The 70,765-nt window shown below is 43.8% G+C and overlaps 2 protein-coding genes and 1 long non-coding RNA gene across 6 annotated transcripts; all 3 read left to right on the top strand.

Annotated features, from left to right (window-relative positions):
• The first annotated feature begins 16,563 nt into the window (after positions 1–16,563).
• Positions 16,564–20,920, top strand: LOC136550129 (uncharacterized). The gene is made up of 3 exons (XM_066541613.1): positions 16,564–16,872; positions 19,556–19,786; positions 20,463–20,920. Exons 1-3 carry the CDS (start codon positions 16,633–16,635, stop codon positions 20,574–20,576), a joined length of 585 nt encoding a protein of 194 aa, XP_066397710.1. The 5' UTR covers positions 16,564–16,632; the 3' UTR covers positions 20,577–20,920.
• Positions 20,921–21,477: 557 nt separating this feature from the next.
• LOC136550130 (uncharacterized) lies at positions 21,478–24,314 on the top strand. Its single transcript, XM_066541614.1, has 2 exons — positions 21,478–21,732; positions 23,936–24,314. The coding sequence occupies exons 1-2, from the start codon at positions 21,559–21,561 to the stop codon at positions 24,008–24,010; spliced, it is 249 nt and encodes an 82-aa protein (XP_066397711.1). The 5' UTR covers positions 21,478–21,558; the 3' UTR covers positions 24,011–24,314.
• A 2,758-nt stretch (positions 24,315–27,072) lies between these two features.
• Positions 27,073–36,476, top strand: LOC136552307 (uncharacterized). Of its 4 annotated transcripts, none has more exons than XR_010782795.1 (4): positions 27,073–27,288; positions 35,515–35,642; positions 36,041–36,154; positions 36,281–36,476. It is a non-coding gene; the product is annotated as an uncharacterized lncRNA (long non-coding RNA). The 4 variants fall into 4 exon arrangements; XR_010782796.1 differs by lacking the exon at positions 27,073–27,288 and adding an exon at positions 27,500–27,568; XR_010782794.1 differs by lacking the exon at positions 27,073–27,288 and adding an exon at positions 33,619–33,788.
• The last annotated feature ends 34,289 nt before the right edge of the window (positions 36,477–70,765 follow it).

The following is a 70,765-nucleotide window of genomic DNA, read 5'->3' as shown; positions in this document are numbered from 1 at the left end:
GTATTCAAATCAATATTATAATATTTTCCGCAACCTTGACTAGTGGAGGTAGTAGAGGCATCCTTTGCCTTAGAGGGATGTGAGTTGCTATCCCAAAGAATGTTATATTGCAGCTCAAGTTCTTTGTGTTTTTCATCTAAGTCACAATACTTTTTTCTTGAGAGCAATATTTTCTTTCTTTGTGATAGCATGGTCCTCTTGTTCTTTGGCCAAGGCCTTGCGCAAGGATTCCACCTCACTTCTCTCTAATGCAAGAGCTTTCTTACTAGCAATGTAGAGATTCTCTTGTTTAATAAGAGTTTTTTCTCTAGATTGTAGCTCTGCTTGGACACTCTCTAGATCCTCCATTAGCTTAGTGATGAATAATTTAGTCTTTCCATTCAAATTTTTAGTTATCATGTTTATTTCTTCATCACTAGATTCATCGTCACTAGAGCTATCACTAATATCACTACTAGAGATATCACTAGGAGGTGGAGGAGATTTGGCCTTCGATTTGGATTTTACCTTCTCACCCTTTGCCATGAGACAATTGTGAGGGGAGTAGTAGTCATCATCGGACATGCCGTTGAAGAGCCTTGGTGTAGGGGATGACTTGTGAATAGCAATAGTTGCAACCTTCTCATCCTCTTCATGTGTGCCTTCTTTAGTTGAGTCCCATTCATGCCCAATGTGAGCCTCTCCCATATACTTCTTGCTCTTTCTATGGTCGGCCTTCTCCTCTTTCCTGTCCTTTTTGTATTTGTTGTCCTTGATCTCATACGGACACTTGGCAATGAAGTGATCGGTGCTTCCATAATTGTGGCATGTCCTCTTTTTCTTGTTTGTGAAGCTTCTCTTCACTACCTTGTAGCTTTGCTTCTTTAGCCCCTTGTGAAACCTCTTCATAAAGAGAGCAACATCATCAACTTTCTCATATTGATCATCATCTTTTTCACTTTCACTTAAAGATGATGTGGTCTCTACTCTTTCTTGAACTTGCTTGCTTGCTTTGGGCTTGCTAGTTGAAGCTTGTTGGTTGATCTTAGACTTGCTTGTAGAGCCTTGTGAAAGGTTCTAATGGCTAGAGGGGGTGAATAGCCTATTAAAAAATTCTATAACAATACTTAACAAACCGGTTAGACAATTATGAGACGAAGCAAGTGTTGCACTAGCCTACTAAAAATAGCAAGCCACCTACCACAATTCTAGTTTATATAGTTTCTATCCACACAATAGCTATGTCACTACACTAAGTTAGTGTGCTCTCAAAGGCTAACTAAAGAGCCACACTAACCAAACTAACAAGCTCTCACAACTAGCTACACTAAAGAGCTTGACAACTAGTTTGTGGTAATATAAAGAGAGTGAGCAATTTGTTTATACCATCATGTCGAGGAAAGAGCCAATCAATCATAAGAATGAATACCAATGAAGACCAATCACCTCAGAATTAAATGATGAACACAATAATTTTTTACCGAGGTTCACTTGCTTGCCGGCAAGCTACTTCTCGTTGTGGTGATTCACTCACTTGGAGGTTCACATGCTAATTGGCATCACACGCCAAACCCTCAATAGGGTGTCGCACAACCAATACAAGATAAGGATCACACAAGCCACGAGCAATTCACTAGAGTACCTTTTGACTCTCCACCGGGGAAAGGTCAAGAACCCCTCACAATCACCATGATTGGAGCCGGAGACAATCACCACCCTCCACTCGACAATCCTCACTGCTCCAAGCCATCTAGGTGGCGGCAACCACCAAGAGTAACAAGCGAATCCCATAGCAAAACATGAACACCAAGTGTCTCTAGATGCAAACACTCAAGCAATGCACTTGGATTCTCTCCCAATCTCACAAAAATGATGAATCAATGATGGAGATGAGTGGGAGGGCTTTGGCTAAGCTCACAAGGTTGCTATGTCAATACAAATGGCCAAGAGAGTGAGCTTGAGCTAGCCATAGGGCTTAAATAGAGAGCCCCCATGAATAGAGCCGTTGTACCCCTTCACTAGGCACAACACGGGGTGACCAGATGCTCTAGTCATATCGACCGGACGTAGGACCCTAGCGCCCGGTCATGCGATGCATGCCACATGTCATCGGCTTCAAATGATATTTGCCTGATCTCAATAGTCAAGTGATGACCAGACGCGCTGCTATGAAGTGATCAGACGTTGGACCTCAACATTCGGTTGTTTCCAGTAAGCATCTAGAAATGATTTTTTACAACCGGATGCGTCTGGTCATGCTCGACTGGACTCACCTAGTGTCTAGTCACTCGGTGTCTCCTCTGTGCACTGCCAAATCAGCAGGATTGGATGCAACCCTTCAGCATCTGATCACTAAGTGACCTAATGTCCGGTCAGAGACTGACGCTAGTGTCTTCGCTGCTCCTTCTGACCGGACGTGCCGGTCCTACCGAGACCAGCGTCCGATCACTTACAGTGACCTCCATCTTTTCTGTCTAGGGCGCCGGTGGCACTGTCGAACTATCTACACTCTATGGGCGGACACTTTGCCAGTGAAGTTCCTAACCCTTGGTCAAATGTGCCAACCACCAAGTGTATCACCTTGTGCACATGTGTTAGCATATTTTACAAACATTTTCAAGGGTGTTAGCACTCTACTAGATCCTAAATGCATATGCAATGAGTTAGAGCATCTAGTGGCACTTTGATAACCGCATTCCAATATGAGTTTCACCCCTCTTAATAGTACAGCTATTGAATCTAAATGTGATCACACTCTCTAAGTGTTTTGATCACCAAAATAAAATAGCTCCTACCATTTATACCTTTACCTTGAGCCTTTTGTTTTTCTCTTTCTTCTTTTCAAGTCCAAGTGCTTGATCATCACCATGGCATCACCATCATCATGATCTTCACAATTTCTTTATTACTTGAAGTAGTGCCACCTATCTCATAATCACTTTGATAAACTAGGTTAGCACTTAGGGTTTTATCAATTCACCAAAACTAGACTAGAGCTTTCACCTTGCTTGCATGATTTGTTGGCCTTGAGAGCTACATCTTTGATCTTGATGCTCTCTAACTTTGCTTGCAATTCTCCAAGTTTCTTCCTCTTATTTGCTTCTTCTCTTTGCATGTCAAAGGTCAAGATCCTCCCAAGTACATCATTTAGTGTGAAGTACTCAAACTTCTTGTCTCTAATTAGAGTTACTAGCTACGGTCTCATTTCTTAGTGAATAAGCTTTCAACATAATCTTGATAACTTTGTGATCATCTAGATCATCACAACCATAGCCTCTAATCTTTTCCACCATGGTCATCAACCTATCAAACATGTCTTGTGGCCCTTCTTCATCCAAGATAACAAATCGGTTGAGCTTGGACATCAACAAATCAATTCTTGCCTTTCTCACTTTGTCAACTCCTTCATGTGCAAGATGTAAAGTATCCCAAATTTGCTTGGCAACATCCACACCAATCACTCTATTGTACTCATCACCATCTAAGGTACTAAGTAGCACACTAGTAGCTTGATCATTGAGGTGGATGATTCTCATTTCTTCCATGGTTGGATTCTTAGGATTAATTGGTGGCTCAAATCCATTGCAAACAACCTCCCAAATGCTGGGATAAAGACCTATAATATAGGCTCTCATCAAGTGCTTCCACTTGGCAAAGTTAATTCCATTGAAATAAGGTAACTTTCCCGCAGGCACATTGATGAAAGACTTGTGATCATGGTTAGTCATAGACATAGAAGAATAGTTAAAGGATACGGTGGCATGTTTGTTGTCATCATTCTTCTTGCCCTTTCCTTTCTTGTCCTTCTTGCTATGTACTTGGTAGGACTCATCATCATCACCATCTTCGGAGCTGCTAGATAGCTCACTTGAAGATGCATTGGAGGCTTTTGCTTCTTGTTCCTTCTTCTTTCTTGCTTCTCTTTTTTTCTTCTAGCTTCTCTCTTGAGTCTTCTTTCTTATTTTCTTACTTTCTTCTCTTCTAACCGCTCCTCCTCCTTCTTCTTTCTTGCTTCTCTTTTCTAGCTGCCCTTCTTCTTCTTCTTTCTTCTTCATTTTGAGCTTTCTCGACATCGGTTGCCTCTAGTTGCAGGAGCGTGGAGTTGCTCATTGTAGAGGCGCTAAGCTCACTGTTGTCGGTGTCATGCAGCCCAATGTCCTCCAGATCGATGTTGATGGGCTTCACAACATCGGATCCTCCCTCGAGCTCTATACCTCACGCGGTGAAGCGCACATGAGGTAACCTGCTCTGATACCACTTGTAGGATCTCTGGTACGCCTAGAGGGGGATGAATAGGCCTGTAAAAATTCAACTCAAACCAAAGTCAAATTCACCCACGACACTACTGCTCTAAATAGCGGCACTGCCGCACCTATAGGAGACATCAATTCATAGTTCAAAAACTACCCAATAAAATTTAGATTGGGTAAATTTCTTAGCTTCCTGTAGGGTAGTAGATCATAGATCAACAACTAAAAGTGGTGGAAACACCACACACAAGTAGATCAGCCTCAAACTCTAGAAATCACCTCAACCATAATATGTCATGCAAATAATGTAAATCAAGCACAAGTGACACAATGATTTATCCCGTGGTTCGGCTTGCCAACAAGGCTTGCCTACCTCCATGTTGTTGAGGTTAGCCACTAAGGCTTAGCGCTTTCTAGCCCTTCCTCGTTCTCAAGTCAAGAGACTTAACTCTTGAGATGAGGGGTGAGTTTACTAGCTTCAAGTGATAGTTACAAACCTCTTGGGGTTGCTACACAAGTTGGCAAGCTCCACGGGTGACGCTCTAGCTGGCTAGGAGCCAAGCTCCAAGAGTAACAAACACAACCACCAACCAAAACATGAACCAAATGCTCTTTAGAATTTAGGAATCAATAGAGTTGCTCTCTAATCAAGTTATGGACCCTTTTCCCTCAAGGATTGATGGGAAAATCAATGGATTTGCTTGGGGGCTTTAGGTCAATAATGGAGTGAGAGAGAGATCTTCTGCTCTGCTTTAGACGTGCTCAAGTGAGGAAGAAGAGGTAGGTTAGTTGCCATTGGAAAGGAAGGGGAAAGGTATATATACCCCCAGCCCCCAAAGGTCACTTTAAATCACAGATAGCCATTGGCGAGGAAAGAAAAAGATATATATATATATATATATATATATATACCCCAGCCCTCAATGGACACAACACCTAAGGGGTCAGGCGAGATGAAGCCCACAGCCTTGAGGTCAGGCGAGACGAAGCCCACGACCTTGGGGTTGGGCGAGCCGGATCCCGTGACCCTAGGGTCAGGCAAGGCAGATCCCACGACCAAGGGGTCAAGCGAGCCGAATCCCGCACCCAAGGGGTTGGGCGAGATGGATCCCATGACCCTAGGGTCGGTCGAGGTGGATCTCGCGACCAAGGGGTCGGGCGAGCCGGATACCGTACCCAAAGGGTCAGGCGAGGCGGATCCCACGACCCTAGGGTTGGGCAAGGTGGATCCCACGACCAAGGGGTCAGGCGAACCTGAGCCCACGACCAAGGGGTCAGGCAAGCCTCTCTTCAAGTGCAGCAGTGCCGCACCACGTAAGACAACAAGGGTAATAGTTGAGTGTAGACTGTCTTGACTGTGAATCTGAGGATGCTTGTGGTTGTTTGAGCACTTGATAGCACATATTAGCTTAAGCATTGTGTCCCCTTTATAGTATGGCTTTTCCTATACTCAAATTCTAGATATAAAAGAATCTTAAACCTCTTTTGAGTTTGAAGCCATCTACATTTATAATTGGGGGCTCCTCCGTTTCGTGTAGCATTCTCGAATATAAATTTCTTACTCATCATCTCGATAAATCTCATTAGTTCTCTAATTGCGTGGTCATTATCACCAAAACCCACAATTAGGGCTTGATGGCACATTCACGCCCACTGCTGCTATAGCTGGTGGGGAGGGTGGTGGACATGGTTGAAAGCTCTAGTTTGGTTTTGGTGAATTGATGAAACCCTAAGTGCTAACCTAGTTTATCAAGTGATCATGAGATAGGTAGCACACTTCAAGTGGTGAAGCAAATGAAGATCATGCCATGGTGATGATAAAGTGCTTGGACTTGGAAAGAAGAAAGAGAAAAATAAAAAGCTCAAGGTAAATGTATAAATTATAGGAGCTATTTTGTTTTGGTGATCAAGACACTTAGAGAGTGTGATCACATTTAGGTTTGATAGCCATACTATTAAGAGGGGTGAAACTCATATCGAAATGCGGTTGTCAAAGTGCCACTAGATGCTCTAACTCATTGCATATGCATTTAGGATCTAGTGGAATGCTAACACCCTTGAAAATGTTTGTGAAAATATGCTAACACATGTGCACAAGGTGATACACTTGGTGGTTGGCACATTTGAGCAAGGGTGAAGAAGTTAGAGGTGAAAATGAGTTAGTCTTGCTGGTCACTGAGTGACCGGACGCTGGTCTCAGAGGGACCGACACGTTCGGTCAAGTGTGGCAGCAAAGATGCTAGCGTTGGTCAAACAACCGAACGCTAGGTCTTGGACTGACTGAATGCTGAGGTCTAGTGTCCGGTCCTATTGTCGGACAGCGCTGAAGAAAGTCACTATATGACTGGACCCTGGTAGGGTCCAGTCAAGCATGACCGGACGCGTCCGGTCAAAGAAAATCATTTCTGGAACCTTACTGGAAATGACCGGACGCTAAAGGTTGAGCGTCCGATCAATTTGTGTGCTGCGTCCGATCAACAGATGACCATTGAAATCTGACGAAAAGTATTTGAAGCAGGGAACATGTGGCGTGTATCACGTGACCGGACGCTGTGGGCCAACGTCCGGTCGATCGGACCGGAGTGTCCGGTCACCCCACGCTGTGCCTAGCGAAGGGGTACAATGACTCTATTTCATGGGGGCTTCTATTTAAGCCTCATGGCCGGTTGAAGCTCATACCTTTAGCCATTTGCATTGACATAGCAACCTTGTGAGCTTAGCCAAAGCTCTCCCACTCATCTCCATCATTGATTCATCATCTTTGTAAGATTGGGAGAGAATCCAAGTGCATTGCTTGAGTGTTTGCATCTAGAGGCACTTGGTGTTCGTGTTTCACTGTGAGATTCGCTTGTTACTCTTGGTGGTTGCCGCCACCTAGACGGCTTGGAGTAGCGAAGATCGTTGAGTGGAGGATGGTGATTGTCTCCAGCTCTGATAGTGGTGATTGTGAGGAGTTCTTGACCTTTCCTCGGTAGAGAGCCAAAAGGTACTCTAGTGGATTGCTCGTGGCTTGTGTGATCCTTATCTTGTATTGGTTGTGCGGCACCCTATTGAGGGTTTGACGTGTGAAGCCAATTAGCGCGTGAACCTCCAAGTGAGTGAATCGCCACAACAAGGACTAGCTTACCAGCAAGCAAGTGAACCTCGGTAAAAAATCATTGTGTTCATCATTGATTCCGAGGTGATTGGTCTTCATTGTTATTCATCCTTGTGATTGATTGGTTCCTTCATCTACACGGCGGTATAACCATCTTGATCACTCTCTTTATATTACCGCAAACTAGTTGTCAAGCTCTTTAGTGTAGCTAGTTGTGAGAGCTTGCTTGCTTGGTTGGTGTGACTCTTTAGTTAGCCTTTGAGAGCACACTAACATAGGGTAGTGTCATAGCTATTGTGTGAATAGATACTATCTAAACTAGAATTATGGTAGGTGGCTTGCATTTTGAGTAGGCTAGCGCAACACTTGCTTCGCCTCATAATTATCTAACTATTTTGTTAAGTGTTGTTATAGAAATTTTTATTAGGCTATTCACCCCCTCTAGCCATTAGGAACTTTCAAGTGGTATCAGAGCCAAGGTCATCGTGATTTGAGGCTTAACAACCTTCGGTGTAAAAATGGCTTAAATCAACAACACCAAGAAGCCACCCCAATTTAATGGCATAAATTATCCATATTAGAAATCAAAGATGACCACAAATATCAAGTCAATTAATAGAAAAGTGTGGAAGGTGGTAGAAACCAAAATTGAGATTGGTGATCCAGAGAATCCCACCGTGGTCGAAGAAGTGCTTCTCCAAAACAATGACATTGCTCTAAGTGTCATTCATGATGCAATTGATGAGAGAACATTTGAGCAAATCAAGAATATTGAGATGGCTCATGTGGCTTAGAAGAAGTTGGAAGAATCATTTGAGGGCACTCAAGCTGTGAATGGTGCAAAGGCATACATTCTCAAAGAGAAGTTTGCAAGCTTTAAGATGAAGGAGGATGAGAGTATGGCAGAGATGTTTCATAGACTTCAAGTGCTTGTTAATGATCTCAAAGCACTTGGAGAGGAGGTGAAGGACAAGGACTTCTCCCACAAGTTCTTAATATGCTTACCTTCAAGATTTGGCACATTGATCACTATTCTAGTGAGGAGCGGTTTGGACACCATGACACCAAATCAAGTATTGGGAGATATAATGACCGATGATACATATAGAGATGATGGTGAGAAGGAAGAAAAGGAGAAGAAAGATGAGAAGAAGGATGAGAAGAAGAAGAGCGTGGCATTCAAGGCCATATCATCCAAGGGCAAGGCAAAACAAGATACATCAAGTGAAGATGATGGCTCATGGGATGATGATGATGATGATGATGAGAAGATGGCTCTCTTTGTTAAGAAATTTGGCAAGTTTATGATGAAGAAAGGGTACCATGCTAGAAGAAAGAAATCTTCATCCAAGAACAAAGAAGAGATAAGAAGGTGCTTCAAATGTGGAAGCAAAGATCATCTTGTTGCTCAATGCCCATACAATAGCGACAATGATGATGACAACAAGAAGAACAAGAAGAAGGAAAAGAAGGAAAAGAAAGAGAAGAAGAATAAGATGACCTTCAAGAAGAAGGGTGGTTCATATGTGGTCACTTGAGATAGTGATGCTTCCTCAAGTGATGATGATGATAGTGATGATGACAAGACCACCAAGAAGAAGGTACTTGCAAGCATTGCTATCAATGAGAAGCCTTCTCTCTTCGACACTCCATCATGCTTCATGGCTAAGGCCACTAAGGTACAAACTTGTGATGATGGAAGTGATGATGAACATGATAATGAAAATGATAGTGATAGTGATGATGATGAACCTACTAAAGATGAATTATATGACATGCTAGAAGATGCTAAAGAACACTTTAACATTAAAAGAAGGGAATGCAAAAGCTTGCGTAAGGAACTAAAAGCCCTTAAGCAAGCCTTTGATGAGCTCAATGCATCTCATGAGAGGCTAGAGGAAGTCCATAAGAAGCTTGGGAAAGCTTACAAAAAGCTTGAAAAGGCTCATTCCTCTTTGCTTGATGAGCAAAATAAAAAGAAGCATGTTGAAACTTGCAATATAGGCTTAACTTGTGATATAATTGATGAATCATTATCTATGCCTATCATTGTTGCTCCCACTAACCCTTCTTGTAGTACTTCTACTTCCACCTCATCTAGTAGTGATGGTTTTACTTGTGATGCCTCACTAATGGTTGAGAATAAGAACCTCAAGAAGGAGGTCAACAAGCTCACTCACACTTTGGCTAAGGCCTATAGTGGTGAGGACCGCTTGCTTATGTGCCTGGGTAGCCAAAGAGCTTCTCTCTATAAAGAAAGATTAGGCTATACCCCCAAGAATGGCAAGACGACCTTTGCTCCTCACAAGACTAGTTTTATGAAGAACAATGGTTGATTTTGAACTAGTTACTAAGCAAGTTGGTCATAAAGAGCATGAGTGTAAGACCAAGAGTAAAAATGCTAATGTATCCTCTATTAAGATTAATTCTTTCTATGTGCTTACTATGGGTACAAATGGTGTGAAGGCTAAGTTCATTGATAAACCATAGATGGGCTCAAAGAAGAAATCTATTTGGGTACCAAAGAGCTTAGTGACTAACCTTCAAGGACCCAAGCAAGTTTGGATACCTAAAAAAAATTGATCTTCTTTTGAAGGTTAATTACAAAGCTGGAGGAAGGCATTGGGTTATTGATAGTGGGTGCACTCAACACATGATCGGTGATGTAAGAAAGTTTAACTCAATCAACACCAATGGCAATGATGGTTATGATAGTATTATATTTGGTGATAATGGCAAAGGTAAGGTCAAAGGGCTTGGTAAGATTGCAATATCCAATGACATGAGCATTTCTAATGTGTTGCTAGTAGAGAGCTTAAACTTCAACTTGCTATCCGTGGCTCAATTATGCAATCTTGGATTCAAATACATATTTGGGGTAGATGATGTAGAGATCATAAGTGTAGATGGCTCTAACTTGATTTTTAAAGGCTTTAGATATGAGAATCTATATTGGTAGATTTCAATGCTAGTGAAGCTAGATTATCTATATGCTTGTTCACTAAGTCTAGCATGGGTTGATTATGGCATAGAAGGCTTGGTCATGTTGGAATGAAACAATTGAATAGATTGGTTAAGCATAACTTGGTTAGAGGCTTGAAAAATATTGTGTTTGAAAAAGATAAGCTTTGTAGCTCTTGTCAAGCCGGCAAACAAGCTGGAAACACCCATCCTAAGAAAAACATGATGAGCACTAGTAAAGTATTTGAATTATTGAATATAGACTTGTTTGGGCCAATACAATACACTAGCATTGGTGAAAATAAAGATGGCTTTGTGATACTAGATGATTATACTAGATACATATGGATATTCTTTCTAGTGGACAAAAGTGATATGTTTGCAACATTCAAATCATTTGTCAAGGGCATTCACAATGAGTTTGAAACAACCATCAAGAGAGTTAGAAGTGACAATGGTAGTGAGTTCAAGAACACTAGAATTGATGAGTTGTGTGATGAATTTAGAATTAGACATCAATTCTCGGCCAAGTACACTCCACAATCAAATGGCCTTGTTGAGAGGAAAATAGAACACTCATTGATATAACAAGGTCTATGCTTAGTGAGTATAATGTTAGTCAATCTTTTTGGGCCAAAGCTATCAACATGGCTTGCTATTGTAGCAACCGCCTCTATTGTCACCCATTGAAAGAGAAGACACCATATGAGCTTTTGAATGGTAGAAAACCCAATATTACATATTTTCGGGTCTTTGGTTGCAAATACTATATCTTAAAGAAATGCACTAGATTGGACAAGTTTGATAAAAAATGTGATAAAGGATTTCTACTTGGTTATTCCACTACAAGCAAAGCATATAGAGTTTAGAATTTGGATAGTGGTACTCTTGAGGAAGTTCATGATGTTGAATTTGATGAAATCAAGGGTTCACAAGAAGAGAATGAAAACTTAAAAGATATTAGAGGTATTCAACTTTCAAATGCCATGAAGAACATGGATGTTGGTGAATTAAGGCCTAGGCAAGTGAATGATGATGAAGATGATCAAGTGCAAGTGCTCTCTAACTCAAATGTGCAAGATGATACAACTCAAGCTAGTACAAGCGGATCTCATGATAATAAACAAGATCAAGTGGCTAGTATATCATCTCAATCCAATGATCAAGCAAGTGCAAGCAATCAAGTTCCAATACTCTAACCAACCAATGTTGCAAGAGATCATCTATTGGACACTATCATTGGTGATATTTCTAGAGGTGTACAAACAAGATCAAGATTGGCTTTATTTTGTGAGCATTTCTCATTTGTGTCATCTATTGAACCAAAAAAGATAGATGAAGCTTTGAAGGATGTTGATTAGGTGAATGCTATGCATGAAGAATTGAATAATTTCATAAGAAATCAAGTATGAGAATTAGTGGAAAGACCAAAGGGACACAATGTGATTGGAATCAAATGGGTCTTTAGAAACAAGCAAGATCAAGATAAGATAGTAGTAAGGAACAAAGCAAGATTAGTAGCACAAGGCTATACACAAGTTGAATGTCTTGACTTTGGAGAAATATATGCCCCGGTTGCTAGATTGAAAGCAATTAGGATCTTGCTAGCCTATACTTGTGCTCACAACATTAAGCTCTATCAAATAGATGTTAAGAGTGCATTTCTCAATAGCTACATCAATGAAGAAGTATATGTTGAGCAACCTCCCGGTTTTGAAGATAATAAGAAGCCCAACCATGTATACAAGTTGAAGAAGGTATTGTATGGCTTAAAGCAAACACCTAGAGCATGGTATGAGAGATTGAGGGATTTCCTACTCTCTAAAGGGTTCACAATGGGCAAGGTTGACACCACTCTTTTCATCAAGAAGATTGAAAAAGATCTATTTGTGTTGCAAATATATGTTGATGACATCATATTTAGATCAACCAATCAAGATTTTTATGATGAGTTTGGAAAGATTATGGCTAATGAGTTTGAGATGTCCATGATTGAAGAATTGAGTTACTTCCTTGGTCTTCAAATCAAGCAATTGAAAAATGGTATATTTGTGAGTCAAGGCAAGTATATCAAGGACATAATCAAGAAGTTTGGCATGAGTGATAGCAAAGTCATTAGCACGCCAATGGGAACAAATGGTAACTTAGATAGTGATGCAAGTGGTAATATGGTGGATCAAAAATTGTATTGGTCTATGATTAGAAGCCTACTCTATGTGACCGCATCAAGGTCAGATGTCATGTTTAGTGTATGCATATGTGTAAGATTTTAAGCCTCACCAAGAGAAAGTCATTTGAAGGCTACAAAGAGGATATTAAGGTACTTGAAGCATACACCAAATGTTGGTTTATGGTATCCTAAAGGAGCAAAGTTTGAGCTAGTTAGTTACTATGGCTCAGATTATGTGGGATGCAAGGTTGAAAGGAAGAGTACCTTGGGCACATGTCAATTGTTGGGAAGATCACTTGTTTCATAGTCATCAAAGAAGCAAAATAGTATTGCATTATCAACCGCCGAAGCCGAATACATATCCGTCGGTAGTTGTTGTGCACAAGTACTTTGGATGAAGGCCACTTTGAGTGACTTTGGAATAAAGTTCAAGAAAGTGCCATTGCTATGTGACAACGAGAGTGCAATCAAGCTAACCAATAATCCGGTTCAACATGCAAGAACAAAGCACATTGATATCCGTCACCATTTCATAAGAGATCACCAACAAAAGGGGGGCATTTGTATTGAGAGTGTAGGCACCGAAGATCAACTTGCCGATATATTCACCAAGCCATTGAATGAGAAAATGTTTTGCAAGCTAAGAAATAAGTTGAACATATTAGATTTCTCAAATATATGTTGATGCACCCCCCACTTATATGACATGCCTCTCCTTCGAGTAATACAAGGTAAAAGTTGATTGGCATGACATACATCCTTGCTAAAGACATGTTTAGTGCATCTAGTCATCTCTTCATTTTATTAGGCTCATTCATAAAAAACAAATGATTTTGATATTTATATGGTATCACTATTGCTTCTATGCTTGACTTGATCTAGTGGTAGCATATGACATGTTTATGGGCTTTGTAAACCTAGTGTTTAATCTAAAAAATGAACTCTAAGTGTTTTAACTCAATATGGTACAAGATAATCCTTATTTGGAGGTGTGAAGAAGCTTATCCTTGGATCAAATCGAGTTAAATATCTTTGGTAAATGATCTAGATTAGACTAAATTTGGGAAAATGATCCTCACCCCATTGATTGACATTGATAATCTCTACCTATTTATATTTTAAACCTTTGTGGTCATTGATGATAAAGGGGAAGAAATAGTGCACAAAGATAGTGAAAAAAGACAACACAAAGGGGAGAGAAATAAAGATACAAGTGATAGGGGGAGAAATATAACAAAGGAAAGAGATCAATTAAAATTTTGAGCACACAAGTAGAAGGAGCAAGATCATGAACTTGTATGGTGCATTTGAATGTGCATTTCATATATTTGCTTGCATGGCATAAGTTCTAAATTTTTAAAATATCCATGCTTGTGTGATGTATGCTAGTTATAAGATTGAATGATGAAATAAAATCACTAGATAACTTTCATTTCCAAGTAAGTTTTTACAAGTGATATCTTTTTAAAGTATGTTTTCAAGTGGTATAGAGCTAACCATGGTGCTAAGGATGGTATAATGGTGCACTTCGATTGGTATCACGCTTCAAAGGTCTATCTTTTATACCTTAGCATCATTTGATAGACATTGTCTCATATATTTCTTATCTAAGCATATGTGCAAGCTTCAATCTAAACTCTTAGCACATATGTAGGGGGAGCAATTGCTACCATTTGGAGTTCATGAAACTTGTCCATATTCTTTTACACATGATAAATATGCTTAGGACAAGCAACATGGATTCAATTGAATTTCAATTTATATCTTTGTGAAAGGGTTGTCATCAATTATCAAAAAGGGAAAGATTGAAAGCTCTAATTTGGTTTTGGTGAATTGATAAAACCCTAAGTGCTAACCTAGTTTATCAAGTGATCATGAGATAGGTAGCACACTCCAAGTGGTGAAGCAAATGAAGATCATGCCATGGTGATGATCAAGTGCTTAGACTTGGAAAGAAGAAAGAAAAAAACAAAAAGTTCAAGTCAAAGGTATAAATTGTAGGAGCTATTTTATTTTGGTGATCAAGACACTTAGAGGGTGTGATCACATTTAGGTTTGATAGTCGTACTATTAAGAGGGGTGAAACTCGTATCGAAATGTGGTTGTCAAAGTGCCACTAGATGCTCTAACTCATTGCATATGCATTTAGGATCTAGTGGAATGCTAACACCCTTGAAAATGTTTGTGAAAATATGCTAACACATGTGCACAAGGTCATATATTTGGTGATTGGCACATTTGAGCAAGGGTGAAGAAGTTAGAGGTGAAAAGGAGTTAGTCTTGCTAGTCACTGAGTGACTGGACGCTGGTCTCAGAGGGACCGACACGTTCGATCAAGTGTGGCAGCAAAGACGCTGGCGCCGGTCAAACGACCGGACGCTGGGTCTTGGATTGACCGGACGCTGGGTCTTGGATTGATCGGACGCTGAGCTCTAATGTCCGGCCCTGTTGTCAGATAGCGCTAAAGAAAGTCACTGTGTGACTGGACACTGACAGGGTCCGGTCAAGCATGTATCACGTGACCGGACACTATAAGCCAAGGTCCGGTCGATCAGACCGAAGTGTCCAGTCACCCCGCGCTGTGCCCAGTGGAGGGGTACAACGGCTCTATTTCGTGGGGGCTTCTATTTAAGCCCCATGACCGGTTGAAGCTCATACCTTTGGCCATTTGTATTGACATAGCAACCTTGTGAGCTTAGCCAAAGCCCTTCCACTCATCTCCATCATTGATTCATTATTTTTATAAGATTGGGAGAGAATCTAAGTGCATTGCTTGAGTGTTTGCATCTAGAGGCACTTGGTGTTCGTGTTTCACTGTGGGATTCGCTTGTTACTCTTGGTGGTTGCCGCCACCTAGACGGCTTAGAGCAGCGAAGATCGTTGAGCAGAGGGTGGTGATTGTCTCCGGCTCCGATCGTGGTGATTGTGAGGAGTTCTTGACCTTTCCCCGGTGAAGAGCCAAAATGTACTATAGTGGATTGCTCGTGGCTTGTGTGATCCTTATCTTGTGTTGGTTGTGCGGCACCCTATTGAGGGTTTGGCGTGTAAAGCCAATTAGCGCGTGAACCTCCAAGTGAGTGAATCGCCACAACGAGTACTAGCTTGCCGGCAAGCAAATGAACATCGGTAAAAAATCATTGTGTTCATCATTGATTCCGAGGTGATTGGTCTTTATTGTTATTCATCCTTGTGATTGATTGGTTCCTTCATCTGTACGGCGGTATAACCATCTTGATCACTCTCTTTACATTACTGTAAACTAGTTGTTAAGCTCTTTAGTGTAGCTAGTTATGAGAGCTTGCTTATTTGGTTGGTGTGGCTCTTTAGTTAGCCTTTGAGAGCACACTAACATAGAGTAGTGTTATAGCTATTGTGTGAATAGATACTATCTAAACTAGAATTGTGGTAGGTGGCTTGCATTTTGAGTAGGCTAGCGCAACACTTGCTTCGCCTTATAATTGTCTAACCATTTTGTTAAGTATTGTTGTAGAAATTTTTATTAGGCTATTTACTCCTCTCTCACCATTAAAACCTTTTAATGGTCGGGGAGATCGTGCTTGCCGTCGACATCCTCCGATCATCGTCGTGGTGGGCGTGCCTCTGATGAGGTGGAGCTCGGTGATGCCGAGCGCCTAGAGCACGAGAGGCTAGCGGCACACGACGAGCGGGTGGCATAGGAGGAAAATGAACAAACCTAGAAACCCAATTGAATTGAGGGTAAATGCCCCGTTCGCTTGTCTTAAAAATGGTTTGTTTGGCTTCTTTTTTCAGCTGTAACAGTGTTTTTCTCTCACAACAATTCAGCCGGTACAGTGTTTTTCAGCCCGTTTCAGCCAAGTTTTAGACCAGCGAACGAGGCCAAAATGGTCATTTTATCTATATGTTTGACACTATTAGCAGCTAAAGTGGACAAAATGACACGGAGGACAAATAAGTTCAGATCAGTGACACTTATAAGACCTCAAACTTTTTAATAATTTATAGATAATTATAAACTTTTTTAATGACGTACAAACATCCACGACTATTGTGAAATCAGGTGTGCGGGTTCGAGCCCGTTAGTTTCCACGTGCCCGTTTAAACTATACCAGGTTAACGGGCGCGTCCAACCTCCCCTTGCCACCGCGTCGCCACCGCACCAAGGGAGGTCGGCGAGAGCAGCAACCGCGGAAGCCATGGCGAACAAGGCGACGGCGGCGACCTCCTGGCGGTGGCGGCTTCTACTGCTGCTTCTCGTCACCGTGGCCGCCCTATGCTGGATTCCTCCGGCGATCGCTGCGGCGGCTGCGGCCGCAGCCGCATCGACGGCCAATGGAGCGCGGAGGTCGCTGCTCGGCTTCGTGGAGGCGCAGGGGAACGCGTCCTACCACTGCACGCCCTCCGGTCCCTGCGTTCCCTGCCAGTATTCTGAGAAGGTTGGGCGATTCTCTCTTCTTCTGTGATTATGGGAACGCATTTTATTGGGGTTTCGCGTGGAGAGAAAAAAATCGATCTTGGTAGGTCACAAAAGAAGATCGTGTTAGGTTGCGTCTTTCTAATAGGACCTGGGGATCGCGTGATTTCCTTATTTTATTCTTTTCTGATGTAGCTTATGTGATTCGTTTTACTGGGTTAGAGCGGCAAAAGTTTATCATGGAAAGTTCAGATCTTGGTTATTCACTGCAAAATACAAGCCCTGTTTGCTGCGAATGTTCTATCTTTTGTTACCTCGATACAGTTACCTAGTAAATTTGCTTCGTGGCAGCGGCTAAGATCAGGTTCAAGTTTTGGTACAATTTAGTTGCAGACAATCTCACCCTATTCATGTTCATTGTTTTGATATGATCGATATTGAGATAGCATTGACAAAGATAAACCAAAATTAAGGTAGCATGGAGCAATAAGAATTATCTGGTGATGTTTAGCTATTCTCATTATTCACTGAATGATTTACATAATGACAGCTATGTTAAGTTGCTAGTGGATTTAGTTGACTTGCTAATGGACAACTTCTCTTCAGGGTGGTTGGAGTAGGTGGATGAGGATAATATGTCATCACTAGTTATGCTTCGTTAGTAAAATTATTACACCACTGGTCTTTGAAGCTAGTATAACGGTCTTCATGACATCGCAAAATGTAGTTCTTGGTTGGTGAAGTAGGAGCCTTTAGTATTTCATTGATTTGTCAATCACATTGTCTGGTACCTCCATATCCTGATTTTTCTGGTTTATGCTACAACATGTATGTCAAAATGTGTGATATAGTACTTAGTATGTGTTCGAAAATAAGGGGGATATTGTGGATTGAGGGATGTGGAGATCATTTGTACCAAGTAGGGAATTTCTATGCTTCAAGTTACTCCAAAGGTTTCTTTGTGCCCCACCTTTTTGTTGAAAACAACACTGAAGTGTGCATCTTGATGTCATATAAGTTGTGCATAGAATGCAAAGTTTCTCCAGCTGAACTGATGGTTGAACCTTAGTTTCTATGCTGCCTCTTTTTTGGCCTCACAGATTACAAACTGTTTCAAAATCAATAGGATTACATGAGTGCTAGCCCCTCATACAAAATATTTCTTTTCTTTGATTGCTAAATTAATCTTCCTGTGGAAGTGGTTTGACTTACCAAAAAGATATTACAACTTCAGACAAGGTTATCTTATAGACCCATACATGTCACCTTATAAGATTGGTCAGATTCCTAACCATCAACTCTCGCCCTCACGCTTATACTCCCCCTCCATTTTATCAATTCTGTCATATCGATAATGGTTCCTTGGTTCAAGTTTCAGAATTGCTTGTCATTGAAAAAATATGACCTTAAAATGGTCCCATAATATATTCAGAAAATAGGCTTATAGTTACACTAATTTTCCGCACGATCTGTTTGGGGAAAATGACAACCTACTGAATACATTGGTCTATTATTTTTTTGATAGACCATGATTTGCTCAGAATTGGGGCAACATGAATTTTCCATGGTCAGTAAGCAGTAGAAATGTCCGTGCTTATCCATATATGCGTATATGACATCTAGGAAATTTAAGTTGGATGATAGTATGTGCAAATACATGTGGCAAACAGTCACAATCTCCTTGCTTAGCAGGTCTATCTACTTTTAGCTGGTGCTTTTTTTGTATCTACTTAATTGAGTTGACATTTAGTACATATATCAAGCCTGTGCTCAGATTACAGTTTACAACCATGTAACATCATTTAGGCCCTGTTTGGTAGATTTATAATCTTCTAAACATGTAAATGACTTCCAGGTGTAAGTGATGGAATTCTTTCCCTTCTCAACCTGATGCTGCAAAGCAGGGAAAAACAAAATAAAAAACAAATAAGCTAAATGAAGTGGTGGGGAAATAATGGAGATCAGAGGCTTTGGGAGCTTGCAGTGGCACTGGCAGATCTGTTGAGGAATGGTTGTGAACTTAAGGACACCAATGTGTGGGATCATTACCTTGACACGAACTTGCCACTGTGCAGACTTGGTGCCTGACACCCTTGCCAGCTGACTCAGGCTCACTGTAGTGCCACTTGGGTTGGCAGTCATGAAGAGCTGGAGCCTCTCAACCTGGGCCTCACATCCACTGGCTGAGCACGCCAACTCAAGGCAGGCCTCATGGCTGCTGGTTGAGCTTTGCCGCTCTAACGGGTTCACAGCTGGCAGGCTTGCCGCTTCTGGCCACGCTCGATGTGTGAGAGTCTCGAAGGGAGGTAAACAGACGGGTCACGGGAATTAGTGTAGTCCACTGTGGTGATTTTTTTTCCAGTCAAAAAGCTCAAATACATGTGTACAATTATTAGATTTATAACTCATCCAGGGTAACGAGAAAGGAAGAGCGAGGTGAGCCTGATTTCGGTCGGAAAATAAATGTGGTCCACTGAGGTGATTTTTTTTTTTCCAGTTGAAAAGCTCAAATAAAGGTGTAAAATTATTAGATTTATAACTCATCCAAACATGTTTTTAGCGTGGCCTGTAAAAATTGCTGGAAGTGTAAACTGGTATTAGCCCTAAAACCGGTTAAATGCTAACTAATGCAATTTTCATGCTTGTGTATTTGTTTCCCATTGTACAGGTTCTACTGGCCTGACAATAACATATCATTTTTGCAGAATGATGAAAAGTATAGCTGCAGCGAAACTGGCTATCGCCTGCCCTTGAAATGTGTAGAGGCACAAAATGCTACAAAAGAAGGAAACAAGAGCAAGCAGAGGAAGATATTGGATGATGCATCAACATCAGGTGGCACAAAATCCGCATCAGGTGGTCCAAAGCATTATATTACTTACAGAAGTTGTGTGCCATTGGTTGGAGAAGAGAAGTTATCTGTTCTTGGTTTTGAGGTATTAAAATTGCAAAACTTTTCTCTTCTATTATTTATTACAGATATTGTTGGACTTCTATCATGAAATCTTTATTTACTCTATAATGTTACTTGTTTTTCCTAATGTTAATGCGTCGGGAGAGCTCGGCACTGATGGCTGCGGGAAATGCAGCTGCAGCCGCAACCGCAACCGCTGCCATCACTGCCGACCAAGCTGGACACAGACTGAGACCAAAGAATTGATAGTAAGAAATAACAGTGGAAGAAAACTGCAGAAAAATCTTAGTAAATTGATAAGCATTTCTGGGCTAATTTCATTATACTTGCGAAACTCGGCTCTGAATCATGCCCTTAAACATGCAAGCAGACCTTACCTTTTCTTTGCAGCTGTGATAGTACATATCTACTTATCTAGAGCTTTTTGTTCTGAGCATGATGTTTGATAAATTCCAAATACTTGTGAAATTTAAACATCCAAGTGAAAGCGTGCCTGTGTAGCTGTGTACTGTAAAGTTCAAAGCATGAGTTGCACTACCTTTGTAGTTGTAGCACAATCTTGCTCGTTCTTCTGCACTAAAATGTAACATCTTGTTGATGGCGTGTTTTCTTTTTAATCTTCATTTGTCAATGAGAATCCAACACAAATTTGTTGTTGTTTCTTAAAGCATGAATCATAAAGTTATGTTCTTTTCCAGGTAATGATGGCCGGGATGTTGTTAGTAAGTGGCCCGTTTGTATATTATCGGAAACGGCGTACAAATCTTATGCAGGGAGCTGCAAGAATCCCGACAAGTGATCCTAGGTTCTAGTATGGGATAATAACGGATTGCATACTTATGTTGATTTGGTGTATCTTTCTTGTGATTTTGCCCCTTGTCATTGTACTATTGTATTTTACACATGTAATTCTGGAAAAGGCAAAGAGCTTGTTAGGTCTCACAGGGGTAGGAACCACAGTGGTTAGTCTCATCGTACCTGGTTTACTTGGGTCAAATCTCTTGTGTTACATATTCAAATTTACGGTTTTGTTACCCCAAAAAAGTTGCTCTAACCGAGGAACAACTTTGTTGATGTTGATAATTCATGCGACCAATGCAATTTATTTTTCTGAAAGCTGCAATGCTATATTATAGGGTGGTCATGCAAAACTGCATTTTTCTGGGTTAACATCATGAGTACCTTCTGTATAATCCTTGGCTTTCGCTGGGAAAGATATTTTCATTCACGTTTAATAAAATTCAAATCGGAACAATTTTGTTTCGTTTCCTGTATTCACGTCAAATGTTAAGACTTGAGACCTTACTCCTTCCGCTCCAAATTATAAGACAATTTAGTTTTTTTGGATCCATAACTTTTGTTACGCACATAGATGTATGTTATGTTTATATACATAGTAAAAAAAAAACTATGAATGTAAAAAATGCCAAAACGTTTTATATAATTTGGGACGGAGGAAGTAACAAATTTAAAATTGAAGCTTGATTTTAGAAATACAAAATGTGTTGGATGCAGTTGAGTAGTTTATTTCACACTTGAAACCAGGTAATGTATCAAATTTCGATGAAAACTGGGTCCCTTTTAATTCCAGCATTTCAAAAAGGACATGATCACACAAGTACGCAGCAGAACTTCAAAACTTCCCAAATGGTAGTGTTGGAATATAATTACTGAAATCTGGAGGGTCTCTTGTGCAAACACTGCGTGCACTGTACAACCAATTCCCCATCGAGACATCGGCCCCCCCGCACCGAACCAATCACTGATCTGATTGAATCGAACGCGGCGGCGGCGATGGGCGGCGACCATGGCGGTGGGCACGCAGGCGGCGACTTCCGCCAGAAGGTATGGAGCATGACGGGCGGGCCCTACTGCCGCCCCGTCCACTGGCGCCGTAACACTGCCATCGCCATGTTCGGCGTCTTCCTCATCTGCATCCCCATCGCCATGAAGTCCGCCGAGCTCGAGGTATACATGCGTATCCCCATAACCAAGACTCTGACCCTGCGACTTCTTCTTAGCGTACATGGTCTTGAGGATTTGAGCGGACACTTGGTCTATCATAGGTATTAGATCTGCGGCGAAACGTCTCAATATTTCGGAGTTCTTTATAGTGAGATTTCTTGTCTTTGGAACTAGGAACAGCTTAGCCATTCGGTACAGCACTCAATTCGAATGCGGATGTAATGACCGGTTCGTTAATAGGGTACTTTTGCTCTTCATTTAGCTGTAAAATTCCAAACTTGTGACAGTGCCAATGCTTGTGATCCTGTTGGAAGTGCCCCTTGAATCCTTGATCTATTATTGCCGTGGAACGCAGTTCGTGATGGAAGTTCCACTTATTTTCGGTCATTGGGTCAGCCCAAATTTTGCTAGAATGAACTAAAATGTGCTGCCACCTAATTAATTTAGCGCGGGGGGGGGGGGGGGGGGGGGGGGGGGGGGGGGGGCGATGAACTAAAAGGAAATACCACGTAATTAATTAGCTGAACCCCAAAACACCATTGAGTACCCGCTTGCATCCGTAAATGCAGTTTCAAAATATGATGTTACTTCATTGGAGTGGGCTGGCTAGAATGGTTTCTTTTAAACTCCTGCTATTTTCTGTCTACTGAAATGATCTGTGGTTAAGTTGTGACGAGTGTGCTTGTTTCCATTTGGACAACTTGCTGACATGCATATATAAGCCTGGTATGCACAACAGGTGCACACAGATGCTAATGGATCAAATAGCACGTAGAAGTAATTCCACTAAAATTCTCTGATAGCCATGATGCATGCTCTCTAGATAGCTAATGAATATATGGGATGATGGAGGATATAGGGGAGTGAGATGCTGCAAATTCATTTCTCGGGGAAAGCATATAGGTCTTCCTAGTGCCAGTGATATACATAATGAACAATCAGAATGTAAGCCATATGTAGAATATGGGCGCTAACCATCTTGTACTGTTTCTTGTAATTTTTCTAAGTTCATGGCTGACCTGCTCTCACTTGTCTCTACTGGGTGCCATCCTGCTGCCCACCTAGCGGCCATGCTTTTAGAACACTGGAAAAAATTAGCAGAATTATCATGTAAACATCGTTACAAGTCAAGCAATTCATTTATATATTTTGTGAAAAAAAGCATTCACCAGGAAGTTAAATGGAGCATTTGTGCTTTCTAAAGTCCAAAAGGATTTTAGACTACTTATAACAGGCATGAGGGTGGCTCTCGATGCACATGTAGGTAACCTAGTGGAAGCAAAGCACATAATCGACCTATTTCTGAAAAGAGTTTTACAGATGTATGATAGGTTTCACAGAGAATGGAAATAGCCAATGTAGGAATGTGCATTTTCTGTTCTGAGCAAATGTGCTGAAACATGGATTTGTCCTACTACTTAGGGTATGGCAAAGGTGCAAATAATGTGACTGAAGCTAGGTGAACAATTAAATTATGGAGCATTTGGTTTGTCATTGTTTGATGTGTTAGAAACTTCACCCATGTCTTGAATGGCATGTTGTGCACATGTGAGTGTGATAAACTGAGCCAGGGGTGAAGCTAGAAATTTATATCACCGGGGTCATCGGGATCTAGTTTGCAATCTTACGTACTTTGAAGCAGTGATTTAACGTTCTTATGGTATAATTATAGAAGGATTAGCAAATTCCATTGGGATCAGCTGACCCCAACAAATGCATGTAGCTCTGCCCCCTGAACTGAGTAGAGTCACTCCTCTGAAAAATGTGCTGCATTTGTGCAATTTTTTTCTTTTCCAATTTGAGAAATGTATTATTTCCACTTTTAGAACAATCTGAAATTTTTGTATTATTAGTTTTATGTAAAGTGGGCTATGAATGCATGCTAAACTGAATATCTACTTCACTGAAATCTTTTTTTTTTTTAAAAGCAAGGGCAGGAGCTCTGCTATTCAATTAAGGGGAAAAGAGTTTTATGTACAGGGTGGCACTAAGGCCACAGACAGCTTGACTGAAATCATCTACCAATGAAATAACGATAAGGAACTGCAGTTTGTGTTATATGGTTCCAGAGCTTGGCCTTGTTTGTTCAGGCTGGAGCCATGTCGCTAAGAGACAGGCATACTGACTTAATGTGTTCGTCATTTTGTTTTAAAATAGATTGTGGAAATCACAGTGCTAACAAATGTAATATAATACTTTCATGCAGCAACGCCCGCATCACCCAGTTCGCCCAATCCCATCTCAACTGTGGTGCAAAAACTTTGGCAAGAAGGAATACTGAAGGACCTTCCAACTAGCAAGAAGCGCGGGCACCTTGCTTCTGCCTTCTTTTTGTGAAAACTTGTGCTTAGCGATAATGCTGCGTGAAGTGTTACGAGCATACTCTGGAATGCTTCATGTAGTGTCTTTTGATTCTCTTTCTTTTCGCGCAATCATGTTATATGGGAATGCCTGTTGAACTCAAATAAACCAGTGATTCAAAAGCCTCTGATGAATTTACCTGAGGGATTTGACGCTGTGATTGTAAACATGGCATGTTGTCCTTTGCACACTTAATGTTGAAGGTTGATTCATAATAAACCTCTTATGTGTGTGGTGACTGACGGTGATGGTGTGCCTTGGGTTTGTTGTCGGAAGCGAATCTACTTAAGATCTGATTTGATACATCGGTAAACATGAAACATGTTTTTTTACCTTACGTATGGGCCGAACCCTACTCGGGAGCTTTTGGAGCATAGTGGTCTCAATGAGCGAGGTTTTGAGTACCAGATCGAAAATAACAGTGGAAGACGGGAAGCTGCTGCCATGGCATGATGGCAAGGAGGAATAGGGGGAGAGCCGTAAAATGCATACGGGGCTGTTGGGACTTGGGATGACGGCCTCCTAGGCAGCTCCTACGCCAGGCAGCAATATGATCGCTGCGCTCACTCCAAGGTCTCCAATTTTCAGGCTCTCGGGACGATTCTCGTGATACTGTCCACGTTAATCCCCACGCCAACGCGTAGGGTATCTTCTAGTTACTTCTAAATCTATGTAGCAGCTCCATGGATTAAATTATTGCACATGTTCATTTGTCGTGAATTCATCTAACGTCTAAGAGAGTTGTATTTTTCTTTCCAACTATTACATCTAAATCTATGTAGCAGCTCCATGCATTAGGTGATTGCACATGCCCATTTGGCGTGAATTCGTGCTAGGTGACCATGGTTATCCGATAAGGACCATTTCCAGTGATTTTTTCTCTCTCTGGCTGGACGTAATCCAAAGACGCCAATTGGCCCGTCCGGTTTACCCCATATTTGACTTGTTCGATTTCTTTTTTCAGCCGAAATAGTATTTTTCAGCCAGTTTTAGTCAAAATTCGGGACATATCATCATAGGAATTAGCTAGGCAAAGATATGAGTTGCATGCCACCGTGCATGTGTACAATATAATCCTTAGACGTCTGACCATTCTGCATTAGCGGCTTGGCGCTAATTAAGGTGGGGTTTTCCTGTGTGATCTCGTCAACTCTAGGCTCCTATGTACGTCCAGTCCTCTCGCCGTCCCACGTCTAGTACTATACTAGTTATATGCATTGACTTGACTTACTTGACTCTGGGTCTTGGCCGCCGGGTCTTCTACAACGTGTAAGCCCCGGCTCTGGCCAGCTCCTTCACCTCGATCGCTCCTTGCCTCCCATCCTTTATATACCCGTACGTATACGTATGAGCTCCGATAGATCCGTCCCAAGCAAGCAAGCTGGGTGTTTGTGAGTGAAGCCATGGCAATGGTCGACATGCACATGAGCACGGTGGCACGGCGGCCACGCCGGAGGTGCCTGCCGTTGCTTGTCGCCGCCGCCATGGCCATCGCGTGCTGCTGGTGTACTGGGATGAACACCTGCGTCGCCGTTGCCGCTGCCGCTGCTGCTCCCACAACGCCGCCCATCAGGGCTGTCAGTCAATCTTGGAGGGTGGCTCGTGGTCGAAGGCTGGATTAAGCCTTCTCCGTTTCGCGACATACCGGACAACGTCCTCCTGGTTTGTGCATGCGTATATACTTATGTCACCAGCCTGCGTATATACATAATGGATCAATGGAGTTATAGTTGTATACTGTATATATACACACACACACGTAAGGTACGTGTGTCTGCCCGCAACGCAGGATGGCACGCAGATCTTCATCAAGTCCTCGAGTAAGAACGCCTACTGGAGCGCCACGGGTGGTGGCGGCGGCGCGGTCGTCGTCGGAAAACAGACCGAGGCTTCGTCGTGGGAGACTTTCAGGCTGAGCTTCCTCCGCTCTGAATATCCCTTTCAGTCCTCTCTGTACGCTTATTGCATCAGTGCCTCGATCAGTGCCTGCCTTGCCTGATGATTTACAACTGGGGGCTAATAACCGGCCGGCCTACTGCTGCCAGATCTGGCGACGGCCAGGCGCCACTGACTCCAACAAGTTCAGGCTCCGTGTCTTGGGCGGCGGCGGCCAGTTCGTCGGCATCGGCAAGGACAGCAGGACGTACCGTGGTCGCCGCCGAGACCGACCACCCCAGAAACGCCCACGACTTGGAATTCATTACCAACGGAAGCAAAGTCCGGATAAAGGCGCCCAACGGAAGATTCTTACAGGTGCTCTACTGGGTCAATCGTTTTCAATTCACCTATGCTGATTTCTGGCCTTCTGGTCCGTTCATGTCATAATTGTTCGTTCCACGCATGGCATGGTATTCTAGGCCACAGGTATGGCGGATGCGTTGACCGCAGATTATGGTTCAGAAAGTACGAGCTGGGACGACACTGACCCTTCGGTGTTCATGACGGTTCACCAGCGGATGTCAGGCGAGTTTCAGCTCTGCAACTACTACGGACTGGATGCTGGCCTGTTGCTTGTCTCCTCGTCGTACTTTTTCAGCGAAGAAATAATATTTTTCTCTCGCAACAAATCAGTGAATAATACTTTTAGCTTGTCTTTTCAGCGAAGCGAATAGAGAGCTGCGACCATCCTCAAGGCAAAAAATTGCACGTACAAGTACATCCACATATCCTTGTCTTTTCCTAAAAGCCTACGAATAATCTTGATGAAAATCACCAATTAAATGGACGAATATATATACAAGCTAGGGCTAATTAATTAATCCGAACGGATGGATATTTCCCTTCTGTTGTGCATGTCCAGCAACACTGGGAAACCTTCGTACGTGAGGAGGACTTCAGCTACATCTCGTCGCATCCCACTGCAGACGCTGGGCACCTACTACAGCGCCGTCCGGGAGCTGGGACGACACTGACCCTTCGTACGTGAGCGACAGCATCCCACTGCAGACGCTGGGCACCTACTACAGCGACGATGCGGCCACTGGCGCCGCCGCTTGTTCCTACCTGCTGTGGCGCAGACCCCAGCGACCACGCGCTGCTGACGGCGGCGCTACACCACACGGTGTGGAAGCGGTCCAGCATGGGGTTCCACGGCACCGACGGCTTCTTCGTCTACAACGCCGTCGGCACGCTCGCCTTCCTCGTCCACAACTACTCGTGCCACCGAAAGGTTTTTGCTGGCTCGCCCTCATGCCGTAGGTACGTCCGTGTCCTGCTCATGATCCGGCTCGGCCACCCATCTGCAGTCTCCAAAATTTCATTTTCAAGAAACCTACACGCACGATCGGTCATGGTGTCCTCGCAACAAAATGGGGTCTTTTTCAAATCGGGAAATGGTGCTTCCTACTCTGCAGGATTCTTGGTTATTATGTGAGAGTTGATTCGTGATCTCTGCAGGTTTCATTTAAAGAATAATTCTATCGCCACATCGGCTGTAGTATGTACATACTAGAATCCGCTTCACCGCTGGTTACATCGAGTAAGTCCTCTCAGGGGTGAGCTCAATTTATCCTGATTTGCTATCTCCTATGTTAGGGCTTGTTTAGTTGGCGAAATGGTACTGTAGCACTTTCGTTGTTATTTGACAATTAGTGTCGAATGATAGTCTAATTAGGCTTAAAAGATTTATCTCGTGAATTTCGTCTAAACTATGTAATTAGTTTTATTTTTTATTTATATTTAATGCTTCATGCATGCGTCCAAAGATTCGATGTGACGGGAAATCTTGAAAAATTTTGGGAACTAAACGCTACCTTACTTTGATTCAAAGTTTGAACGCCATGACTTGAAACACTTGTGAGATCTAATATTGTAGACACACAGGGCCATACTGCAGAATTTGGTGGCCTGGTGCAAAATGCATAGTTAGGCCCTACATTTAAGAAATGATAATAGCTAAATTGTCTGCCTTTTCCATTTACAATGCATATTTCTTGAAAATATCATGTCAGGCAGTAAAAGAAACCATGGCAGTATTTTCAAAATGAAATCTCAAATGTTATCTCCGTGGATAATCTTTTGCCGAACTAAAGATTGAATGATAGATATATCAAATTCATGATGGGCAACAAACAACTTCTTTGCTTGTGTCTTTGTGAGTTGTGTTTTCAGAGACCCCTGGCATGTCCTTCACCTCGAGAATAAAATAGATGAATATTACCAGAACAGGGTTACTATGGGGGAAAATGCGTAGTACTTCCTGCATCCCAAAAAGGGTTGAATGGGGTCTGATGAGAGTTAAAAGGGGAGTAATTAATTCTTATGATGATTGTCACGGGAAGCTGCTGCCATGGCATGATGGCAAGGAGGAATAGGGGGAGAGCCGTAAAATGCATACGGGGCTGTTGGGACTTGGGATGACGGCCTCCTAGGCAGCTCCTACGCCAGGCAGAAATATGATCGCTGCGCTCACTCCAAGGTCTCCAATTTTCAGGCTCTCGGGACGATTCTCGTGATACTGTCCACGTTAATCCCCACGCCAACGCGTAGGGTATCTTCTAGTTACTTCTAAATCTATGTAGCAGCTCCATGGATTAAATTATTGCACATGTTCATTTGTCGTGAATTCATCTAACGTCTAAGAGAGTTGTATTTTTCTTTCCAACTATTACATCTAAATCTATGTAGCAGCTCCATGCATTAGGTGATTGCACGTGCCCATCTGGCGTGAATTCGTGCTAGGTGACCATGGTTATCCGATAAGGACCATTTCCAGTGATTTTTTTCTCTCTGCGGCTTACCCTATATTCGGCTTCGGCTTGTTCGACTTCTTTTTTTTTAGTCGGAACAGTGTTTTTCTCTCACAACAATTCAGCCAGAACAGTGTTTTTCAACAAATTTTAGCCAAAATTCAGCCAGCCGAACGGGGCAGCCATTATAGGAATTAGCTAGGCAAAGATATGAGTTGCATGCCACCGTGCATGTGTACAATATAATCCTTAGACGTCTGACCATTCTGCATTAGCGGCTTGGCGCTAATTAAGGTGGGGTTTTCCGGTGTGATCTCGTCAACTCTAGGCTTCCTATGTACGTCCAGTCCTCTCGCCGTCCCACGTCTAGTACTATACTAGTTGTATGCATTGACTTGACTTACTTGACTCTGGGTCTTGCCGCCGGGTCTTCTACAACGTGTAAGCCCCGGCTCTGGCCAGCTCCTTCACCTCGATCGCTCCTTGCCTCCCATCCTTTATATACCCGTACGTATACGTATGAGCTCCGATAGATCCGTCCCAAGCAAGCAAGCTGGGTGTTTGTGAGTGAAGCCATGGCAATGGACGACATGCACACGAGCGCGGTGGCACGGCGGCCACGCCGGAGGTGCCTGCTGTTGCTTGTCGCCGCCGCCATGGCCATCGCGTGCAGCTGGTGTACTGGGATGAACACCTGCGTCGCCGTTGCCGCCCATCAGGGCTGTCAATCTTGGAGGGTGGCTCGTGGTCGAAGGCTGGATTAGGCCTTCTCCGTTTCGCGACATACCGGACAACGTCCTCCTGGTTTGTGCATGCGTATATACTTATGTCACCAGCCTGCGTATATACATAATGGATCAATGGAGTTATACAACGTGTTTGGCTGGTAGACTGCACAGTGGATTTTGGATGGTTTCGGATGATTAAATAGTATTTTGTGAGAGAGAATAAGCTAAAACAAGCCATTACATGACCAGCCGAACACCTTGTATAGTTGTATACTGTATATATATACACACACGTAAGGTACGTGTGTCTGCCCGCAACGCAGGATGGCACGCAGATCTTCATGAAGTCCTCGAGTAAGAACGCCTACTGGAGCGCCACGGGTGGTGGCGGCGGCGCGGTCGTCGTCGGAAAACAGACCGAGGCTTCGTCGTGGGAGACTTTCAGGGTGAGCTTCCTCCGCTCTGAATATCCCTTTCAGTCCTCTCTGTACGCTTATTGCATCAGTGGCTCGATCAGTGCCTGCCTTGCCTGATGATTTACAACTGGGGGCTAATAACCGGCCGGCCTACTGCTGCCAGATCTGGCGACGGCCAGGCGCCACTGACTCCAACAAGTTCAGGCTCCGTGTCTTGGGCGGCGGCGGCCAGTTCGTCGGCATCGGCAAGGACGGCAGGACGTACCGTGGTCGCCGCTGAGACCGACCACCCCAGAAACGCCCACGACTTGGAATTCATTACCAACGGAAGCAAAGTCCGGATAAAGGCGCCCAACGGAAGATTCTTACAGGTGCTCTACTGGGTCAATCGTTTTCAATTCACCTATGCTGATTTCTGGCCTTCTGGTCCGTTCATGTCATAATTGTTCGTTCCACGCATGGCATGGTATTCTAGGCCACAGGTATGGCGGATGCGTTGACCGCAGATTATGGTTCAGAAAGTACGAGCTGGGACGACACTGACCCTTCGGTGTTCATGACGGTTCACCAGCGGATGTCAGGCGAGTTTCAGCTCTGCAACTACTACGGACTGGATGCTGGCCTGTTGCTTGTCTCCTCATCGTACTTTTTCAGCGAAGAAATAATATTTTTCTCTCGCAACAAATCAGTGAATAGTACTTTTAGCTTGTCTTTTCAGCGAAGCGAATAGAGAGCTGCGACCATCCTCAAGGCAAAAAATTGCACGTACAAGTACATCCACATATCCTTGTCTTTTCCTAAAAGCCTACGAATAATCTTGATGAAAATCACCAATTAAATGGACGAATATATATACAAGCTAGGGCTAATTAATTAATCCGAACGGATGGATATTTCCCTTCTGTTGTGCATGTCCAGCAACACTGGGAAACCTTCGTACGTGAGGAGGACTTCAGCTACATCTCGTCGCAACGGCTGAACGCTGTGCGGATCCCGGTGGCGTGGCGGATCACCGAGCAAGAAGGCTCACCGGAGGCCACCAGTTGCCATTCTCCTTTCTATCCGGGTTACCTGGAGATGCTAGACAAGGCCTTCGATTGGGCAGAGTAAAGCATCACGCGTGTCGTCTGTCTGTCTGTCTCTGTGCCACGCCTGAGCATCTGATAAACAAACCATTGGTATCCGATCGGCAGCGACTACAGTTTGGGCGTCATCCTGGATCTCCACGCAGCTCCTGGCTCGCAGAACGGCCACGACCACAGCGGCTCAAGGGATGGCTCGTTGCTCTGGCCCACCGACGCAAACATCCAGCGCACAGTGGCAGCCATCGCCTCGCTCGCCGACAGGTCTCCTCTTCTTCTTCGGACAGACCCATCGATCCTCGAGCTGCTAGTAGCTGTCAATAGAATACTCTCTGAACCACGCCACTCTCTCCTTTTAATTTACTGCAGATACTGTTCACGAGACAGCCTGCTGGCTATCGAGGTCCTCAACGAGCCGAGCGACAGCATCCCTCCCACTGCAGACGCTGGGCACCTACTACAGCGCCGTCCGGGAGCACACGGCGGACGCGTACGTGATCATGTCCGCGCGGCTGTCGCGCGACCCTCCGGAGATCCTCGGCGTCATCGCCGCCAATTCTGGCGGCGCCGGCGGCTTCCCGCAGGCACGTCGTGGACGTGCACTACTACAACCTCTACAGCGACACCTTCGACCACATGACGCTGGAGGACAACATCCGCTACGTCAGGGACAAGCGGCCCGCGGAGCTGGGCGGCATGCAGAGGGCGGACGGCCCACCCGTGCTCGTCGGTGAGTGGGCGGCGGAGTGGGCGAACAAGCCCCGCGGCGGCGCGAGCGGAGACGACTGCGGCAGGTTCGCCCAGGCGCAGCTGGACGTGTTCGGCGCTGCGTCCTTCGGGTGGGCGTACTGGACCTACAGGAACGACGACGCCGGCGACCCGGGATGGAGCCTCAAGGAAATGATGCAGCAAGGCATTGTCTCCTTTACCTGACGGAGCTCAGCTCATGGTACTTACGTGTCATTTCTATACCGCTGTACGTACGTACCACTTAGGCACTCATCGTAGGCCATACGTCGTCTGCATCAACTCAGTCGTCGGAACACGCGTGAACTAGTTTTTACAAAGAGAAGTACCGGAGCAGTTCTTAATAAATAAATGGTGTAATAATGTTTATTTCAGATTTGATGTTGTTTCAGAGCAAGTTCGCATGTCGCTTTCATTAAAATCCGGTTGAACTTTTGAAATTTGACTATTAGTAGCCTTCCCCCCCCCCCCCCCCCCCCCCCCCCCCCCCCCCCTTCGGTTTCATGGCCGGAACCGAACCGCTCAGCTCCCCAACGGGCGCCTCGGAGGGCGCTACCCCCCAACCCCCACCCCCAAAGCGGCGGCCCCAAAAAACAGGAGCCCGTCCGCAGTTCCCCTCTCCCCCCCTCCATTCCCTATCACCCCTCTTCCTCCAAAAACAGGGTCAATGTGCGAGATGTGATCATTTTCTATACCTTGTAGAATGTCGGTTCAGCAGAAGAACACAAATTAAAGTACAAAGTATAGATGAACTATTCTTTATTCTCTGAATATTGATAATTACAGGTAAAACTTCCACATATATTATGACTATTTATCTAAAAATTTAGGAAAAATCTATAAGAAACGGACTAGATTTAAGGTCCTTTGTTTGAACAACAGCGTCTAATATAGATATAAACAATTGTGAATTTGGTCCAGATACGTTCTTTGTTTACACAACAACGCCTAGTATCTCCCACAACTAAAAAGAATAAAGAGTAAATACTTTTTGGTGCGACGTTCCAACGTGAGCCCATGATTCTACCTGCTGCGATCCCGCACCCCCTCGCTACGACGTCCTACCCCCGTCCGTGCGATGTCCTACCCCCGTCCGGAAACCATAGCGCATGCGACAAATGTCTTGTCTCGTCGGTCTGCCGTACCTGCGAGTCCACCCCCATGAAATTCGTTTGTCTGCTCTGCGAGTCCGCCCCTCCTCTCCCCCTTTTCCCCGCCGAGAGCCACCGAGCTGCAACTCCTCTCTTTCCATCGCCCTCCTCCTCTCTCTCTCCTCCTTCCAGATCCGCCGACGCGAGGTGAACAACGCGTTCGCGGCGGCAGCAGCCCTTGGGAACAAGGACGCGGCCACCTCCGCATCACCCTCCTCTCTCTCTTCCAGATCGGCATCGCGGTGGCCTTCCCTAACCGTTCCAGCACCAGCGGCAACATGATGGCGGTATCGGCGAGCCGAATCCACCCCTCGTTTGGCCACGGAGACAACGACGATGCGGCCACTGGCGCCGCCGCCGCTGCTTGTTCCTACCTGCTGTGGCGCAGACCCCAGCGACCACGCGCTGCCGACGGCGGCGCTACACCACACGGTGTGGAAGCGGTCCAGCATGGGGTTCCACGGCACCGACGGCTTCTTTGTCTACAACGCCGCTGGCACGCTCGCCTTCCTCGTCCACAACTACTCGTGCCGCCGAAAGGTTTTCGTCGGCGAGCTCCTCCTCATGGATGGCCAAGGCTCGCCCCTCCTCGCCCTCATGCCGTAGGTACGTCCGTGTCTTGCTCGTGATCCGGCTCGACCACCCATCTGCAATCTCCAAAATTTCATTTTCAAGAAACCTACACACACGATCGGTCATGGTGTCCTCGCAACAAAATGGGGTCTTTTTCAAATCGGGAAATGGTGCTTCCTACTCTGCAGGATTCTTGGTTATTATGCGAGAGTTGATTCGTGATCTCTGCAGGTTTCATTTAAAGAATAATTCTATCGCCACATCGGCTGTAGTATGTACGTACTAGAATCCGCTTCACCGCTGGTTACATTGAGTAAGTCCTCCCAGGGGTGAGCTCAATTTATCCTGATTTGCTGTCTCCTATGTTACTTTGATTCAAAGTTTGAACGCCATGACTTGAAACACTTGTGAGATCTAATAATTGTAGGCACACAGGGCCATACTGCAGAATTTGGTGGCCTGGTGCAAAATGCATAGTTAGGCCCTACATTTAAGAAATGATAATAGCTAAATTGTCTGCCTTTTCCATTTACAATGCATATTTCTTGAAAATATCATGTCAGGCAGTAAAAGAAACCATGACAGTATTTTCAAAATGAAATCTCAAATGTTATCTCCGTGGATAATCTTTTGCCGAACTAAAGATTGAATGATAGATATATCAAATTCATGCTGGGCAACAAACAACTTCTTTGCTTGTGTCTTTGTGAGTTGTGTTTTCAGAGACCCCTGGCATGTCCTTCACCTCGAGAATAAAATAGATGAATATTACCATAACAGAGTTACTATGGGGGAAAACGCGTAGTACTTCCTGCATCCCAAAAAGGGTTGAATGGGGTCTGATGAGAGTTAAAAGGGGAGTAATTAATTCTTACGATGATTGTCAAAAGAAATTGAGACTTTTCCCTGTGTGCCCTTATAAAAGATCGTAATCCCCTGTGTGTCCTTGAAAAAATTCAGCGGTCTTCAGCGCCACTACTCCAACTTTTTCATGTCATCCATGCCACTTCCGTCAGTTTGGGCTCTAACGCCGTTAAACTGCAGGTGTGAAAAGACAAAAATGCCCTTAAGTTCAAATATGTTATTAATTTTTTTTAAGCATCTTAACGACTTCAAATAAAAAAACTCAAAACTAGAAAGTTGTAGATCTCGTCGAGATCTATAATTTTCATATAATTTTTTTTTTCATTTAATTTCGCAAAAAAAAATATGATTTGACATGATTAATATATCTTAGAAAAATCATATTATTTTTTTTGTGAAATTAAATGAAAAAAAAATTTATATGAAAATTATAGATCTCGACGAGATCTACAACTTTCTAGTTTTGAGTTTTTTCATTTGAAGTCGTTAAGATGCTCAAAAAAAATTAATAACATATTTGAACTTAAGGGCATTTTCGTCTTTTCACACCTGCAGTTTAACGGCGTTAGAGCTCAAACTGACGGAAGTGGCATGGATGACACGAAAAAGTTGGAGTAGTGGCGCTGAAGACCGCTGAATTTTTTCAAGGGCACACAGGGGATTACGATCTTTTATAAGGGCACACAGGGAAAAGTCTCAAAGAAATTTACAGCAGCAAGTCAACATGGATTGAGTGGGGTGCAGAGAGAGGACTAAGATAGCCGTCTAAACTTAGCGCGAAAGAACAGCTACACGTTTGGTCGTTTGCAACGTGCAAGTTACCTGCTTCTAATTTGCCAATTATATGCAAAGTAGTATTTGGGGCCCCTAATTTTGGGGGGTTATATGCTATCTCTCAACCTGAACTTCCTAGCGCACAACCTTGTTGTAACAACCCCCAAAATGAAATGTTCAAGCTAAAGCAAACATATGCTGTTAAAATTCGCTCCTCACTTTGGAATAGTGAAACTGCCAGGTGCTTGCCACCATATTACGCTCCAAAATTAGAGAGACAAGGAGTGACAGTTCTCTGGTAGCATAAAATGGTTTCCTTTGTTATGTTCTTAATGGTAACAACATAATTTCCCCTTTTATAGGCCATTGATAGTTCTCTTGGTCTTCTCTTTTGTGGGAAGGACATTGAACCAGTTTGGGTCCGTAAGGAATTCTTGAAGTTCATTATTTTGATCAACTCCATCTGTGGCATTCTTACGTTCTACTTTGCTATTGGACTCTTCTATGTCACCGGAAAGGAGAGCTTCCTGTAAGTTTTAAACTATCATTCAGTCTGTCAGATGTGACTATTACTGATTACTCATTACCTAGCACTGCTCTTAGTTCTTTTTAATGTGCTTATTGTCCATGCCTACGTTGAGTATCAAAATGGTCAATTGATGTGCTCTTGTTGACATCTGCTTCTAATGAATAAGATCATACTCTTATGTCTGCCAGTAAGAACTGCAGAATAACTATATCAATTGGCTACTCTTCTATTCACTAATTAAAAATCTTTGGAATTTAGACACAATGATACCACACGAGCACTTTTAGTTGTTATTGCGTCATTTTAGTTACTAGGTTACATGGCAACATACTACTTCCTGAGAAAATAAGGTTACTGTCTGAGGACATTACCTGACTTTCCTATAACATGACATGCAGTGTCACACCACTTTCTGGTTTCCACGGTTTCCTTGCTGGCTTTTTTGTGGCCCTAAAGCAGCTCTTGCCAAACCTTGAGCTTCGTATGTGCTTTTTCTGAAAACAAAGGCAAAGGTATACCAAATAGCCATTTCTAAGCCTACAGTTGTATATTCATTGTAGTAGTGTACTTATTCCGCAGACACTTACAAGCTTGATGCTGAGTTGTCTTATCTCTTTGTTTCTCTCTTACTACTGCAGTGGCGCCATTCTTTGTTGTATGTTTCTCAAGTATCATGGCCTTCATCGTGCCTGATTCCATTAACTTCCTGCCAACTTTGGTGTCCGGGATGTATGTTAGCTGGCTTTACCTGACATACTTCCAAAGGAACCCACTGACTGGACTTAAGGGTGATCCCAATGATGACTTCTCCTTCCCCAGTTTATTCCTAGCTGCCATGAGGTACTTTGAATCTTTTCTTTTTTCTTTTTTACATGAGCAAACATTCACTACGGATCTCACTTTTGATTTCATTCACTGCTTTTGTTTTCCCTGCAGACCAATTACAGACCTTGTGGCCAACCTGTTTGATAGGATGTTGTGTGCAAGGCCTAGGCCTTCCGAAGTGGCTCTCCCAATTTCAGATCCTACCAAGGCTTCAAGAAGAAGGTATAAAAGTTCCCTTTTAGTTAGAATTTAGATAAGGTCGTACCGTTGTGCTATACCAGTAATATTTGCTGCTGGTGTTTCTCTTTGATTGCGATGATAATTCTTAAAGACTTGAGTGAGGCATCTAGACGCCATCAAGTGCTAATAGAGCTAACACCACAATTAATCTAGCTCAGCTTTTTGTAGTGCGGAGGGCTTATTGGACTAGATGCTGAAATTGGTGACATTATCACGTCTAGCCGTGAGAAGGCTGGACTGGTCGATTTAATTTTTTTCTCCCCATGTATCTTCTTCATCATTTTAGTGGCTTATTATGGAAGATAAGGTCACCTAGATCAGTTGCTCACCTGCGGTTTGCTATCACAACACTACTCGTCTTTTATCAAGGTAACTATGTAAGCACTTGTTTTTTGTCACTTTGCTTTGAATGTTCACTGTGATCCATTCTTCTTTTTCCTTTCTACATGTAGATCATACTTTTCCAGACATTGTTCCAATAGTTTCGTTAATCAAATGTACAAGTCAATTATTTGTTTTATCTATAAGCATTTCTTCACCACATAAACCGCTAAGTTTTCCCTTAATATTTGCATATTCATTTGGTCCCCAATGGCAGCTTTGATTTTCAGAAATACATCAAATGTTTTTTCCTACATATTAAGTCCAGGAATATATGTTCTCTGTGCACATGTGTCCCATAGTCCCGTGTGGAATTCAACATTGATCTTCCTACTTCTGGATGTCTATTTTTGCAGTGGCACTAATGAGGAATTGGGAAAGTGTATGATATGTGTAACGCCTGTCCTAGATGTTCTTCGTTAAATGCCATCATGTCATGTAGTTCTCCTCAAAGTATTTTATATGCTATGCTTGTTGAAATGCTGAAAATATGTGGTCCTATTTTTCTTCTGATGTTAAAAACTATAGGTCATTCAATTACATGTGTAGTGAGGAATATTAGGATTTAACTCTGTTTTCTGGTAGCTTGCACTTTGCGATGAGTTAAAACTGTACTTTGCAAGTATTGTGTGGACATGTCCCAAGAATCTGATATGTGTCATGATTTCAGAATTACATGCTACTCCCAGGACTGGATGACGAGCAGGTGGTTTCTTTGTGCCCAAACTACTTGCATAGAGCAGTGAGGTCCTAGGATCATGCAACGGGGAGGTTGTATAGTTTGGAGAGGATGGTTTAGGAGCAGAGCTTGTTGAAATCGAGCATGGAATGATGCTTACATGGTGTTGAAAACTTTAGACATTTAGAGGTTGGCTGGAACTAGAATGGTGCTTGGGAGGTAGTAAAACTGATAGCCATCACGCCTCAATGAAGAGTTGACGATTGACTTTGTGAAGCAAATTTAAAAACCTTTATGTTATAAGGGGGCAAAACTTGAATTTGTGGTTTCCTGAGCAGATAATTTCTCCTTGTGAAAGTGTTTCTAACTAATTCAGAGTGGACCAATGAATCTATGGAAAATTACTTTCTCAATTCGAACTTATATGACGCTTTGGCTTTTCTAGATACTATAACTTTTTTATATGCTTAGATATACATAATTAAAACAATATATCTAGAAAAACCAAAATATCTTATAATTTCGAACTAAGAGAGAAAATTACAATTCATTATTTTATAGTAAATTAGCTTGCACCTAGACACAATGCATGAAAATGATATATTTTGAAGTTTACCTTGGACATCATCGTCTTAAAAAACTAGGAAGAATCAAATGTACAATTATGATAACCTCTAATTTACTTTTACTCGTCGCTTGCAATAATAATACCTATGATTTAACTATTTCTATATATTGCTGATGGTGAATCTTGCCATAGACACTCAAGTGGATACCTTATTCTACAATATATGTCTGCGTGAAATAGTCTTAAAGCCACACATATTTATACGGTGAGTATAACATACTTAAGGTATTGTGAGAGATTTTTCAAGACACGCAATATTATCCATGTGACATGAACTAATATTTACATATATACTCGAACTTGTGTACATGATGGTATGAAGATGCGACATAACTTATTCGTGGATTTATTGGTGTATGAAAGAAATAGATATCGGAGATTTCTTTCTGCCCATATAAAATATTATCTTAGTCGCATCACGGAAAAATCTATACAGTAGAGTTTGTGACCTTGCGACGTCGCGCTCCATAACTGTGTTAATTTCACGAACTTTGCCTTTTGGATTAAATATCACTTTAATGTCGGTATTTAATTTTATAGTATTGTTATCTTATCGTGCGATCTATGTATTTTTAGTATAAAAATTTAGCTGTCCCATAGCAACGCACGGGCACGCTACCTAGTAGATATAAACAATTGTGAATTCGGTCCAGATACGTAGATACATATAACGAGTCCCGAGTCTGTCTACCTAACAACCGTGTGTTTTAGCACCTGATTACACCCAACTTTTTTCCACACGGCTACCGTTGATCTTCATCCTATCCGTAGTTACTGTTCATCTTTCTTCTTGGCACAAGTCATAGATCACAAGTAATAAATCACATATTATAAGTAACAATTTTTTTCTATAAAAGGACAGAGACAAAATTTTAGGGTGGTGCCGGAATCGGAGAAGAAGAAGCTTGCCGGAGTTGGTTTCCGATGCTGGGCGCAGCGGCGGCGTGGGCTGGGGATAGGCGGGTGCGGGCGCTGGCGCGACGGCGCAGGCGCGGCAGCGGCGTATACCTCTGAAAAAAAATTCGTGTGTGCCCGAGAGCTAAAACACGCTAGCCTTTCCGCTCTGGAACAGGATATCAGCAAACCAGGAGTACCATATGTTCCCGGTGAGTCGGTGACGAATCGCTAGCCCTATAAAACTCTGGCGGCGGCGCAGCCCAGGTGAGGTTGTCGCGTCCCAAATCCCAATACGGCAGTTGAGTCCTTCACCCAGTAAGCCCTCGTTTAGAACGGCCGATTCAGTGCCGTTTTGTTTTTGTTGGGTAATAATTGTCTAATCGTTAATTAATTAGGCTCAAAACGTTCGTCTCGCAAAGTACAACCAAATTGTGCAATTAGTTTTTGATTTCGTCAACATTTAATACTCCATACATGTACCGTAAATTTGATGTGACGGGAAATCTTTTTTTTTTTTGCATAGTGTCAAAGTTGGGAATTTGGTGAACTAAACACACCCTAACTCAAAAAGCTGCGCTCCCCGACCGGCAAAAGCCGCCAGATCCCTGCGCTCGCCGATCCCAACGACCCCGGATGGCCGGATCGATGATCTTCCCGGAATCTTTCACCCCGCCGGCGGACCGCGGCGCCACGGCCGGCAGCTGGCCGCCGCCCTGGATCCTCCTCGACCTGGACACGTACATCGCGGACCGACGGAACGCGACCACGGCCACAGCCACGTCGAGGCTGGGCCACACCATCCAGGTCTCCTTGTATGCCGCCGACCCGCCGGCCATGTCCTACTTCTGCGTGCACTGCCCCTGCTCCAAACCCGATGACCCTGCCTTCGCGTTCGAGCCGCGCGTGGTCGGCGCGGAGGGCCGCTTCGCCCTTCTCTGGGTCCGCTTCGCTCACGCCGGACACGACGACGACGAGTACTTCATGTACAAGGCCGACCCGGACTCCCCGTCGCTGGAACACGTCAGGCGCCCCGGCACTCACCACCGTTTGCCGCTGTATAAGCAGCTCGCCGTCGTGCCCCTCGGCGACGGGGGCCATTACCTCCTCGCCGGTCGCTCTATTGCTAACTTCAAGCCCCCGTTCAAGTACGACCTCCATATCTACTCGTCCGCGGATCAGACATGGAGCATCAAGCCGCTGCCCGAGTGCCCGACGCGTGTCCCGACGTCCACGACATTTTACCCGACAAGGTGATCCCGCTTGGAGACGGCGTGGTCGGCTGGGTGGACTTGCGGGTAGGCGTCGCGGTGTGCGACTTGCTTCGCCAGCCCTTGGACGTCCGTGTTTCATCCCGTTGCCGCAGCCGATGCCGGCTAACCGGAAGAAGCTGAAGAAGTTCCACCCGGGAGACCCCGCGTGGCGGTTCCGGGATGTCGCCTTCAGCAACGGCGTGCTCAAGTTCGTGGACATGGAGCACCGCTGGATTGTGACGACGATTGGTCCGGCGCCGGAGGAGCCGACCGACCCCAGCGAGAAGGCTGTGCTCCTCGACTCGGACCTGATCATGTCGCGCAAGCGGAAATTGGTGGACACGAAGCCCAAGCAGGTCCGGAAAAGGGACGGCTGGAGGATGGTGACATGGAGCCGGCCGGCAGTGTCGTCCGACTGCTGGCACAAGGGATGCATTATCAACGTTGACGATATTGCAGTCGACGACATGATTATTACTTCATCGTTGAGGTCTGGGGTAGGGGACGAACATGACGAGAGCTTCTTCAAGTTCAGGAACATGTACTCGGCTTTCCCCACCCTGAGCACTGACGTCGATGATCTTGTTTACCTCTGGACCATGGCGAAAATTAATGATTCAAAGGCTTGGATGGTCGCTGTTGACCTTGGAAAGAAGACGCTACTGACAGCACTTGGAGCGTATTCCTGTGACAGACATGACCCCTGCACTTATAATTACCATCTTTGTTCATTGTCCAAGTATCTGAATATGGATCCAGGTAACTTCTGATCTGAGCTACCTTCCTCATGCACATGCATGCTTATGTGCTGTTAACTGTATATATAATTATACATAAACAGTTATGTGAAACAAACTGTATATATACAGTTTTCGTTGTTTACTACTCCTAGCTTGTTTATTTTTTTGGTGATCTAATAACTGTTTTGTTCATGTGCAGCAGATTCAAGCCAAACCACAAAACTGAAGGACTCCGCGGATCCTCTGAAAACACGACAGTAAGTAAATTTTATTTTATCTCATTTTATTTAAAGAAGTGTATGTTGCCACCTAATTGTGGCAAACAACACACAAAGTTAGTTTTTCGTGCAAATTGTTGACTGAACTTTCTCTATATATACTTCAGGTCAAGCGCTGAGGAAGCCTCATGTCCACATAAGGACAAACCTCGAGATGCAGTCCGACGCCTGATGCTGGAGCTAAAAGCTCAAGAAGACCATCGTTCAATTAGGGAGCATGGTGCTGAGAGCAATGAGGAATGCAGCAGCGACTCAAGTGGCCCGTTGCCGCCGCCGGCAAGGCGCCACAGCAATTGCCTCCCACCGGGGCCAGTCATCAAACAGTCTGATGGAGCCAGCGACCGTCCGAATCCAGCTGACGTGAGCCCTGCTAATAATGTTGTTGCAAGACCAACCGGAAGCTGCAGCCTTCTTCCTCAGGTTCCTCCCCTGCAGCCTTCATAAATAGCGAATATAGAAGAAAAGTTCTTCTGCTTCTTGGTCTTCTTATTCAACTCAAGAGATTTTTTGATACCTACTAATTTTTTCTTTGCCAACCAGCTATACAGCTGTGTGCCTATAGCAAACATATCTTCTTCATTATTAGACTTCTTTTTATTACTTATAGGTTGTTTCGCCGCTCGGGACTTCCGTTGGATAGCGTACGTTCGCCATTGATTCCTTTTTGAAAGGAAAAGAAAAGTTCTCAACCTTCCCTAAGCAAGTCGATCACACCAGATCAATAAAGTAGTCTTCCCTATGTGCGTGCAAAAGGATAATACTGTTCAACCAAGGTTGCTCTCCCTATAGTTCTTTTAAGAATCAGTACGTCGCCCAGGCGGCCCAGCAATGGAGTGGAGTAGCCGGCAGCGGCTACCAAGAGCAACACCCGTACACGCACGGCGTCAACCAGAATCACTGGAACGCACCCGCCGGTTATTACTATCCTCCCTCCGCGAACGTAAACCTGCACAACCAGAGGGGCGTTGGCTAAGGCCACTATGTTACGGCAGCGCCTACTTCACCTGCACTGTTTGAAGAACCTGCAGAGGCTACAGCTGAAGCCGGCCCGTCTACTGTAGCCCATCAGGCAACAACACGGAGGAGGAGCGAACGTGCTAAGTTTCCAAGCACTCGTACTACTGGGCTTGATCCCTAGGCAGTAGAAATAGCTGTGCTACTGGGACAACCCATCGGCAAGCCAGATCTATAAAGGGAGGACCTCTACTCAGAGAGAGACAACATGTATTGAACTCTAAAACAAACCCAATATAAGAACCCTTCCTCTCGCCTATCCCCATGCTCTGCTTCCTCCTTCCCCAAGTCTATCTTCCCTTCTCATCCCCAATTCAGTTACCCTAACAAACTTGGTATCAGAGACAACTCGATTCCTGATCAGTGAAATTCCTTACCCCATTGATCGTGAGAGCAATCGCCGTCGGTCGGTTTGAGTTCCCGATGGACAGTGAGCTGCTGGATGCCGGTGAGTTCCTGTAATTCCGTCGGCCCATTCTCCGATTTGTGGCGAATTTCCCGATCTGGCGAGGACACCACCACCGCCGCCACCACCACCACACCCCCACTACACCAGATTCGCGAAGAAGCTAGGAGCCATGAGCCCCGAGGGACAACAATTGATGGCGAAGATGCAGAGGCTGTTCAAGGAGCAGAATCAGCTGCAGGATCGGCGCTTCGCCGATTCGGAGCAGTTGGTCGAGCATCGCATCATCGAATCGGAGAACCGCATCGACAACCGCATCATCGACACGGAGACCCGCATCGACGGCCGCATCTCTGAAGCTGAACGCCACCAGGATGATCGTCTCAAGGCCATCGAAGCGGCTACCGGCGGGCTGGAGAGTTGGCGCCACGACGCCGAGGGAGTGCTTGACGATATGCGCCTGAAGGTACTCAAGCTGAACAAGCACTGGGTTCAGTCCGTGATTGAGCAATCTACATCCGCTCTGGGCTTGATCTTGTCGCCACCACATCCGGAGCAGACCGACCAACGCGCATCTGCTCGGCCCAATGGGCACGGCGTTGAACACCCTCCACGGGAGAATGAGTTTGGGGTGGTCACCCCTACACTCATTCCCCGTCCAATGGTACGAACTCATCTCCCAAGTTTCATGGCACCGCTTATGATCTGTATACCGTGCGGAACAAACCCCTTGATCCCAATCCCTAGCCGCCTGGTCGCTTACCTAAGTTTCTGTTCCCGACCTTCCATGGCGAGAACGTCTGGCTTTGGATTTCCAATGCCGAAGACTACTTTGACATGTACCAAGTCGAACCCCACCTATGGCGCAAACTCTCTAAACAACAGTTCAAGGATGCTGCTGCTCGTTGGATTCAGTCCATAGAACCCCTTCTAAAATCCTTGAATTGGCCTACCTTCTGTCGCATGCTGCATGAGCAGTTTGGCCGCGATCAACACCAAATCCTGATTAGGAGCATGTTTCACATTCATCAAGAGTTCACAGTATTTATGTTGTTCGTTACTCTGAATTGATTGATCAACTCAAAGCCTATAACCCAAACATTGACATGCTCTATTACACCACTCGGTTTGTTGATGGGTTGCGCGACGAGATACGATTAGTTGTTGTGATGCAGCGCCCCTAAAATCTCGATACTGCATATACTTTGGCCTTTTTGCAGGAAGAGATGTCTGATCCGTCTCAGCACAGGGATGGTAGGCATTATTCAGCACCGTATCATCGGTCATTCTTCAAGAACGCGCTTCCTCTGCCACCACCGCCTGGAGCTAGAGACCGCAAGGTCAAACCTGATGATGCTGGTTTCACTGCACCAGCAAATGCCAAGTCGGCCGAAGACAAGCTCCGTGCGATGCGCAACTATCGTCAAGCGCGAGGCCTCTGCGACAAGTGTGTAGAAAAATGGTCGTGTGACCACAAGTGCGCGGCTACTATTCGCCTACACGCCATGCAAGAGGTACTGGAACTCTTTGCTCTAATTGAAGATATTTCTGAACCTGATGATGCATCACCTACCGAAGAGCATGTGTTCCTCGCTATTTTGCAAGAAACTATATCTAGGGTTGCTAGTCCTCGCACCATGCAGTTTGCTGGCCTTATTCAGGATATGCCTATTGTAGTTCTTATTGATTCAGGTAGTACTACATTCCTTAGTACTCATGTTGCTGATAAGTTGCAGTCTGTTACTTTGCACCCAGCCAGTCATAAAGTGCAGGTCACAAATGGTGATATATTACAATGTTCTGCTATTGCTGAAGATTGTTGTTGGTCTATGGCTGCTCATTCTTTTACTCATTCTCTTAAGATCCTGCCATTAAGCTCTTATGATATTATTGTTGGAATGGATTGGCTCAAGAAATTTAGTCCAATGAGAGTTGATTGGAGGAAGAAATGGATGCAAATTCCTATGGGTGCTTCAACTGTTGTGTTGCATGGTTCTCCGGAACTTCAGTCTTCTGACATGGTCTTTCAGCTATTATCAGTTTAGTTGGGGAATCAACCTGCTTCTGAGGCATCCCAGTTACCAGCTGATATAGTACAGATCTTGAAGGAGTTCCAATCAGTGTGTGATCCATCATCTGAAATCCCTCCAGTAAGGCCATATGACCATACAATTCCTTTGTGCTGCTAGGACAACCCACCGGCCTCAATGGGCTTGATCCCTAGGCAGTAGAAGCAGTTGTGCTGCTAGGACAACCCACTGGCAAGCTGAATGTATAAAGGGAGGAGCTCTACTCAGAGAGAGACAACATGTATTGAACTCTAAAACAATCCCAATTTAAGAACCTATAACACCTCGGATGTTACGAGCTTGCTTAGCACCTAGGTTAAGGCCTTGGAGAATCTAGCAAAACAAGTTTTCGAGTTTTAAGATTTTAGAACACATGTGAAATGAAAATCCTAACAAAAAGAATAAAATAAGTAGTTTTAATGGTTTGGTACGGAAAACAATTTCTATAAACAAAAATAAAATATGGCTAGTGTATGGCGCTTATGTAAAGATGATGAGCAAATAGTGAAGATGAGAATGCAACTTTAATTTTGGAAAGTGAATATTGTTAACTAGTGTTTTTGGGAGCTCAAAAATCGAATCCGAAATTTAAACTAGAACTTTTCGTTGAATCGACAAGAAGTTGAAATTGTAGTTAAAGTGTCATTTTTAGCGAATTATATTGAGAAAAATAGTTAAATAGTGCTTAAGTATTTTGCTCCTATGGGTTAGTATGAAGTATGGACTATTGCGGAAAACACTTGTTGGTTTGAATTGATAGGGTTTAGGCCTCTTCAAAATTGTGACAAAAGTGCTCATGGTTGTTTAGTTCTAACTGAACCCATGCCCTTTTCTGAGTTTGAAAAGGATAGTAGACAATGCTATTTTGGCATTTAAATTCTAACTAAAATGTTTAAACACTAGCTTCACGTTCTTGCACTATTGGTTGTCTCTAAGTGAGTACTTGAGCATGGTATAGATTGTAGTGGTGTCTAGTGGCACATGTTTTCTTAAAAAATTCCCAAACTTCCTTAGAACGTGCTGTTACTATGTTGTTGGCGCTCTGTTCATGAACCAGCGCTCAGCGTGATGAACCCATGTTGACACCTCTCTATCTCCCTCGCTGGTCACCCTCCGGTCGTGATTGTTGCCTGGATCCAAAGCCCTTAGGGTCTACTAGAGTCTCGAGCTTTTGTTTAAATCTCAACCGAGCTCTAATTGGTTGATTTTTATGCTTTAAGATCTATGCAAGACATTGCCTCGGGCTGGCTGGCCGGGTGTGCGTGGTCACCACGCTCGAGGTGTGGCATCACGCGTTGGTGCACCCACCGTGCATGCGCGCACCACATCGCGCGTGGTGTTGCCGATGGCCATCTCATCGTCGCACCGTGCTACGCATTGGGCCGAGCCAGCCACGGCCACCCCATTGTCTGGCTGGCTAAGCTATGCCTAGGCCTCACGTGCGCGTGAGCACTGTGCCGCTATGCTGCGCTGGTGACGCTGCTACGCGGCCGCGCTGCGAGGTACTATCGCGATGTGTTGTCGCTTGTCGCCGCTGCAGCCACGTGCGCGCGCCACCTTGACCGCTGAGCCACATGTGGGGTCAAGTCGAGGCTGTGGCCATCATTGCCATGCTCGCATGGCAGTCGCCCCGCCCTATGATTCACCTACCGTGGGCCTATGTTGCTGCCCGCCGCATCTGGGTCAACTGACCCTAGTCACAAGGTGACGGTGATGCCTCCCTACTTCGCCCTGTCCCGCTAGCCGATGCCGATGAGCCCGCTCGGGCCCAACTACTGCATTCTAGCATTCCATGTGTAGGCACACCTTAATGACTCTATCCGAGCACTAACCAACATGCCTCCTACCCCTCGCTCATGCGACCATATCCCCACGCTGTCGTGCCTCGTCAAGTCTTAGCCAGGCTACCTCAGCCACAGCCGCTCTAGGCCACCGTCCATCGCGCTGCTTCCTAAGCTTAAATGCACGGACCATGGCATCCCACCTCAATTTGGTGCCTCTGCAGCAAGGATTGGAAGCCAGCTAGCAAACTGACTCGCACCAAGGCACAGATGACCCTTGTAGGGGGGCCAATTTAGCGTTTTGATCGCCACCGGGCATGTACACCACCATGACCTAGGACTTGGGGGATAGCCACGACCTGAAGGTAAAAACCTCAGTTGGTTATGCCTCTAGGTTCGCTTTGATTCCCTCCAGCTGGTGCTTGTGTTAGGTTGGTTCGAGTCCCCAATGTGGGTGCGGTGATGCACCGGTGCCGCGCTCGAAGCGCCGCCGCATGGTGCGGGCGCACGTGGCCAGACTACCTCAACACTTTCTAGTTTCAATTGTCACCACAACTCGGTCCTCATTGAGTTTTTTATGCTTCCCCGCTGTCTTTACCCCTCCGTTAATGCCCTAGGTTGTTGGAATAGTCACGTCGCCACTACGGATAGCCGCTCACCGCTGTAGCTCTCGTTAGTGCATCCCTGAGCCCCTACCGCCACCCAACCTTGTGCGTTTGGGCATAGAGGGTGGTCGGCCCCTTACTTCTGTTGTAGAGGGCCTAGTTTGCTTGGCGTAGCCACCCTATGCCATCGGCCGCCGCGCCATCGAGCACGGAGATCCCTAGGGACCTTCTCGTGGTAAAGGTGGAGTCACCCGAGGATTTGTTTGCAAAGTCGTTGATGGTAGGAATAGTGCGCATGGTAGTCATATTGTTACCTAAAAGGTCGGCCGCTTTTCTATAAAATCATCACCGCATGCGGGCGTCCCCGGCCTTGGGCCGCCACGACGCGCACGCAGCCGCACTCGCGCTAGGCTGCTGGCCTGAATTGATAGCCGCCGGCCCTTTTCCTTTCCTAAAGCATTTTCTAATTTAGTTTCTAAGGTAAACTTGTAAATTCAGTATAAATTTGTGTAGTTGACCAAAAATTGTGAAACTAATTTTTTAGGTTTCTAAAATCATAATCTATCTGTTAGTGTGTTTGGTTCACATAGCTCTAAAATATTTCAAGGTTGCTCTAAACACTTTCACATGCTTTAATATTATTAAAGTATGGGCTTGTAGGAATTTTTATGATCAATTGGTGTTAGTGTTAATTCTAGAAATTTTATAGTAAGTTTCTAGTATTATTATATGCTCACTGTAATTTTTGGAGCTCCATAATAAATAGTTCGTTAAGATAGCTAATGAGCCCCAGTTCGAATATAGATATTAAATCAATGAAATAAAGGAACACCTTGGGATTGTAGAACTAAAACATTTATTGGGGAATAATGCTTTATTCGGCGATGTGGATACGTAGCCAAGTACATTAGTCATTAGAGTTAGCTCATTGGCTTGAGAGACGTAATCGCACTTTAAGAGTTGTAAGTGTCGTTGATTAATTACGTCTCTACGTTGCATCTACGTATATCATAATAGGATCAATGATGGATCATAGAATCGACCAAAGTAGCAGAAAAGAAGGTGCCTTGATGATTGTGTCGTCAAGATGGAATGCTAATCTTTGGTTAAATCTTACCCAGGCAAGTCCCGATGCATAACCCCTATTATTCTGCACTTTATTTTATGTTTGTGTATTAAGTTTTAAGGAGTTGAATGAAACCCACTTGCATATATATCTTCTTATCCTAAGTCTTACTAGTTTGGCAGGATCGTGTAGTTGCTATGCTATAGGACCCTAGTAGAAGTCAAGTGATTACCTATCACTCGCGAGAGATAGGAAATATATTATTGTTGTTATTATCATATTACTATCACATGGAATATCTATGAATGATAGTTGGAGACCAGGCAGGACATCGCTTTGGATTTGGATTTGGACATGGCAACCGTGTGAGGCTCTGGTTGCACTTATCCTGCCTATGTCGATTGAGGACCGTCCGTTGCTGTGGATGGTAGTTAGGTCACAGACTTATTATTCTGAGCACATACTTGCTTATAGGAGCAGAAAGACTTGTTACTCTCTTGTCATGGGTTCTGGCTCTTTTGGACCGGCTTTTAGGGGTGGGTACTAGGTGGAGGTCTAAGCACCATAGTGAGGCCGGGTCTTAGGTGTTGGGGGCTTAGAGTCCAAGTTTGGATGGGGACCTAGACCCCATGACAGGAGTGGAACGGATTGGTCTTGTTTGTGCCTGGTGCACAAGCAGGGCATGTGTTTTGTGGTATCCAGCTGGGATTGATTGATTCGCGAATCACCATTTTTGTGAAACGGTAATGACTTGGCTATGGTCTAGCACCGTAGTAAGAACTAGAATATGTAAGATGGTAAAATCGTTCTGATTGCTTGCCACATGCTTGAAAGTAGCATAGGAGCTTACCTAGAATGATTAGCTAATTAACTAAAAATAACTGCTAAAAACTTGGAACATAAGGATGTTCTATTAGTAATGCTCCCTGCAAATGTAATAAACCAGCAAGCCAAATAAGCCTTGCATATCCTTGGAGTCTTTTACTTTCTCCTGTTGAGTAAGTCTTGCTGAGTACAATAGAGTACTCAGGGTTTTATTACCCCTATTGCAGGTGACAGGTGGATGCTAGAGCTGACTGTTGTGTGTGAAAACCTACTGGTGGGCTCAGAGAGGATTCCTTTCACGCTGTGATCGTAGTGTTTATTTATAACCCTCATAAAGGTTTTATAAGAAAAGATATAAAAATCTGCTAGCATATCTTGTATATAAATGGCCACTATGTTAATGCTTCACTATGTCATTAAATTAATCTTTGTTTCCGCTGTAACTCTGATCATATGTTTATTTTTCGCTGTAAGATAAAACTTGTGAACCTAAAATGTATAAACTCATTTACATGTAAACTATTTTAAATCCCGCTGTTGCATTCAACTCGTTTAAGTACTCGGGTGTTGTAATAAAGTGATGTAAGAAACGACTAAGAATGTTGTCAGCTTTATCCTCTCATTTATGATCCTAATAAAAAAATGTGGACTTTCAAGCTCTCCCTTTGGAGGGGTTCGGTGGAACGGCATCATTTAGTGCACTCCCTTAGGTACTTAGTGTCTCATGGAGGACAAGTACTTTTGGGAGGGCATTAGATTAGGCGGTTCTACCATATGTGGTATCAGAGCATAAATGGGGAGATAAAGCTTCAAAACCCTTTTATAAATTAAAATTTGAGAACCTAATTGCAAAAAGTTAGGGCGTTTGCATACGAAGTATATAAGTAGCCCTATTGCTGTGGTTAAGTAGTCGGAATGGGTTAACTAGGCTTTCTTCGGTGGACTAACTCTTGCATAGTATACGATCCTTCAGTCAGATGCACTGGTACTACCTTAGACGTTGTTCCAGTATTGCTTGCAGGTGCACCTATTCATGGGTGCCGTGCATTTCGTAAAGTGCACAGACTACCCTGTCCTTGTCCATAAGTTATTGTTGTACTATGGCTTTAGGTTTCATGTTCACGTATAGTTCACGCCTATCGTGGCTCATGTATTCGTACTCTCTTCTACGCTCTTGTCGGACCTCTACCCTGTAGTTGTACCGGTCATTTATGGCCTCAGACACCGCTCATCTCGTACGCGTAAAAATCCTACTGCTTTCTTTATTGGTTCCCACGCAAAACTCGATGGTGGACTGCGCCAGGACCAATGACCACTCTACCCTTACAAAAGGCCAACCTAGCCACTTGGTACCACCACACGGTGTATTCCAGCTCACCTAGCCCTTCCTTTTGAGCAAGCCTTTCGGTCAACCCTCCCTTGCAACCACCACCCACTAGGGATGGCAGGAGCCTGGGTTAGCAGCTACTGCCTGAGCACTGAGGGTTTTCTCAAAATCCTGTATGCCACACTACAAAAGCTCACAGTCAACGATCGTCCTGAGTATGAGGGCTGTGAGTATGAGAAGCATGGCACTGAGCGATATGAGGTCATCGTCTATATTGGGAAGAGTGAAGAGTTTCCTAATATTACTAAAGCCTGGAATATGACTGCAAACGGGTTTCCCTTCATCGACACCTACCAAGTTGTGGCCCGCAAAGCCTTGCGGCATCTTTGCTAGATCTATGAAGAGCCCATTGCTCGTACCCCCATGACGTTCCTTCCATCTTTGGAAAAGAATCAACGGGTATGAAGGGCTCGCATGGAGGCTTTCCAAGGGCGGGACGCGCAAGAAGACAGCCCCACTATGATGCACTTGACCATGTACTTGCTTGCTCTAGATGAGCAGTATGACCGGCAAGCCTCAAAGTTGAGGAAGTGCCTTCGACAAGCCGAGGAAGCTGAGATCTTCTCAAGGATGCTCCAGGTGTAGCTCACTGAAGCACATGCCAGTTTGGCAGCTGCAAAGAGTCGTGAAACTGCCATGTCGGAAGCCCTAAAGGAGGCCAAAGATCGGCATGCCCATCAGCTAGGAGAGGCCTACCTTGTCACCAGGACCAAGCGTAGGACGCTTGCCGCTGAAAGGTAGGATCCATTAATCTTGGAGGAAATCCCTTTCCACCCACTGGGAAGACAGAGAACTGGTGTTGTAGTACCGCTAGCACCCCCACCCTCAAAGGTGTCAGAAGGAGAGCCCTTGCTTCCCCTCACTCAGCCACTACCAAGACAAGAGGTAGATCCATAGTCGGGCAGTAGAAGAACCCACCGAGCCTGGGAATGAAGCTGTGTGGTCTGGCGAAGTAGATTAGTTGTCCTAGGGGAGATGTACCCGTAGTTAGTAGTGCTTTTCATCGCTATCCTCCAGTATTGTAATCTTTCCGTTGTATATCGTCCGTAGTTGTTAAAAATCGTCTAGTCATAGGGGGTAAATGTTGTGTCGAGAATGGGAGAGAGTGAGTGCCTGTATGATGGTACCTATATTGGGGCATTTGGAACGTGTATTTTGCTTATTCCATTGTGTTTGTTTTGTCAAATCACCCTTAGGTCCCGCTAGACTTGTTTAGGGTTCTCGAGACAATGTCAAGTGGGTTACCAAAGAAGCAACCATTTAGGTGCAAGCAGATCAGCCATGATTGGATAATACAAGACACTGTATCAACTAATTGTGGATGTCCCTAGCAGAATATTTAAATCTCCTTAAATTAAATCTATTGTGGGATTTGATTTCCTTATCCCTCAGTGGTGAAAGGAACCCTTGTTGTTTAAATCTTCCCTTGCAATACTCCTCTGATTTCCGTGGTCAATGACCCCATTGCTTTCATTGCAGTGTAAGTTGGTAAAGTTGCCTGGTTAAATACTTATGGTGCCACGACAAAACCAATGGCCCCTGTGGAACAGCTGCCACAGAGTGATGCTGCTCGGCATGCGCTGGTATCGAGGTTGTTGACTAGCACCTTTGCCAAGTTACACCCCCGTACCAAAATATTCTTCTTTGGAAAGATATCCTTGTGGTCTAATAGGTAATCCACAACGGGTTGATGGAATAGTGCTCTTTTGAAGTGACTGAGTTAATATGATTTTTGAAGAAAGAGGGGAGCAACAAGGAAAAGTTAGTACTCGAGTAGTTTGGAGTGATTGAAATGCCTGAATTGGCGTTAGGTCCCAATCTCTTACTCCGGTTTGACTGTGCTACGCACGTTGGGTTACTGTCGCTGTGTGCCCTGCGGACGCCGTCTGTACTAGGACCCACTTGCGCCCCGCTCTCGTTTGGCCATGGCATTGTGCCTCGCTCGCCTTGTCCATTTGTGAAGTGCGCTTTCTCTCCTTTTCCCGCACCCTGTCGGCTCTCAACTCTCACCCTTGTCCCCCTATCGGACCCCTCTTCTTTCTTTTCTTTTGGGGACACGACCACTTGCCTGCCTCCCCATTGAGTGAATCCCCTCCCCTCCTCCTTTTCTCTCTCCACTCAAGCTCGTGCAGGGAACGCACCGTGGTCGATGCTCTTCCCACCTCGTGACCCGCCCATGCTTCCCTTCCATGCTGCCTCCACTTCCCTGGTGCACTGCACCACCACCTCCGTCCACCACTATTAAGATGCCCTTGCTCCCCTCCTTCATTCCCCATCCCTTCAATTCTAAAGTAGAGCTCATAGAATCAATCCTCTCAGTCAGTGCATAGATTGGAGTAGCTCGGGATGCAACCAAGTTGGGGAAGAAGCAGTTGGAGGCAGAGCTACGAGATCCAGCCGTCGCTCATAGAACTAGGTCGCCAGTAGAGGTGATTGTGTAATATGAGAAGAAGATAGGATCTGGTTTTCATCGAAGAAGTTCCAGTCCACCTCTAGTTAGTTTTGGTTTTAGGGTTCACAATGATCGAGTTCTCACTCTCTTGTTTCTAGATCTGTTGGACATACAGCCATGTTTTGGTTGATCATTATCATGTTGTTTCTCCATTGCCCTCGTCTGGCTAGACTTCTGGAATTAAGCCTTGGTTGTACTAGGTTGCACTTAATCAGTGTATCTCTAAATCTCTGTGTGGTTTAGTATTCGAAGTCGTGTAATCTCTCTTGTAATTTCAGATCTACGAAGTGTAATTGTATTTTCCCCTCTAACTCTTGTCTCGAATCTCAGGACGAGATTCTTTTAAGGGGGAAGGTTGTAACATCCTCGGATATTACGAGCTTGCTCAGCACCTAGGTTAAGGCCTTGGAGAATCTAGCAAAATAAGTTTTCGAGTTTTAAGATTTTAAAACACACAGTGAAATGAAAATCCTAACAAAAAGAATAAACTAAGTAGTTTTAATGGTTTGGTACGAAAAACAATTTCTGTAAACAAAAATAAAATATGGCTTGTGTATGGCGCTTATGTAAAGATGATGAGCAAATAGTGAAGATGAGAATGAAACTTTAATTTTGGAAAGTGAATATTGTTAACTAGTGTTTTTGGGAGCTCAAAAATCGAATCCAAAATTTAAACTAGAACTTTTCGTTGAATCATCAAGAAGTTGAAATTGTAGTTAAAGTGTCATTTTTGCGCGAATTATATTGAACAAAATAGTTAAATGGTGCTTAAGTATTTTGCTCCTATGGGTTAGTATGAAGTATGGACTATTGGAGGAAATACTTGTTGGTTGGAATTGATAGGGTTTAGGCCTCTTCAAAATTGTGACAAAAGTGCTAATGGTTGTTTAGTTCTAACTGAACCCTTGACCTTTTCTTAGTCTAAAAAGGATAGTGGACAATGCTATTTTGGCATTTAAATTCTAACTAAAATGTTTAAACACTAGCTTCACGTTCTTGCACTATTGGTTGCCTCTAAGTGAGTACTTGGGCATGGTATAGGTTGTAGTGGTGTTGAGTGGCATGTGTTTTCTTAAAATTTCCAAAACTTCCTTAGAACGTGTTGTGACCATGCTGTTGGCGCTCTGTTAATGAACCAGCGCCCAGCGTGACGAACCCACATTGGCACCTCTTTATCTCCCTTGCTGGTCACCCTCCAACCGTGGTTGTTGCCTAGATCCGAAGCCCTTAGGGTCTACTAGAGTCTCGAGCTTTTGTTTTAATCTCAACCGAGCTCTAATCGATTGATTTTTACGCTTTAAGATCTGTGCACGACATCGCCTCAGGCTAGCTGGTCGGGTGTGCATGGTCACCGTGCTCGGGGTGTGGCATCGAGCGTTGGTGCACCCACCACGCATGCGCGCACCACATCACGCGTGGCATTGCCATTGGCCATCTCATTGCCGTCCCATGCTACGCGTCGGGTCGAGCCAGCCATGACCACCCCGTTGTCGGGCCGGCTGAGCTGTGGCTAGGCCTCATGTGTGCACGAGCACTACACCACTGTGAGGCACTGTTGTGATGTCATTGTCGCTTGTCCCCGCTGCAGTCACGTGCGCACGCCACCTTGACCGTTGAGCCGCCCGCGGGGTCGAGCTGAGGCAATGGCCATCGTTGACATGCTTGCGTGGAAGTCGCCCAGCCCTATGATTCACCAACCATGGGCCTATGTCGTTGCCCGTCACATCTAGGTCAACTGATCCCGATCACAAGGTGACGGTGATGCCTCCCTGCTTCGCCCTGTCCCGCTAGCCGGTGCCGGTGAGCCCGCTCGGGCTCGGCTACTGCATTCTAGCGTTCTGCGTGTAGGCATGCCTTAATGACTCTATCCAAGCACTAATTGATGTGCCTTCTGCTCCTCGCTCATGCAGCCATATCCCCACGCTGTCGTGCCTCATCGAGTCTTGGCTAGGCCACCTTAGCCGCAGTCGCTCTGGGACACCATGTGTTGCGCTGCTTCCTAAGCTTAAATGCATGGACCATGGCATCCCACCTCAATTTAGTGCCTCTGTAGCAAGGATTGGAAGCCAGCTAGCAAACCGACCCGCACCAAAGGCACAGACGAGCCTTGTAGGCATCCAATTTAACATTTTGATCGTCGTCGGGCATGTACGCCGCCGCAACCTGGGATTTGGGGATAGCCATGACCCGAAGGTAAAAACCTCAGTTGGTTGGGCTATTGGGCCGAATTGATAGCCGTCGGCCCTTTTCTTTTCCTAAAGCATTTTCTAATTTAGTTTCTAAGATAAACTTGTAAATTCAATATAAATTTGTGTAGTTGACCAAAAATTGTGAAACTAATTTTGTTGGGTTCCTAAATTCATAATCTATCTATTAGTGTATTTGGTTCACATAGCTCTAAAATATTTCAAGGTTGCTCTAAACACTTTAACATGCTTTAATATTATTAAAGTATGGGCTTGTAGGAATTTTTATGATCAATTGGTGTTAGTGTTAATTCTAGAAATTTTACAGTAAGTTCCTAGTATTATTATATGCTCACTGTAATTTTTGGAGCTCCATAATAATTAGTTCGTTATAGCTAATGAGCCCTAGTTCGAATATAGATATTAAATCAATGAAATAAAGGAACACCTTGGGATTGTAGAACTAAAACATTTATTGGGGAATAACGCTTTATTCGGCGATGTGGATATGTAGCCTAGTACGTTAGTCATTAGAGTTAGCTCGTTGGCTTGAGAGACGTAATCGCATTTTAAGATTTATGATTGTCCGTTGATTAATTACGTCATCTACAGTATATCATAATAGAAACAACGATGGATCGTAGAATCGACCAGAGTAGCAGAAAAGATGGTGCCTTGATGATCAGTGTCGCCACGATGGTATGCTATTCTTTGGTGAAATCTTACCCAGGCAAGCCCCATTGCATAACCCTTATTATTATACACTTTATTTTATGCTTGTGCATTAAGTTTTAAGGAGTTGAATGAAACATATTTGCATATATATCTTCTTATCCCGAGTCTTACTAGTATGGAAGGATCAGTGTAGTTGCTATGCTATAGGACCCCTGGTAGAAGTCGAGTGATTACCTATCACTCGCGAGAGATTAGGAAAGATATTATTGTTATTATCATATTACTATCACATGGAATATCTATGAATGATAATTGGAGACCAGGTAGGACCTGTGCTTTGGATTTGGATTTGGACTTGGCAACCAAGTGAGGCTCTGGTTGCACTTGTCCCGCCTGTATCGATTGTGGACCGTCCGTTGCTGTGGATGGTAGTCAGGTAACAGACTTATTATCCTAAGCACATACTTGCTTATGGGAGCAAAAGACTTGTTACTCTCTTGTCATGGGTTCTAGCTTTTTCCGGACCACCTTTTAGGGGTGGGTACTAGGTGTAGGTCTAAGCACCATATGGAAGCCGAGTCTTAGGTGTTGGGGGCTTGGAGTCCAAGTTTGGATGGGGACCTGGACCCCGTGACAGGAGTGGAAAGGGTTGGTCTTATTTGTGCCTGGGGCACAAGCGGGGCGTTTGTTTCAGGGTACCTAGCTGGGATACATTGATTCGTGAATCGCCATTTATGTAAGACGGTAACGACTTGGCTATGGTCTAGCACCATAGTAAGAAATGGAATATGAAAGATGGTAAAATAGTTCTAATTGCTTACCACATGCTTGAAAGTAGCATAGGCGTTTACCTAGAATATTTAGCTAATTAACTAAAAATAACTGTTAAAAACTTGGAACATAAGGATGTACTATTAGCAATGCTCCCTGCAAATGTAATAAACTAGCAAGCCAAATAAGCCTTGCATATCCTTGGAGTCTTTTACTTTTTCTCATGTCGGGTAAGTCTTGCTGAGTACAATCGAGTACTCAGGGTTTTATTCCCCCTGTTGCAGGTGACAGATGGATGCTAGAGCTAACTCTTGTGTGTGAAAACCTCTTGGTGGGCTCATAGAGGATTCCTTTCATGCTGCGATATAGTAGTTTATTTATAGCCTCTCACTAAAGGTTTTATAAGAAAAGATGTAAAAATCTTAATATCATATCTTGTATATAAATGACCACTATGTTAATGCTTCACCATGTCATTAAATTAATCTTTGTTTTCACTGTAACTCTGATCATATGTTTATTTTCCGCTGCAAGATAAAACTTGTGAACATGAAATGTATAAACTCGTTTACATGTAAACTGTTTTAAATCCTGCTGTTGCATTCAACTCGTTTAAGTACTCCGATGTTGTAATAAAGTGATGTAAGAAACGACAAAGAATGTTGTAAGCTTTGTTCTCTAAAAAATATGGACTTTCGAGCTCTCTCTTTGGATTGGTTCGACAGAACGACATGATTTAGTGCATTCCCTTGGGTATTTAGTGTCTAATAGAGGACAAGTACTTTGGGAAGGACATTAGATTAGACGTTTCTGCCATATAACCCTTCCTCTCGCCTATCCTAGTGCTCTGCTTCCCCCTTCCTCAAGTCTATCTTCCCTTCTCATCCCCAATTCAGTTGCCCTAACACACTACTACTACTACAGTGCCCCCAACTTGCCTGCGTGTGGCATGCACCCAGCAGGTCAGTTCCCTAATCAGCGTGGCGTTCTACCCGAGCAGACTGCGAACCAGCTCTGCGGAGCACCCGAGCAGTGAGTGCCCCGCCGGGTCCGGCGGCGACGCGGCACAAGCCTGCAGCCTGTTCGGCAGGCCGTAAACGATCGTATACGATCGTGGATTATAAGCTGAAACAATATTTTTCTCACATCAAACCAGCCAACAGTAAATAATCCACGATCCAGCCCAGCCAGCCGAACAGGCTGCTGGACGCCAAGATCATAAGCAAAACAATTTGACAATTTCGCATTTTCGCCTGATGTTTTTTTATGTCCTCAGCAACTTACATCTGTCCTTTTTTATGTCCTATTTGACTTGCCATGTGTGATTTTGGGGATCTTTCTGCCATCTCTTACTACACTGGCATGATCTATCAGTGGTTCCTCCGGGTAACTGAAAGCACTACTTGTGATCCATCATTGATTTCAGAAAATAGAACAGACAAACTTTTGTCCTTACCATATCTCATTTTACCGTACCACTGTTCTAAAAATCCCAAGATGGCACATGCCCCGCCATGTCTGTCCATGATGTGTAACTCCAGATCAACCGGATGACAACCGGCAACGCGTGAAACGCAGGGTGCAGGTGACCGTGATTCAAAAAATTGTTGTTCCAGTGTAACTTGTAAGTTTTCAAGTATGTGAATTATATTTGCAATTTAATTCTAATACAAGTGCTAATGCAAATGATCAAACATGAGGGGTTGATGGTTGGGCACGCGCGCTAGGAAGGTTGTGGCCCTGTTTGGTTCTGAGGTCTAGGACCGTGCGATGTGGTGGGTGAGCTGCGGCGCACGAGCACTGTACATAAAATCTCGGTCACTGTTCATTCTCGTGGTGGATGGGAGAGGTGGTGTCTTAAGATGGAGGCCACTGCAGGGCGTTTGGTGGGCTTCTGTTCGATTGGCCCGGGAGACGACGAGGAATTCGACTTTAATCGGTTTAAAACAAGGCCTATAGCGCACCGTCCCGACAGCACGTGACTTGTACTAATTCATCAAAGCTCAGAAAAGCCAAGATTGAGGTCTCATTTAGTTTTTCCTCTAAAATTTAGTTCATATCATATTAGATATTTAGACACATATACATGCATAAAATATTAAATATAGACTAAAAATAACTAATTGTACAGATTGTGACTACTTTGCGAGACGATTTTTTAAGCCTAATTAGTCCATAATTGACAATGTAATGCTATAGTAACACTTGTGCTAATGATAGATTAATTAGGCTTGATAAATTCGTCTCGCGGATTACTGAGGACTTGTGTAATTTGTTTTATTATTACTATCCGAACACTTCCCACGTGACACACCCATGTGACATCCGATGTGACACCCTTAAACTTTAGCCACTGGATTTAAACACCACCTTAATGTATTTGTGTAACACCTCTGGTGTTACGAGTTGCTTAGAACCTAGATTAAGGCCTAAAAGTAATTAACAAAAAATGAGTTTCTCGGATTTTAAATTTAGAACACTTGAGCTTATATTTAAAAGTATCGTTTTTGGCGAGTTATATTGAACAAACTAGTTAAGTAGTTCTTAGATGTTTTGTTTCTACGAGTTAGTATGACCTATGGACTAGTGTATGAAATACCTAGTTGTTGAAATTAATTAGGTTTAGACATATTAAAAATTTCAGCAAAAGCGCTAGTAGATGTTAGTTCAAACTGAAACCTTTAATTTTCTAAGTATAGAAAGGTAGTAGACAATGCTGTTTTGGTAATTAAATTCAAGCTAAAATACCTAAACACTAGCTTTAGGTAATTGTACAGTTGATTGCATCAAGGTGAGTACTTGAATATGGTATAGACTGTAGTCACGATGGGAGTCACGTTGTGCTCATAAAAATTGCCCAAATTCCTTAGAACACGGGATGAATCACGTTTCGGTGCTTTGTTCGCGAACGGACGTTCGGCAGTGGCAAGCCCATGTTGGCATGCATCTAACTCCTCCTCGAGTTACTCCCTAGCCTTGGCAATTGCTTCGCCAGATAGTTGGCGCTACGAGCTTAAGATTAGGAAAATTAGTTGAACTTCATCCAGGGTTGTTAGCGGTTTTTCGCGTCGCTTTAAAAATCATGCGTGTTGCCGTTTCGGCCATTGGGCTCCCGTGGCCGCGGTCACCACGTGAGCCTGGTGCCAAGGCTGCCCGACCGCTCCTGGCCGTGGCCGCGGTCACCACGCGAGCCTGGTGTCCAAGACTGCCCGACCGCTCTTGGTCGTGGCCGCTGCTCCACTAGCCGCACATCGAGCCGAGGTGGGCAACGCTTGTCTCCACGGGACTGGGCTAGGGTCGCCGCCGGCGAGGTTGTAGGCGGGCCGAGTGGACACCGTGGCAGCCACCGTCTAGCCAACGTGGTGACTGCCCCGCCTCTCGTTCCACCAACTGCAACGATGATTCGGTCACCCTAGAGACGAGACACTTCCCTGCCCTGCCTGTGCCGTCGTCGCCGCACCGTGGCCATCCGGTCCCTGTCGTAGTGCCGAGGTGATGCTCCTCTACCAGCCATGTCCCGCTAGCTGCCATGGAGAACTCTGCTAAGGTTCGACTGACTCAATTCATGCACGCCGCGCCAAAGCTTGCTCCGTCTCGTCACTTGTGTGCATGGGTTCGAGTGGCAGCAAATGGCCGGAGCCGCTGTCTTAATCCGCTTGAGCTCGTTCACATATTCCTCCGTGAAACGACCACAGACTGAGCTCCGTGCCATCGCCGTCGGTTTAGCTAGCTCACGGCTCCATGGTCCGATTACTCGCGCCAGTAAGCGGCTTAGGGAGCCAACTAGACACTCTATCTTCCCCATCTCCGGCCGGTCACTACCGACCTCCAATTTGGTATTTTTGCTCAGGGTCGGCCGGAGCGCCGCCGCGACCTCAAACTTGGGGGTAAGGCCCGTAGGGCTAGTAGAAGCTCAATTATTTGCAGCACGGAACTTGCCTTGACCTTCTCTAGCTGGTGCTCACGTCCTTCTAGCCAGGGACCTCGCCAGAGATGTGGTGATGCTCCAGTGTCTGGTCGGAGCCCCACCGCCCCATCAGCTCACACATGGCCAGCGCTGCGGGGGCTGTCTTCGACTTCACCACCACCTCAACCTTGTTCGTTGTAAGCTACTGATGCTCAATCGCCCCCTTTTAGTCCGTTACTTGTGTTAGCTTGCTAGACCACTTGCACCGCCATGGCGGTTGGGCTACCGCCATGGGCAGCGCTGTAGAAGTCACTGTTTAACTCTTGATCGTCAACCAGGGTTTCGCCTTGGCTTCACAGCGCTCGTCGGCTCGATTGTGGGGTTGGTGTTTTGTTCCGGTGGTCGGTGTCCGCTCGCTGCGCTGGCCGCTAGGGACCATCCCATGGTAAAGGCAGGCTAGTTCAGGGGTCTCTCTGAAAAACGTGTCTCTATTGCAATAGTGTGCATAGTGCCACATAATAAATGGATAGATTGGGGACTCTTTTGTAAAACCATCGGCGCGCATGTGGACTCCCCTCCTTGGGCCATGACTGGGCCGGCCTACTGCATGCGCCATGTTCCGTGTGGGCCATTTTGGGCTGCCAGGCCAGATCCGGTTACCGCCAGCCCTTTCTAATTTCTAAAGTCTTTTCTAATTTAGCTCTTAAGGTAAACTTGTAAATTCAATGAAAAATTGTGTAGATGTTCAAAAATTATGAAACCAATCTTGTTAGGTTCCTAAAATCATGACCTATCTGCTAATGTATTTTGTTCACTTGGTTTCATAGAATTTTCAAGAGTAGACTAATTAGTTTGAAGCACTTAAAATGGGGAAAAACATGAACTTGTAGGAATTTTTGTGGGAAAATGGTAATAATGTTGACTCTAAAAATTTTACAGTAAATTCCTAATATTATTATCTGCTCACCATAATTTTTGTAGCTCCAGAGTGCTTAGCTTGTTAGGTAGATAATGATGCCCTATTTCGAATAGATAGTAAATCGATAGAATCGAATAAAGAAATAACTTGGGTTGTATAACTAAAACACTCATTAGGAAATGACGTCTGGTTCGGCAACATGTGGATACATAGCCTAAGTACGGTCATCGTTAGAACTAGCTCGTTAGCTTGAGAGGCAGTAAATCGTACTTTACGAGTCATGATTACAGTTGGTTAATCACGTCTCTGCATTTGATCCACGTATACCCTAATAGGAACAATAAGGGATCAGGGAGTCATCTAGAGTATCGAAAGGAGGGTTTGGAGGATCATGCCACCATGATGGAATGCTAACTTTTGGTTATATCTTACCCTAGGCAAGCCCCGGTGCATAACCCCTATTATTCTACACTTTATTTTATGCTTGTGCATTAAGTTTAAGGAGTTGAATGAAACCCACTTACCTAGGCAAACCCACTTGAATGAAACCCACCTTATCCTATGAGTCTTACTAGTATGACATGGTCATGTAGATTGCTGTGCTAAAGGACTCCGGTAGAAGTCGCGTGATTGTCTGTCACTTACGAGAGATGGGAAATATATTATTGTTACAATTATCAAGTTACTATCACATGGAATATATATGGATAATAATCGGAGACCAAGCGGAATGGTACTTTGGATCTGGACTTGGTTTGGCATTCGAGCGAGGCTCGGATTGCATTTGTTCCTCCTGTATCGGTTAAGGACCAGCCATTGCATTGGGTTCTAGTCAGGTCATAGACTTATTATCCTGAGCACATACTTATTTATGGGAGCAGGGAAGGCTCGTTGCTCTCTTGTCGTGGGTTCTGGCTCTTTCTAGATCAACTAATTGGAGATGGGGATGGTAGAGGTCTAAGCACTACACTAAGTCCTGAGACTCAGGTGTGGGGGTTTAGAGTCCAATGTTTGGTCGGTGACCTAGACCCCTTGATAGGAGAGTGGTGTAGTTGGTCCTGCTTGTGCCTAGGGTATAAGCGAGGGCGTGTGTTTTGGGGTACCCAGCTGGGCACTATTGATTCATGAATCATCAGGTAATCCAGGTACGACTTGTCTATAATCTAGCATCGTAGTAAGAACTAAAAGATAAAAGATGGTAAAATGGTTTCCGATTGCTTACCACATGCTTGAAAGTAGCACAGGTGCTTACATAGAATGGTTAGTTAATGAACTAATGATGACTGCTAATGAAATTGAATATAAGGACGCACGTTTAGTAATGCTTCCTATAGATGCAATAAACCACAAGCCAGATAGCCTTGCATATCCTTAGAGTCTTTTCTTTCCTCCTGACGGATAAGTCTTGTGGAGTACAATTGAGTACTCAGGGTTGTTCTACCCTGTTGTAGGTGACGGGAACATGTGGAGCTGACACTTGTGTGTGGAAACTTCCTGGTGGGTTCAGCGAGGATTTCCTTCATGTTGCGGACATAGAGTTTATTTGAAACTTCCACCTAAAATGTTTTACAATGGAAAACTTATAACCTGTTATGATGTATATAACGGTACGGATCACCATGTTATTGTTTAACTTGTTGTTAAATGATTTTATTTCTGCTGAAACTCTGATAGCATGGTTATATTCTGCTGTTATAAACAATAAATATTATACTCTGATGTTGCATGGAAAGTGATGTAAGAAATGACTTAAGAATGTTGTAAGCTTTATTCCCTCATTTGTGATCCTGATGGAAAAATGTGGATTTTCGGGTTCTCCCTTGGGGTGTGCTCGACGAGATTGCGTAATTTAGTGTCCTCCCTTGAGTACTTAGTGTCTAATGGAAGACAAGTACTCCTGGAGGGCATTAGATTAGGCAGTTATGCCATAATTTGGATCTTCTGATTCCGTTGGCATTGATTGTATTCGTCATAAGTCAAACCGTTTTAAGTTTATCCCATGAAAAAGCTATTTTAAATTTAACCAAATTTATATTTTGTCCTTTCATACATAACAAACATGTGCGTGCCGCATGTGCATTCCACTAGTTATTATAAAGGGCCATGAAAATCAATCTATTACTATTCATGCTTCTTTTGCTCCTATATCTCTCTCTTAAACACTAATTCATGGTTTTTTTTACTTTATCCCAAAGACATTCTAGCTGGTATGCCAACACTAGAATAACCCAAACTAGGACTTACGCTGATGGGCCCACTCCTAGGTGAGAGTCCATTGGTATATGCAGAGAACATAACCAAAATTAGCCTAGTTAGATTCTAAGGCTTTTTGACGGTTTGCACCTGCATGGTGCACTGCAAGTGTTTCAAGTATTTGGCGCATCTAAGTGCTAACATATTTTTTGGCGACTACTCTAGGAAGCGATTGTCTCAGGCTATACCTTTGCAAGCTAAAATTTCTTCCCAAGCCAATTATAAAATTGATAGATTCTTTTGTTTTCTCTATCATACTACATCTAGCGTTTAGAGCCGATTGTGCTTTGTTTATTCTACTACTATCACTACAAGAAATATGTTGGTTTATGTCGTTTATGGCATAACAATAGGTCAAAAAGTCACTAAATCAACTAGTTTATGATGATTTTTCTAGAGGCATCCGAACTTAGTGACATAAGTAAATGTATGTCACAGAAATAAATGCACCCCTCTATCTAAGTTCACAAGCACCTTATGAAGACTACACCCCTCTATCTAAGTTCACAAGCACCTTATAAAGATCTTAATTAGGCAACAAAGGTGTTGGGCTAGCTAGAGCTTACCTAAACAATTCTAGAGTAAGGACACACAAACGTATGCACTAGTACCTTGCACAACCGAGGGAGATCCTACACAATCTAGTAAGCAAAAGCACAAAGCTCCTAAGCTCACTAGCAATGCTCAATAATAAGGCTACACAAGCCAAATTATAGAGCGCAAATTACTTAGCTACACAAACTAAGCAATATGACTAACAAGGTTACTCAAACCAAATTAGCCACGTAAGGGAACTACTTCTATGCTACACAAGTAAGAAGATAACTAGCCAACTACACAAGTCAACTAATTACAAGGGCAACTACACAAGTACAATGTATATAAAAGTAATTTTAAGCTTGTATAAAGGGGATGCAAACCAACGGGAAGACAAGGATGACATGACAATTTTATCCCGAGGTTCTCATGCTTGCCAACACGCTAGTCCCTGTTGTGTCGACTACTCACTTGGTGGTTCGGCAGCTAATTGGCATCACCCGCCAAGCCTACATGTCGGGCACTGCAAGAACCAACCCCAAAAGTGAGGATATCTCAATGACACGCTCTATTAGAGTTGCTCTTCGCAATCCCCGTGGGGTGAGCACAACCCCCTCACAAATCTTCCTCTGGAGCACCGTACAATCTTCTCGCGTGCTTCAATGGAGTCACAAGTCCCCAAGTTATCTAGGAGGTGGCAACCTCCAAGAGTAACAAGCACCAGGCTTGCAACTCAATCACCTAGTGTTACTCAATGCAATCTCATAATGCAATCACACTACAATCACTCACTCATAATTAATTCACACTCTTACAAGCATAAGTGAGTTAGAGGCTCTCCTAACACTCCCCAAACATGGACACTAAGTCCCAAGGGTGCCAAGCATAAGCCAAGGCCAGCCACACACTCCTTTTATATCCCCAAGGGCTAAAATAGTCGTTACCCCCTTCATCCTGATTTCTGCGCACTAACCAGACTCGCTGACCGGACTCACCCTAGAGTCCGGTCGTAGAGTCAGGTCGCTCCTCGTGCTCCACGTATACTATCCATTCGAAGATGACCATTGCTCGCCAACGGATAGCTCCCACACGTGCATACTCCTAACTAGATGTGCCTAGGTCCAATGACCACACGCACCGAGGCCGAGTCCGGTCACCAACACGCCTCTACACAACTGACCGGACTTGACTCTCCCAGAGTTCGATTACTTTCAGAGAGCTCTTTTGATGACCGGATGCGTTAGGTCATCACTGACCGGACTCTCCGTGCATCCAGTCGCTCCTGGATGCATTAAAAACACTGACTAGACTCTCGACCGGACTCGTTGGTACTGACCGGGCGCGTTAGGTCGTAGAGTTCGATCATAGACGTTTCAGCACTAAAATGGTTATAGCTCTTAGCTCCGAACTCTGATTTCGATGATCTTGGACATTTTGGAAAGCTTATTCAGAGGGCTACACAACTCACTTGCATATTTGATCCAAATCACAATGAATCAATGTAGAATTCCAAATCAAGAGCCATCCTATAGTTCGGAGTACACCGAAAAACCCCTCTCTCTCCTCTAAGTTGATCCAATTCAACTCCAACAACTTCTCCTTTACAAATGTGCCAACACCACCAAGTGTACACCACTAAGTGCAAGTGTGTTAGTATTTTCACAAATATTTTTCAAAAGATTAGTCACTCAATTCACCACGCCACTCGATCCTAGCAACGTCGCAAAGTTAGATCGCTCAAGTGGCACTAGATGACCGATATGCAAACATGTTTGCCCCTCTTGATATTACGGCTATCTATCCTAAACCCGGTCATCAACTTCTCTACATACCTATGATCGATGAAATGAAATGCCCTAGGTTATACCTTTGCCTTGCGTATTCCATTCCATCTCCTCCATTGTTGATGCAACACATGCACCAACCAATCACCAAATGATATGATCCACTTCATATCATCACGTGACCATAGTGATTCATTGATCTTGACTTCACTTGATCTTCACCATTGCTTTGGTCCATCGGCACCAAGTCATTACTTTACTTGCCCTTCACACTTGCAACCGGTCCATCGAGCCAAGTCTTGTCTTGATCTTCTCCACTTGATCACATGACTCCATGTCATGTCTCATATGCAATGATCTCCTTCATCACATGTGTGAGCTTTGCAATATCTCCAAGCCATTTCACCTCCATGGCAAAGGTTGCTCACACATGATGTACCTATGAACTAATCACCAATGTATCTCACATTAAACACAATTAGTCCACCTAGGTTGTCACTCAATTACCAAAACCAAACAAGGACATTTTAATCTCCCCCTTTTTGGTAATTGATGACAACTCTACAAAGATATGGAATTTAAGGTCAAATGGATTCATGTTGCTTGCCCAAATAATTTTACCATGTGTAAATAATTTTGGACAAGTACCACAAACCTGAATTGGTAGCATTTGCTCCCCTACATATGTGCTAAGAGTTTGGTTTGAAGCTTGCACATATGCTTGAATTTGAGTTGTGGGAGAGTAATGTCTACCAAATGATGCTAAGGTATAAGAGATGTACCTTTAAAGCGTGATACAAATCGGAGTGCACCAAATATACCATCCTTAGCACCATTGCTAGTTAGATACCACTTGGAATTACTTGCAAAACACAAACACTAGATACCTCATGAGATCATTATAAGCAAGGCTCTAGCACCACTTGTGAAAGCAAAGCAAGTAAACAAGGCATATCTAACTATCACCTATGCATGCTAGTTTTTCATTTCATCATTCAACCTACAACTAGCATACACCACACAAGCATGCATACCAAATTTAAAAACTTATGCAACACAACCAAGCACATGAATATGCACATATCAAATGCAAACAATCAAGCTCATGAGCTTGCTCCCCCTATTTGTGTGTTTCTCTTTGTCCAAGAATTTTGATCCTTCTCAATTCCTCAATGTTGCTTCCCTCTTTGTCCATTGTCCATGTCCAAAACCCCAATTGTCATATCTTTGTCTCAATCTCTCCCCCTTTGTCATCAATTTCCACAAAAGGTGTGCATCTCTTGATACAAAGGGTTGCATTGGGGTAGATGGTTGACACTTGAATCTTCCATTTTTTTGTGGACACTACCTCATATGTTGGAATGACACCATTTGTATAGCTCTTGAGATACCACACATAGGATCTTTGACCTTGATACCAATTGGTGGGACACCTCCCCTATGTCATAACATTGGTCATCCACTTGATAATCTTGATCTCTTATAGGTGAGGGATGCCTTCTTCATTTGATGATCACTTAAAGTTGAGGATTACTTGTGAAATCACCATCTCGTATGATTGATACCACGTGTAGAAATGTGGTACCACGTGAAAGAATTTACTAGCATGGAACCACTTGATGGATTTGTCAATAAACACCATTTCTTGAACATTCGTTACCTTCATGAGTACCACTTGTAGGATATCACTTGTAAGGTGATCTAGACACCACTTGTGAATACCACTTGATGAATCAATTGAATCTAGATACCACTTGAAATAACCAAACTAGATATCCATTTGCATTGTTGTCTTGTGCTTGTACTCTTGTTACTTATCATGAGCTTCTAGGTTGACTTGAACTAAATTGAGTTGCCTAAGTTTTCAAGTCCAGTTTGAACCAATGACAAGCTTCTTCACACCTCTTGCAAGGGTTATCTTGCCAATGTTGTACCTGTCACTTGTTGGCAATCCAAATTAAATCAAGTACTTGGGTTTACTAGCTCATGAACAAACTTATACACTACCACTAGATCAATTAATCAAACAAGCAATAGTGGTAGGCTATGAATTTAAACATTTCATTTGTTATGCATGATTCTATGAAGCATGTACTATATGCACTAACCGTATACTAGTAAGGGATGAAATGATCATGCACATTACAATGATACCTTTGCTATCTTGAAGTAGAGGATAGTCATTAGATTCTAATTAAGCTCCGCAATAGCAACATGAAGTCCAATTCAATAGCTTGGTGAAGACCAATAGTTTGCATTTGAATTCCATTCCTTACCCATATAAAATGAGAACTACTAATGATCAAGTGCACTAACTTGTTGTGGTTGGCTTGCTTTATTCTTTGATCAATGCTTGCATGAGAGAATTACTTAGAGTACCACTTGAATTATCATGACTAGCTCTCTTTTGGGTGTTGCTTGCTTGCCAGATCAACCCATTTGATTGCTTCGACTAAGCATCTCGAATGTCTCTTAGATCACCACTTCCATGTTAGCCTTCTAAGTACCACACTTGGTTTACCTACAAAAGACAACAAGCCTCTACACTAGGGAGAAGTGACCTATGTCCAAAGAACCATTCTTGATACTCACTTAAAATGTCTTGATTGATTGATCCAAGTGATGGACTTAATTTGATGAGAAACCTTGAATCTTTGTTTAATTCCTTTTCTTTCTACTAAATGCTCTCCAAATTGCCACTAGAACTTAAACTTCATCTTCATCTAGATTTTGATCTTGATCTCTAATTTGAGTACCAAATGTGTGTCAAATATACTCCATAATCAAATGGCCTTATCCTCTTTGCTTGTCATGCTTCTAGCTTATCTTAAAACCAAACTTAGGTACCTCGACAACTTATAAACATGTTTCTAACTTGAGAACCTTTCAATCATAGTGACTCTTGATCAATCCAATAATTGTCACTTTTCTGGCAGATTCTATACTCTTCAAAGAAAAATGCAAAAATGCATATCTCCCAAGGTACAGATCTAAATACCACAAAATTTGGTGGAGATGTGCTTCACTAAGTCATATAGAAGCTGTAAAAATTGAGCTTAATTTGACTTCTATATTGCTACCAGATTTTAATTCTTCCACCATAGCTATATGCTGAAAACTACTACACTATAGCTAATAAGATCCACTTCAAAACCGAAGCATCTCTTATCTTACACAGAATCTTATACCATAAGTCTAGAGCACGTACACCAATTTTCATACCAATCAAATAAGTTTTGATCACTCAAACATGGCTAAGATCATGGTTCACTCATATTTTCAAATATAGGACATATTTCAATCACTTAAGCTATACTTCATCAAATGTGAATCAAACTTGAAACTAACTTGTTTAAATACTTTCACAAGACATATATCCATTCAGTCCACTCACTAAAGGTCATCTTATGAATTTATCCAACACAAATCAATCCAAACTTGATTACTAAGCATTTATCCATTCAATCATCTTATAGCAAGCAACATATGCATATATTTCCAATTCAACCAACTCATATGCACCCAAATAAAATAATCAATAAGAGATATACCTTGGTTAGCTCATGATCATCCAACAGCAAGCTTCAACTCAAATATGCAAACCACCAATTCCAAACAATCACCACAACTTGATAAATGACACTTGCATGTTTTAGCACTTGGACTTCACTCATTTTTACTTGGCATTGGGTTTGGATTAGCACTAGGCTTTAATGCTTGACTCAACATATGATGAACAATCAAGAATTCAATTGAATCAAGCCTCCAATGCTGATGGTACCTAAACATTCATCCACTTTTTGATGGTACCCAAACTTATTTGGCTCCTCTCAAGTTAAGTGCAATATACTTAGGCATAGCCTTAGTATGAATAACAGGATGTTTTACAATTGCAACTAATGAGGTACCATTAGCATCCTTCCTAAGCATAGAATCATCATCAATTGAAATAGGCTTAGAGATGTTACCTAGGAGACATGAATGTGCCATGTGTCCCCTTTTTCGGCATGAGTAGCACTTTCTCCATAATTGAGCCTTCTCTTCCTTGCTCATGTGGTGCTTCTCATTGCCTTGCTTCTCCTTATTTGCTTGAGACTTCTTCTCAATCTTGATTGGGCAACTTGAAGCTAGGTGACCTAATGTGTCACAACTATAGCACCTCATGTGAGCAATCTTCTTCATCTTCTCTTCTTTGCTCTTGCTCACTTGCTTTGCATCTTGATTCATCCTTGGACGCATTGCTCTTTCTCTTGCTTTTCCACCCCTCCTTGTTTTCTTCTTCTTTATCATCAAATCATCACCCTCTTCATGATTGATCTTGATTTGCTCTTGGGGTGTCTTATCTTGCTCAACTTGTGGCTTTGATTGAGGCTCTTCTTGTTCTTCACCACTTGCTTGGTTGGGCACATAGAGGTGAGATGACCTCATGTGCAGCACTTGAAGCACTTGACATGCTTTAGCCTCTCTTTTTCCTACTTCAACTTGAGATTTTCTTCATTGGGGCAACCATTTGCAAGATGTCCCACTTCATGGCATTTGAAGCACATGAAATGAGATAGCCTCTCCTT

This window comes from Miscanthus floridulus, chromosome 4 (assembly GCF_019320115.1).
Source record: "Miscanthus floridulus cultivar M001 chromosome 4, ASM1932011v1, whole genome shotgun sequence".
NCBI lineage: Eukaryota > Viridiplantae > Streptophyta > Magnoliopsida > Poales > Poaceae > Miscanthus > Miscanthus floridulus.
Note: the sequence above shows the minus strand (reverse complement) of the source record. Positions and strands in the feature narration are given on the sequence as shown.

What these genes read in the sequence shown, in the direction of transcription:
- LOC136550130 (XM_066541614.1), top strand. Translation starts at nt 21,559, where the DNA reads ATGGGCGGCGACCATGGCGGTGGGCACGCAGGCGGCGACTTCCGCCAG. An exon ending in TGAAGTCCGCCGAGCTCGAG is followed by an intron (nt 21,733 to 23,935) that starts GTATACATGCGT and finishes ACTTTCATGCAG; the next exon opens with CAACGCCCGCATCACCCAGT.
- LOC136550129 (XM_066541613.1), top strand. Translation starts at nt 16,633, where the DNA reads ATGGCGAACAAGGCGACGGCGGCGACCTCCTGGCGGTGGCGGCTTCTA. An exon ending in CCTGCCAGTATTCTGAGAAG is followed by an intron (nt 16,873 to 19,555) that starts GTTGGGCGATTC and finishes TCATTTTTGCAG; the next exon opens with AATGATGAAAAGTATAGCTG. An exon ending in TATCTGTTCTTGGTTTTGAG is followed by an intron (nt 19,787 to 20,462) that starts GTATTAAAATTG and finishes GTTCTTTTCCAG; the next exon opens with GTAATGATGGCCGGGATGTT.